We start from the raw sequence: 72,089 nt of genomic DNA on the forward strand, positions 1-72,089 counted from the left end.
GATATAGATAATCTTCTACCGGGGGTGTTGTTTATCCATAGCGGAGTACCGAAAGGATAAGCTTTTTCAGGAGGCTTATTTCCAATAGAGTACTAAATAGATAAACATATTTACGGCGGAGTCTCATATAGATAAGCTTTTTCAGGAAGCTTATTTACAACGGAGTACTAAATGAACATCTATAATATAATATATTTATAACATCTTCTCCTTTTTTATTTTTTATTTTTGTATTATTATCCTCCCCTTTGCACGCCTTAAGTGTCATTTTTACTATTTTAGGCACTTTTGCAACTAATGTTTGAAGGGTGACATTGGAATTTTAATTTGGGGGTGCTAAAATCCCCTTTAAGGCGGTCGAATTGGTTGAACAGGGGACTTCCCAAATGGGAGATTTAGGATTCGAAACCCACTTGCATACCTCCTCAATCGAGCCAATTGCACGAGACTTGCCTAGTGCGATTTACCCTCTTATGTGGTTTGCGAACTATTACACAGGAACGGGGTTTACTCTATGCGTAGGATTCACTTGCTAATTAAAAAAAAGTTGGATTAGTAACACTATTAATATCATGAAGGGTCATCAAACCTATTGGAACAAAATCATTCTATTTTGTAACCCAAAAAAAAAAAAATATTAACCATCCCTATATGATGTATATTGAAAATAACAAAGATGGCTTGAAATTGAATAACTTGATGTTGAAATAAACAACTAAATTGTTACATAAGATAAAATTGTAAATAGGCATTGTCACGTTATCGATACATCAAATTCATACTCCTGTCGGTACAATACATGTCATCAATTTTTTATTTCTCCCATTTTTCACTCCCATTTAACCCATAATTTTCCCTATTTCTTACCCCTATTTAGACTGAAAGTTGAAAGTTGTGAGCCCATGTATGAGATATAGAAATTGGATTGGAGCATTGTAACTTTTGAGGCCGATATGCTAAAATTATGGTGATTTTTGTTTTATGCCAAATATAAAGATTAGTCAAAGTAATTTGTTTTTTGGTTATAAAATTTAGTGATATAACTTTTTTGCATTAGACTTTTAGTTTGATGACCATCCATAAAATTACTTTCTATTTTTGCCTTTAGCAGTAATATTATACATAACTAACGTCATTTTTATATAAGTTTTTCAAAAAACAATTGACCAAACTTGAATAAAGAAGAAAGGTAACTAGATTGCCGGTTATCATAGATATAATTTAATTATGATTAATATTTTGAATATCAAAGAACCTGAATGTTATGAATGAATACAGAGAATTTATACAGTCAACTTTAATTAATTCGAAATTGAGTCGCATTTTGCTTAGATTAAATTATAAATATTAAAAGTGAACCGAATAACACATTACACTTTTTTTTTAAAATGAGACACATTTGATACTTTCTAGTAATATAATAGCCCATAAATATAAACAAGAAGTAGTCAAGAACACCTCACTATATCTTATTTTCTACCTGTTTTCATTATGAAAATGAAATGCAATGAATCAGTACATAACTTTTCCAATCATCAACAACATATTCAGCCTTTTTCTTTTTTTTGGTAAAATTCACTTAATATTTCTGACTATCTTAAGAAAATACAGAAATTAATTATCCCGTTGTTTATTAGATCTTCTATTGTGTGCGAAGAAGCCAATTCAACGAATCTTATCAAAATGGAATATTTTGTCATGAAGGAATAATCCATCTTCTTTTTTGAACGAAAATTCTCGACTCTTGTATCCTTGCTACTTAGAGCTCTAGAAAAAAAAATAGAAAAAGAAAGCCAAATGAATTATAAGAAGAATAAATTACAAAAACAATAAGAAATCATAAGAAAAAATTATAAACAAAACAAATTTAAAAAATTAAAGAGGGTGAAAAATCGTTAGAAATTTCTTATAATTAATTCGCTATGTCGTTGGAGGTGTACCTCTACCTTATATGTTAATCAACCAAAAAAAACGAATATAAACTAGGGAACATAATACCTTATCCCCTCAAATCCTGCACCACTGATGATGTGCGGGATTTGAACCTTTTTTAAGCTTTTTTTTCATGGACAGATTCAGAATTTAAATGTTATAGGTTGAATTGAAAATAACATCGCACCTTATATTACTAGTTCCCAAATCTATCATTTATACTGATAATAAATTTTTGTTATATATACATGACATAAGCCAAAAAAAAAAAAGTTAAAGAGGATTATTTTTGAAAAGTAATATATGCGTAGCGCTATTTGGTTTGCTTTTCCTTTGCAAAAATAGTCCCTACTTGTCTTTGAAAAGAGTCACAACTTCCCTTTCTTGCTTCTTTTTCCCCCTTTTGCAATACCAAACAAAGTAAGAAAATGCAACTAGTACCCATTACTTTCTCGTTCAGTTTCGTTACTATTTTTTCTTTCCCTTCTCTCCTTTCCAAATAGATTCTTCCCTAAAAGGAGAAATCTGATTCTCGTGAATAAAATTGGAAATCACCAAAAGTTCATAAAAAAAAGAGAGTGTATAACTGAGGAGTTTATATATATATATATATATATATATATATATATATTAAGGAGCAAATCTTGGTCAAGTGGATGGAATACACAATTGCATAAGAAAAAAATAATGATAAAATTAAAAAGAACAGGAGGTGAATTTGCTGCGGGAATAATGCCATGTGACTATCATGTTTTGCCTTGCACCCCTTTTTCACTTGCTAATTATGCTTTTATTTTACAACATAATATTTTATGTGACTTTTCTTTAGTCGAGAGTCTATCGGAAACATCATCTCTGTCCTTCTAGGACAAGAAAGGACAGGAGTAAGGCTCCCCAAACTTCACTTGTGAGAATACACTGGACTGTTGTATAACGTCTTCTGTGAATTTACGTGCACTAATTTTGCCAACAAAATTTAGGCAGATAGAAGAAAATTATTTCATATTTTTATGTTTCTGTTGAGATCATAAGAGAAAATGATCACTTATGATTTTTCATCCACCTCATCGTTATATCACATCATTAATGCTCCTTTTTTTTTTTTTTAATACTTACTATTCTTAATTCAATTGCATCTAATCTAATGATACCAAAAGTCAGTCAAGAGTCGTTTTTAAGGATCTGCTTGATCTTCTATACTATTATTCTAAATTTATTAAATGTATTATTTTGTTATTACTCTACTAAATAACGTGACAACGCAAATGCTGCAAGAGTATTTTAAAAACTTTTATCGCTTTAGACAGATAATAATAGTAATAATTATTATTATTGAAATTTTCTAATGGATGCATGAATGATTTGAGATAGAGATGGAGTTGCAGTGCGCTTTCTTTTCTATTTTTATTTTTTTTTAAGAAAACTTTTTGGTTCGATCTGTGATGTGATGGGAATCTCATTCTGCTCCACCAACATTTGTAATGATATCTGGTTAGTGCATAAATCATGTTAAAATGTGATATAGATGGATATGAGAAACAAAAAATGGAACAAATTGTTATAAGAAAAATTAAATTATGGTGGATGTCTACTCTTCCTCCATGATCTTCTTCTATGTAATTAAATTATGGTGGATGTCTACTCTTCCTCCATGATCTTCTTCTATGCTTAATGACATATTCAATGACATTTATATGCTTAATGACATATTCAATGACATATTTTTCTTCACTTTTCATGCCTATATAAAGGCCTTGTAATAGATAGGAAAATACACACAATTGAAGAAGAAAATCTCTTCCTTCTCTCTATCTCCATTTCAGTTTTACTAAATTGCTTTTATTTCATAACAACATGTCTTGTTCATATTTTACTAAGTTGCTTTTATTTTATAACACGTTATCAGCACGAATTGCTCATTTCATAATCTTCTATGTCAAGACTATATAAGTTATAAGCAGGCAATGAGATCAAGTACAATGAAAAAATATCTTGGATGATAATACAAAGATAAGTTTTACATCTATTTAAATCCATTTATATTTTCATATCTTTGCATTAACTTTATGTGCAGTGTTTAGTAAAAATATTTTTTTCAATTATATCCAGTGAAATAAAAAACTGGAAAGGTATGTCTTTATTTACTACATCTCTTATAGGACAAAGATAATATTCTAACGTATATATATATTCTGACCTTTTACATACTATGATAGATAATTATTAAGGTAATTTAGTAATAATATTTTTACCATCACATGATGTATTTCATTGAAAGCAAAATTATCAAATATGTAGGCGATTTTACAGTACCTTGCAAATTTGGCATTCGAATATACAATCAATATAAACTCAATATAGTTATAATTTATAATAGTCACAATTATGCATTAAGCCTTAAATATTTTTGCTGGAAACATAAGGCTCATTCCTCCGTATTGGATTTTTTTGGTGAAGTTCTTATAGTCTTTGAAATATAAGTGGTTATAGGTTATCTGCACCTTTCTCCTAATTAATTTATTAAAATGTAAAAGTGATTGTATCATTTGGAAACAAAATGGCATATATCCTAACTAGCATTTTTGTTGCAGAGGAATTGTTTCAAGATTGAAATAGTTATATATGTCTTCTTGAAAGTTAATTTACTTATACCTATAATTATGAAGTAATAATATTTTAAAGGCTCGAGTGCGAGTCCTAGTGAATTTTGGCCCATTATGCCAAAGTTTGAGGGTAAGACAATGGGTTCATGTCCCAACACACTATGTTGATGAAACGATGTTGGATTCAAGTTCCAACGCACTATGGCCTAGCATGCCTTTATATGGGTAAGGCATTGGGTTTGAGTCCTAATGCACCATATTGATAATAATAATAACTAAAGAAAAAATAATGTAATTTTCATGAAAAAGCATGAAGCTTGTCCCACTTGATTTGCTCCATTCTTGAAGTGAATATGATAACAGTGCATGATAAGTCTAAATAAAGACAAGTGGTTGACCAATAAATGTGGGCGTGCGAAAGGCCAAAATAATAATAGTTATCACTATGGTAATTATAAAAAGGGAGAAATTCTTTGAAGAGAATGTGACTTGTGATAAATATTGAGATTGCATACTCATTCCTGAAAGTGAATGTGAAAATATATATATGATAAAGAATTATGCATAATAATGTACTTGTGCATAGTTGGATAAATACTGCAACTCACCTCTAAGGGAGGTTTGAGACAAAGAAAGATAATGAATATTATTGTGTAGTTACATAAATATATCATTGGTCGCATGCATATGATACGCCAAAATATATTTTGTCATGCCTTATGAAAGTTATTAAAAGCAAAATTAATGCAAAAAAAAATTATTTTGCTTGTGATGATTTTGAACATTACAATTATTATGATATGATTCTCTTTGTGAAGGAGACATTCATTATATGGATGGTGTGACAAAAGATCTTGTAGTACAAAAACAGTTAAGAGTTCTAAAAGAACTAATTTGTTACTACCCGGATGAATGAAATTGTTCATAACATTAATATTGTATTAAGTCTCAAAAGAAATATTTTGATTTACAAATATATTAGCCAAAGTGGTTGGCATATTGAGACTATAAATGAAAAGAAGATTGAATATCTTTATATTACTATAATCATACCGGGTAAATATGAAAGGTTACCTGACTTTTCTTTTATTTGTACTACACAAGTATAAGCATGATGATGCAATCACAAGCCACAAGTAAACTAGAGGTTTACTGTAATAAATATTAGTTGGCATGACCGGTTGACCATCTTGGTTCAATTATGATGCGAAAAAATTAATTGAGAATTACATTGGCATATATTGAAGAAATATAAGATTCTTCAAGAATTCTCTTGTGTTTCTTATTCTCATGATATACCAGTTAAGGTTAGGGATTGAATCTCTTGATTTCTGAAACGAATAAAAGGTGATAAATATATGGGCCCAGTCACCTTCCATGTGGACCGTTTACTATTATATGATTTTTATAGATGCAACTATTTTATGGTCACATGTGCATTTGTTATCAACTTATAGTTTAGCTTTTGCAATATTGATTGCTCAAATTATTAGAGCACAGTTCCAGAATATAAATTATGATGATTTATCTTGATAATACTGGTTTAAATCCAAGTTGGTTTAGTAGAAATTGTATGCCTCCAATTATATCTAAACCATTGGTTATGAGAACAAAATTGCCAAAATAAAATTTGGTAGTTGATGTATTATTTAATATACAACAGCACTTGTAAGCATCTAGCCAAGTTATGATAAGTTCTCCCTATCACAATCGGTTCAGGGTCAGGAACCAAATAATTTCCATATAGAAATATGAATGTGCTATATGATTTAATTGTTCCACTACGGTGCACAAAGATAGATCCTCAAATAAGGCTAGGGATATGTGTTGGTGATCCCAACAATAGGGGGAGAAAATGGGCAGCTGAAAAAGTAATGCATGTAATGAATTATTATGAGTACATCGAGATCCTCGTACGAGAAAATGTGAACTTGAAATTCAAGTGATAATTCATTTGCAAAATATTGCCGGGCGTATTTGCTGACCCAAAGCTAAATGTTATATTCAGCTGCTAATGCTCCAAATAAAATAAAGTCCATAATGAATAGAGTCCATGGCATGCATAAAGCATAATAAACTAATCGGTTCCAAAGATAAAACTCCTTGAAGAAGGAGAGGAGCAAATGTTCAAGATGGTCATAATAAGGAGGCAAGTGCTCTAGAAGAGCACCACGACATAACACTTCATAAGACCTCATGGGAGAGGCTCAGGTACCTGAAAATAATAAGATAAAGAGATCTCAATAAGTTATGTCTTTATTGAATAATAGTAGAACCGATATAAAATGATCATCGACGATATTGTTAATATAATGTAGCGCTCAATATTATTAATATTGACGAGGATCTTGAACTCAAATCTGTCATGAAATTTGGACAGATAAATAATTGGCCAAATGAAAAATACGCAATGAAAATTGATTTCACATGAAAAATATGAAGTTGGACGGATAGTCCCAACACCTGAAAGTATAAAGCCAGTTGAGGTATAAATGTGTTCTTGTGCGGAAAAAAGAAGAAGGTCAAGTCGATAGACATAAAGACGACTTGTGTCACAAGAAGATTTGCAAATATTCTGGCATTGATTATATAGAGACATGTTCTCCTGTGGTAGATATCGCCATTTCAGGTTTTAATCTGGCAATACAAGAAAAACGTGATATGCGTATAATGAAAATCATTGAAGGATTTAAATTGTTCTGAAGCATATTAAGGTTTTCAAGTAATTTATTAAATAAAGCTTCAAAAAAAAAAATCCTTTTACGGATTGAAACAATTAGGGCACATGTGGTATAATCGCTTGAGTGAGTACCTGTTGAAAGAAGGGTACAAGAATGATTCAATTTGTCCTTGTGTCTTTATAAAAAGATCTGGATCTAAATTTGTTATAATCACCGTATATGTTGACGATTTAAATATCATTGGAACTCCTAGGGAGCTTCCTAAAGCAGTAGAGTTTCCTAAAGTAGTAGACTATCTAAAGAAAGAATTTGTAATGAAATCTTGGAAAGATAAAATTTTGTCTTGGTCTACAAATTGAGTATATGAAAGATGGAATTTTTGTCCATCAATCAACATATACTAAAATGATTTTAAAGCGATTTTATATGGATAAAGCACATCCATTCCGACCTCATGAAAATAATGAAGAGCTTCTTGGTCCCGACGTACCATATCTTAGTGCAATTGGTACACTAATGTATCTTTCTAACATTACAAGGTCTGACATAACTTTTTCAGTTAATGTCTTAACAAGATATTGCTCTGCTCCTACAAGGAGACATTGGAATAGAAACAAACACATATTGCGGTATCTAAAAGGGACTACCGGTATGGGATTATTTTATGGCAATGATTGCAGTCCTGATCTTGTTGGTTATGCCGATGCTGGGTATTTATATGACCCACAAAAGGTTCGATCTCAAACAAGCTATGTGTTTACATATGGAGGCACTGTCATATCTTGGCGATCGACTAAGCAATCAATCGTGGCTACTTCATCTAATCATGCTGAGATAATTGCTATTTATGAAGCAAGTCGAGAATGTGTATGGTTGATGTCTATAATATACTTTATTCGAGACAAATGTGGTTTGAAATGTAACAAACTACCCACAATTTTGTATGAAGACAATGCAGCATGCATAGCCTAGTTGAAGGGAGGATTCATAAAAAGGGATAGGATAAAGCACATTTCACCAAGGTTATTTTTCACACATGATCTTCAAAAGAATGGTGATATCAATGTGCAACAGATCCGTTCAAGTGATAATATGGCTGATTTGTTCACCAAATTTCTACCGACGTCAACCTTCAAGAAACTAGTGTACAAGATTGGGATGCGAAGGCTCAAGGATGTGAATTGATGGTCTCATCAGGGGGAGTTAATATGCGTTGTACTCTTTTTTCCTTACAAGGCTTTGTCCCACTGGGTTTTCCTTGCAAGGTTTTTAACGAGGCAACCAAAAGGCGTATTTCTAAACATGTGTACTCTTTTTCCTTCACTAGAATTTTTTTCCCATAGGATTTTTTTCTAATAAGGTTTTAACGAGGCACATTATCTATGGACATCCAAGGGGGAGTGTTATAAGAAAAATCAAATTATGGTGGATGTCTACTCTTCCTCCATGATCTTCTTCTATGCTTAATGACATATTCAATGACATTTCTATGCTTAATGACATATTCAATGACATATTTTTCTTCACTTTTCATGCCTATATAAAGGCCTTGTAATAGATAGGAAAATACACACAATTGAAGAAGAAAATCTCTTCATTCTCTCTATCTCCATTTCTTGTTCATGTTTTACTAAATTGCTTTTATTTTATAACACAAATTTAATACTTGATGCATACGTTTGCTCATTATCTGAGGGTGTCACCATCCAAGGTTACGTGCAAGAGCTAAGTATTATTTATTCACTATGTAAAAATATTTACGCAATCAAATTACTCAATTCTAGAATAAAATGTTCAACCAAGTATGAGATTGTACATGAAAAAGATGGAGAAAATGACCCTCTGTAGCCCCTCAAAATTTTAATAGCTCATCTTTTTTCCCATTAACACGAAATGCCCCTCCGGCCCAAACATATTATATCTAATAGACCGAAATGTCTATTTTATATATTTTTTTTTATAGTGACAGTCTATTTTGTATAGTAACAGTCTATTTTGTATATATTTTATACAATGACAATCTATTGTATATAAATTATATAGTAACAATCTATTTTGTATATATTTCAACGTTATGCATAGTTATCTGAGAAAGAACAATCATAAAATTTTTACATTTCAAAAAGTGTATCATGTAAAATTATTGTATAAAAAGTGTATCATTTATGTATACTTAATACTTATTATACAGTATACACTGACAAAGTATTTTCTAATACTTAGCAATTTGCAATAATCTATTTTGTCGACTTGTTATAATTATTTTCTAATAACACATATTCATATCTTTCCATGAAATTAAATAATTTAATTTTTGCTGCAGTTATTTCTTATCAACAAATAGACGGTGCTTTAATTTGGTAGTTCCCAAATACAATTTCACCAATTCTTCTTCGAGTTTTTTTTGTATCGACTTATTAGGAAAAAAAACTAACACATGGCGAACCAGAAATGCTTGTGAGACCGTATACGACCCCGAACTTGTGGGGAATACCAATACTTGGGATGTAGTCAAAGCTATCTTGAGCTTTTGAAAGCTCTCCTCACACTCCTATGTCCACCTGAACGGAGCACCCTTCTGGATCAGCCGGGTCATAGTTTCTGCACTAGATGAAAAACCCTATACAAATCGACGAGAATACCCCGCCAAACCAAGAAAATTTCGGATCTCCGTAGCTGAGGACGGTCTGGGCCTACTCTATGTTGCTTCAACCTTTTTCGGATCCACCTTGATCTCCTCACTCGATACTACGTGACCCAAAAATGCAACTGAATCTAGCCAGAACTCACACTTTGAAAATTTTGCATATAACTTTTTTTCTCTCAAGGTCTGAAACACAGTCCTCAGGTGCTGCTCACGATCCTCCCAACTACGGGAGTACACCAGAATGTCGTTAATAAACACAATGATGAATGAGTCCAGATAGGGCCAGAATACACTATGCATCAAGTGCATAAATGCTGCTGGGCGTTGGTTAGCCCAAATGACATCACTAGGAACTCGTAGTGACCATACTGAGTATTGAAAGCAGTCTTCGGGATATTTGGCTCCCGAATCTGCAACTGATGATAGCATGAATACAAGTCAATCTTAGAAAACACCCTGACACCCTGTAACTGATCAAATAGGTCATCAATACGAGGTAATGGATACATGTTCTTCATTGTAACTTTGTTCAACTAGCGATAATCAATGCACATATGCATAGAATCATCCTCCTTCTTCACAAACAAGACTGGAGCACCCCAAGGTGACACACTGGGCCGAATGAAGACCTTATCAAGCAACTCCTATAACTTCTCCTTCAACTCATATAACTTAGGCGGAGCCATACAATATGGAGGAATAGAGATGGGTTGAGTGCCCGGTAACAAGTCAATACCAAAGTCAATACCCCTGTCGCGTGGCATGCCCGGAAGATATGCTGGAAATACATCTGGATAATCCCTCACTATCGGAACCAACTCAACGATAGGAGTATTAATACTGACACCACTCACATAAGCTAGATATGCGTCACACCTCTTTTAACCATTCATTGAGCTTTAAGAAATGAAATAACTCTGTTAGGAGTATAATCTAAGGTACATCTCCACTCTAACTGTGGTAACCCTGGCATAGCCAGGGTCATGGTTTTGGCATGACAATCAAGAATAGCATAATGGGGCGACAACCAGTCCATGCCCAAAATAATATCAAAGTCAACCATACTGAGCAAAAATAAATCGGCTATGGTCTCAAAATCACTAAGAACAACCAAACACGACCGATACACACGGTCAACAACAATAGAATCTCCCACAGGTGTAGTCACATAGATAGTAGAACTCAAAGAATCACGGGATACACCCAAATACGGAGAAAAATAAGATGACACATAGGAATAAGTGGAGCCTGGATCAAATAAGACTGATGTATCTCTATGACAGACCGGAACAATACATGTAAAGACAGAGTCGGATGCAACAACCTCTATACCAGTAGGAAGAGCATAATATCTAGCCTGGCATCCCCCTCTAGGGCAACCTCTACCTACCCGACCTCCACCTCGAGCTGGATGAGCAGGTGGAGTGGTAGGTGGTGCTGTAACCATAGCCTGAGGACCCGGTGGAGCACGCGGTACCTGAGTAGTCTGTGGAGGTGCACCCCTCTCGAGTCTAGGGCAATCCCTCACCACATGACAAGTGTCACCACACTCAAAACAAGCTCTCATAGGACGCAACTATTGTGGTTGGCTTGGACATGATCGGCTGGACTGACCGCTGAAAGCACCCCGTGTAAGAGGTGCACTAGACAATGGCAGTGCATAATAGGGAGCCTGGGGCCTAGGATTGGCCGGAATACCGCTGGCGGCTGGAAGTGTTGAATAAACAGGGTGACTCATACAGTACCTACCATGACGAGCTGCAGCTGGGGATTGAGTACTACTATAAGTACCAGACTCTCGAGACCTCTTGGCCTCCCTCTTCTCTCTCTCCCGAATCAGCATACCCTCTAATCTCCTAACAATCCCCACTACCTGCTGGTATGCGATGTCCATCTCCAACTCTCGTACCATGCTAAATCTGATACTGGGGTTTAGCCCCTCGATAAATCGACGGACCTGCTCTCGAACTGTAGCAACCAAGACCGGTGCATGCCTAGCCAAATCACTTAAGTGAATCGCATACTCTGACACAGTCATAGAACCCTGGCGTAACTGCTCAAACTGTGCGCGCCGTGAATCTCTAAGACTCTAGGGAACATACTCCCACAAGAACATATCCGAGAACTAAGTCCATGTGAGTGAAGCTGCCTCGACCAGACTACCTAACTCATATGCGCGCCACCACTGATAGGCCTCTCCTCTAAGCTGGAAACGTAGTGAAAGAAACCCCACTCGACTCTGCTACACCCATAGTACATAGGATATGGTGGCACTCCTCAAGAACCCTGGGCATCCTCTGATGCCAAGCCACTGAAAGTAGGAGGAAGGTACTTCTTGTATCTCTCAAGCCTGTGTTGTTCCTTCTCAGAAACTGCTACCCTACCCTCGGGCTGAACTGGGGCTACCGGTTGTACTGGTATGACCTATGGAACCTGGTCGACCTAAACCCCCTGCTATGGGGTACGGGCGGCAGGAGTCTATGCTCCTTCCCCGGCCTGAAATGTGGCAGGAGCAAGTGGGATCAACCTTGCCTGAGCTAAAATGCCAAACATGATTAGAAACTATGCAAGCATCTCCTGAAGAGTTGGTGCAGTAATAGGCATCTCAGGTGCCTGCGCTCCAACTGGAGCTACTGGTGGCTCCTCTGTAGCAGCTCGTGTGGGTGCCCTAGCTGCACCACATGGACGTTCTCAGCCTCTACCTCGGTCCCGGCCTCTCGCGACTCTAGCAGGGGGCGCTGGTGTCTGGTCATCTGATCCGGCTGTACGTGTCCTTATCATCTGTGAGGGAATAGAAAGACATAAATTTAGATACCTGAAGTCAACAATTTCGCACGATAAGGAATCAAATTGGTGAAACTTTTTCCTAACAGTTCCATAGCCTCCTGAAGATAAGTACAGACATTTCCGTACCGATCCGCGAGACTCTACTAAACATGTTTGTGATTCATAACACCTATGAACCTAGGGCTCTGATACCAACTTGTCACAACCCCAATTTTCCTCCGTAGGGTATCGTGATGGCGCCTAGTCTCTAAGACTAGGTAAGCCTAACAATTATGCAGAATGATGGAAAATAATAACAGAAATAACGACTATATTTCACAGATATTTATATAATACTGAAAAATGCCGCTCGGCATATACAAATAAACCTACAACTCGAGTATAAACAACTCCCAAAACCCGGTAGGAATAAGTCACAAGCCTCTAAGAGAAATACTAAGTGTCTCTATTCATCCGAGTCTAAGGAAATACGGAAAACAACATAGAAGGATAGAGGGGGACTTCAAGGTCTACGGACGTTTGTAAATATACCATGAAGTCTCCACGTGCTCAGTGGCTCACTGATATCGGGTTTGGTAGGAGGTACTTGGATTTGCACAAAAAAGATGTGCAAAAGAGTAGCATGAGTACACCAAACTGGTACCTAGTAAGTGTCAAGCCTAACCTCGGTAGAGTAGTGATGAGGCAGGTCAGGGCCCTACCTGGATGTCATGATGACACCTAGTCTCTAAGACTAGGTAGTCCCAAAAGTAAATATGCAACATGGGAGCTCCCGAGGTACCGCCTCGTAGTCCCAAAAGTAAATACACAGCTCTTAACCGATGGAACAACGAATTCACAACAAGAAATACTACAGTTAAAGACTAAATACGAATATCAAGGAAAACATTAATTCAACTAAGCATGTTGTACAGATTTCAAATAAGCATTTAAGACACGTAGACATGCGATATTAGGCTAAACATGATAACTACACATGCTGGGATAACTCATTTAAGATATAACAAGTTACTATTCGGTAAAAAATAGATTTTCAATAATTAGCCCGTGTACGGACTAGTCACCTCGCGTACACGGCACTTACATATCATAAATTATTAAAATAATATCAAATCCTAAAGGGATTTCCCCCACACAAGGTTAGACAAGTCACTTACCTCAAATCAAGCTCAATCAGTTATAAGAACTCCTTTTCCTCGACTTTCCATCTCCGGATGGCCCAAATATAGCCAAAAGAAATTTCATACTATAAATATAACTATAAGAAACTAATCTAACTAATGAAATGAAGACTTTAACAAGAAATTAGAAAATCACCCCAAAAAGTCAACTCGGGCCCACGTCTCGGAATCGGGTAAAAGTCACAAAATACGAACACTCATTTAACCAGGAGTCCACCCATACCAAAATTATACAAATCCGATACAAAAAACTCGATTAAAATCTCAAAATTCAGCCTAAGGATCTTCCAACTCCCCCCCCCCCAATTTCTCAACCCAAATCCTTTATTAATTGATGAAAATAATGATAGATTAGTAGATATTCAGCAAAAATGAGTGTATAATCCTTACCCAAATATTTCCTCTGAAAATCCCTCAAATTTTCACCTCAATCCGAGCTCTCTAAGTCCCAAAATGAAAATGAGATCAAACCCTCTATTTAGCCCTTTTTCTGCCTAGAGATTTCTCTTATGCGAGGGCTTAGCCGTGTTTGCGGCTCCGCACCTGCGGAATTTCCATCGCAAGTGAGGCCATGACTTAGGCCCTTGAACCTCACTTATGCGGCACCCTAAGCACACATACGTTTGAACTCCTGCGGACCATGTTCGTTCTTGCGATCAACATGCCTCCTAGGCCGCGCCCCTTCTTCCGCAGAAGCGACTTCGCATCCACAACCTTCTTGTCGCACCTGCAATCACTGGCCAATCCCCCTCCAGGCCACACCTGCGCTCCATAGCTTGGCGCTGAGGACTCCACATGTGCGATTACACCAGTAGGTGCCCAACTTCAGCAATTCACTCAATTCCAAATTCAATCCGTTAACCAACCAAAATCCACCCGAGGCCCCCGGGACCAAAACCAAACCTACCGACAAGTCCTAAAACATCATACAAATTTAGTCAAGCCTTCAAATCACATCAAACAATGCTAAAAATACGAATCGCATCCAATTACGGACCTACTCCATATTTACAAGCGATGCCAAAACCTATCAAAACACGTCTGATATACCTCATATTTTACACACAAGCCACACTTGCCATTACGGACGTAATCCAATTTTCGAAAATAGAATCCGACCCCGATATCAAAATGTCCACTCCCGATCAAACTTTCCAAAACTCCTCAAATTTCCAACTTTCTCCAAATAACACCGAAATGACCTACGGACATTTAAATCAACATATGGACGCGCTCCTAAGACTAAAATCAACATACAGAGCTATTGGAACCGACGAAATTCCATGTAACGATCCGAATAGTCATTTTGAGCATTTGCACTTCGCTTGATAGTTTAGGGGCACGAGTATCTCCGTAGGATGTATTAGGACTTTTGTGCAAAATTTGAATTCATTCTGAGTTGATTTGATATGTTTCGACGCGGGTTTTTGGAAGTCGAAAGTTCTTTAAGTTTGATTTGAGGTGTGTTTCATCGTTTCGATGTTGTTATGCATGATTTGAGGCCTCGAGTAAGTCTGTGTTATGTTATGGGACTTGTTGGTATATTCGTACGGGGTCCTGAGGGGTTCAGGTGAGTTTTGTATAGAATTGGGTTGTGTTGCATTCGTTTTTCTTATGTTTCGACGTCTTTTTTTCAAGCATAAATGGTACCACATTGAACAAATGAGCTCCTATTTCTGGTTTGGTTGAAGCATTAGATACGTATCATAATTACAGATCCGTAGCAAAAAGAATCTTCGAATTTAGACATCGTATGAGGAGTTTATGATCATTTTACTAAGAATTGGGTTGCAAGATTTTTTTCAGATTAATTACGAAATTGCCACTGACTTCGTATTTAAAAATGTGCACTATTTCCAAATATTGAAACCAACATATCTCCTTCGTTATAAGGTCAGATGGAGTGATTCAAAAGCCTATCTTGACTTAAAGTTCACGAGAAATCTATTGGAGGCATCAAAAGCAAGTTTTGGGATCGTTTGTCATGCAAAACAAGGCAGAACAACTCAGCAAAAGTATTTCATATCGAAAGTTTGTTCATTTGGTCATATTTTGAGTTGGGGAGCTCGGATTTGGACAAATTTTGGAGGCGATTTTCACTATATGGATTGGGTTAAGTGTTCTATACTCGATTTTGGTTATATTTCATGAATCCATCTTCGTTTTTGGCATTTGATTGATGATTTCAAAGTAAATTTTGGGGGTTTTGTCTAAAATTTCATAAAGTGAATATTTGAGTTTTGAACATCGATTCGGAGTTGGATTTGAGTGAAACTAGTATGGTTGGACTCGTAATTGAATGGGTTGTCGGACTTTATGAGTTTTGTCGGGTTCCGAGGTGCGGACCCAACTTGGGCTTTTTTGGCCGATTTCGGGCTTTAATACAAGATATGATCTTTTACGATCGGGATTGTTTGATCCTTCAGAGGTCGGAACGCGGGGATGGAATCTTTGGAGCATCGCTTAGCTTGCTCGGTATTGGCATTGGCTCGTTCGAGGTAAGTAACTCTTCTAAATTTAGTGCTGAGGGTATGAAACCCCGCAATACGTGTTAATAGAAACTAAAGGACGAACAAATTAAAAATACATAGGGTGTCAAATTCTGCCCAGGATATGCATTGGGAATAACATCGCTGGTGGGTTTCTTTTCAGATATTGGGTCAACGATATGGCTCGGTAGAACTGGCGTGGGATAGCCATTTTCTAACATGGTATTTAGTTTTTATCCCGTATGTTTAATGCTAAGCAAAAATATCCATTACTCTATTAAAATAAATAAGAAAAGACATTTTTACCCTTTCTTCATGAGTGATGTATAATTATTAAGGACATGGTGTCCTTAACATTTACACTGCACACATGAAGTTAATGATGCCATGTCCTTTGAATTTGGACTCTGTTGTTCCCATGACACTGCATAGTGGCCCTATTTTATTGATATTTGTGTTTTCTTCATGTGATAAAGTAACTAAGCTGTCAATCATGCTAAATATTAATTTTAGGCTTTATGCTGATATTGTTTGGACCCATAGTGATCGTTTCTTGCTGGCATCTCACTGATTTTATTGATATTTTGTACTCAGTCATATGCATGCATTCATATCATATCTCAGTCTCAGTTGTTGTTTATTGATACATCATATCATTGTTGTCGGGCTAGTTTCATGACATTGTTAACCCGAGAGTGAGACTGGAGAGATTGATGACTGAGTGAGGCTGAGAGCCTGATTATGAGTGATAGTTATGGGATCGGGCTGCACGCCACAACATATTATATTGACTTATGCCTGGATCTGGCTTATTATAGCGCTTGGGCAGTAGGAGCCCCTCCGGAGTCTGTACACCCCCAGTGAGCACGGTTGATTATATTGAGGGATGGATCTTCCCTGTACATGGATCTTGTCCGAAACATTTATATACCTGGAGATGGATCTTCTCCATGGGGCCGGATTGGCTTTTCATCGGTACTGAGTGACTGATGGTCAGTAATGTATATATTTCGAGATGGATTTTTCCTGGGACGTATGGGCCATATACAGTACCGAGTGGTTGAGCGTGATGAGTGGAAAGTATGAGACAATGAGATTGAGTACTCTGAGAGTGTGAGTACATGATTCATCTCTGAGATACATAGCATTTGCATACACACATGACATACATGCACAGATATGCATTTTTCTCATGATATATGGTGTCACGTCATTCATGACTTATTATACATTGATATGTGGGCATAAGAGGGATTTTATACTTGAAGGGGGGAGAGAAAATGAAATATTTTATTTATTGTATAAAGGCTATTTGGAAAAAAAGATTACAATTTTCAAACTTGCTCGTATTTTTGGCATTTTTGGTAAAAGATTTGGATTTTTTCACTGAGATACTTGAAAGCGTGAACATTTTCTGGAACTGTAAACGAGCTAAGCACTCTTACTTCAGAGATACCTTTTATTACTTGTATTATACTGTTATGAACTATTGTAGAATACCGGTATTGGACCCGACCTTGTGATAGCTCGTCACTACTTTTAACCTAAGGTTAGGTTTGTTACTTACTCAGTACATGAGGCCGGTTGTACTGATACTACACTTCTACACATTGCATGCAGATGTTGGCTATTGTTGTTGCTGTGCTCGATGGTTGCCGGATTTGAAGATGTACCTGCGTTCCCGTTGTAGCTGCCTCTTGTTCATGGTAGCCTTAGATTTATAAAAACTCTGTTTATATACTTTTCAAACATAAGATGTTTTTACTTCATATCAACTTTGTAAATTCTATTCTTAGAAGCTCATGATTTGTACTACTAGTCCTTGGAAAAAGTATAAGATTCAGAAAATTTCTTTTGTTAATTGTCTTGTTAATATTATTGAAATTGGATAATTACTAGTTGGCTTACCTAGCGGGTTGGATTAGTGCCATCACGACTAGTGGATTTTGGGTCGTGACATTTCATTCCGGAGTCGTCTTCACACAAGTCAAACTACAGTTAATTCTTACAACTCAAACTTCACATTTAGGGACTATGTGTCCCATTTCACCCCGAAACTCTCTCGAACCCGACACCAAGCACCCCGGTAAGTCGAGTAAGCATAAAATGACACAGAGGGGACAATACATAGGGGATCAGAGCTCATACTCTCAAAACGACCATCTGGGTCGTTATATTCAACTTCAATTAGTTGCTTAAGGATAAACTCGATAATGAAGGTATTTCCATGAAATGTCAAACTTCAGACTCTAGTGTATGAAATAGGCTAACAACGAAAGAGATGGCAAATATTTTCCAAATATCTTTTGGCAAATACATTTTTGTTCATAAATTTTATCCATGTTTTGGTAAATTCCCAAATCTCAAAACTAGCTCAAGAGCTTGTCTTGGCCCAAAATGTTACTATTATATTTTTTGAAAATTTTAAAAATTACCCCAAACTTTTATATTTTATAAAAGAGCCCACCATTTATTATTTTGTAATAATGCTGCTTCGTCTTCTCGGTCATCTAATAGTGTATTATGTAGTTCATTATAAAAATCATAATTTTGTATCAAATTTATTTTATGTTCAGGACTATGATTTGTGATAATGATAATGAATGTTTTGAAAACTTATGTCCAAACACATTTTCATCTTCAGACCAAACTTCATCCAAATCAAATTTTTTAAAACAAATTTGAGAATCTATGGTCAAACGCTAGCTAAGTAACTTAACAAGTTCTTTCCAAATTATATCTGAAAAAATTCGAAAAAAAAAATTCAATATGGTTCATATGTATATGATGACGGTTGAACTAGAACTACAACGAAAGAAAAAATATACTCTATATATTTAGGCTAGTATGCAACAACTCAAGAGTGATCCAAAAATCCTTTTTTTTAAAACTTTTAGTACTACTGCTATTTTGCTTTTTCTATAAATTCATTGGATAAGGATGTTTCCATTTTTTTTAAATGTTGGGTCAACAAAATCTTTTGAAATAGAAGACAAAGCCACAGTCAATTTGCTTATGTAATTTCGCTTTTTCACTGTAAGCATATGTTAAGGATCATTAATTGCTGAACTTTGCTTCGCTCAACGGCTCAAGCTTATGGACAACAGGTAATTCGGGTGTTGATATTAGTGAGTAGCGTTAGTTATACCGATTTTAGCTTAGATTCATTAACGATTGATAACGATATTTCATTTTCTTCGGCACATTCATTATTCTCCGGTGGAAAAAGTGTTGCAGCTCATGCGGACCGTTATACTAACACCTTCCTGAGATACCTTGGAAGGACGACGTAAGGCTAAGCAACCGATACCCGTGCGATTACTATCCGCCAACTGATGTCCCCTCGGTACGCTAGACGAGATTGTCAGTGCCGCACGAAAAAATCAATGTCAATAGCAATTGAGAGAATAGAAAGAAAGCTTGATTGCATTAATGAAAGCTATTACAGAAAAAGTAACACAATGTCGAGGGGGAGTGACACCAGTACAAAGAATAAAAATTGTTTGCTTACTTGAATGTTTGATTGCTTGATCCTCCTAATAATGCTTAAGAAATTAAACCCAAGTTTAGAGGACTTGACCTAACTAAGCTAGAGAGACATAATGTAAATACATGAAATAAAACTACTCTATATTTACAATGAAAATGACTTAGAGCCCGTTTGGCCAATCTGCTAAAGTCTACTTATTTTGAAAAGTATTTTTTTTCAGACGTACTTTTTTTATAAGTACTTTTGAAAAAAATAGTTTGTGTTTGGCCAATTCATTTAAGAAGTACTTTTTGCAACATTTGATAATCAAATTGTGTTTGGCCAATCTTTCTAAAAAGTATTTTTGAGTGTCAAATTACCAAAAAGGATAATACTAAGGTCTTATAATTCTTTTAAAGATAAAAATAAACTTAAATATTTATCGTAAGAGACTTTTATTATTTTTTATTTTATTTATTTAATTAAAATATAAGACATAAAGTAATCAAACATATTAAATATTTAAATCAATTTTACATATATAGTTATACCAAAGCATATAATATTACTTAGTATAATTACTTATTGTTACATGATGATTTGAATAATCAAAATACATCATTCAGTATGAACTAGAAGTTTATTCCACAAATTACTATATATTGCTAATCCACCATGAAATAATAAGTAAAGTTACTCACACGTGATAGTATTTCTCAACAATTTGATATCTACTTATATCACACAACGCCTCCATATTAGTAGAAGACTTGCTTTGCATTTCTAAATAAATATCAGAAGGCCCATCTCCTTCCTTATTCTCTGTAGTAATGTCTTCATTAACATAATAGTTAAATTCCTTATCGGTAGAAGAATGTCGTCGAATGATATTATGTATAGCTATGGTAGTTATAACTAGATGATTCTGAGTATCAAACTTGAAAGATGACATTGAGCGTAAAATAGAAGTAATTTTAAATATATAACTACCTAGTTTCTAAGACTAGGTAGGCCGATAACTTACAACGATTAAGCTAGTTTTGATAATGATAATTTAAAATAGAGTTTAATATGCATACCGAAACAAAAGTGAAATAAGCCTACGCGAAATAATCATAACAACCGCCCAAGACTAGGTAATACAGAGTCACGTACTCTAGCTGAATACATGAAAAGATCTCAAAGATCAAAATACAATACTGTTCAAATGACAAGCTGACAATACAATAAAAGGAAAAGACTCCAAGGGACTGCGACGACCAAGTAGCTCTACCTTGACTCTTCGCGATCAATAAGCTAACTCTGCCCGATTCCAATATCTCCAATACCTGGATCTGCATAAAAATATGTAGAAGTGTAGTATGAGTACACCACGATCGGTACCGAGTAAGTATCAAAACTAACCTCGGTGGAGTAGTGATGAGGTACAAGTCAAGATACTTACTAGTCAAAATAACATATGCAGTATAGAAGTATAAAGCTAATAATAAAAGCAGGAATCAGTAAATGGCAGCAAGAAGCAACATATGATATAATCAGTAAAGTAATACGAACACCTGAAAGTACCATTGAAACCAAATAAGTAAAACAAATAACAACCAATTAAATCAAGCCGTTCTAGCATAAGTTTCATAACGAAATTACTCTGAGATACCTCATCTCATAATCAGAAGTCACGAGTCTCAACCCACAATCATATGCTCACGGCACCTTGTGCCCACATTTCTAGTCACAACAGCACGGAAAAATCACGTGCCAACATGTCTATCTGCCCGACATGATCACAGGCTCACAATCATAATCCGTCCATTGTGGTCACTGTCTCACTAACACAATCCTCCCTACATGGTCACATGCTCCCATAACTCAATTATTTCATAATAAGGTCCTAAGTCTACCCGGACATAAACATATTTTAGCTACGTATGGACTCTCGTCACCTCATGCGTACGTAGCACCAACAACTAGTATCATATAATAATTATATCACCTAGGGGTAGTTTTCCCCTCACAAGGTTAGACATGAGAGTTACCTTGCTCCGAAGTTCCATAACCAGCTCCAACGCCACTCTAACACTCTACTCCAAGCCAAACGTTCTGAAACTAGTCAAACAATATGCAATTCAGTCAAAATATACTCCAATGCTTATAATTAATCAATTTATAACAATTCCCAACTTCACTCAAAAAGTCAATAAATTCAACCCTCAGTGACAGCTGCTACTACACCTACAGTCGGACAGGAGTCGAAGCCCCAAATGACAGCTTCCACTAGGGGCGGAGGCCGAGGCAGAGGAAGAGTCCAGCCTCGAGCTCGAGCAGCAACACCTGTTGTGGAGCCTCAGGTGGATTTCGAAGAGGAGGTTCCAGCTCAGACTGTACCTACTGGACCAGTTTAGGTCCCGGAAGGATTCATAGCTATTCCAATACTTCAGGATGCTCTAGTCTGTTTGGTTAGCCTAATGGAGGGTGTGACCCAGAATGGTACATTTCTAGTAGCACCAACCATCTCATAGGCTGGAGTAGGAGAACAAACTCCCACTACTCTCGCCCGGAGAAGATAGCTCCCAATATCAGGTTCCAGCAGTCCCGCCAGTTGGGGTAGTTCAGCCGGTTGTTGCAGCACAGGTCGGTGATAGGCCCGCCATGTCTTCTAAGGCCTTATTGAGATTGGACAAGTTTACTAAGATCTTTCCAGTTCACTTCAGTGGTACACCTTATGAGGACCCAAAGGATTATCTTGACCGCTTCCATGAAGTGCTATGGAACATGGGAATAGTTGAAAGCAACATGGTCGATTTTGCTTTATTTCAGATGACTGGTTACGCCAAGAGGTGGTGGAGAGATTATGTATTTACTAGACCAGCTGATTCTCCTGCACTTACCTAGGAGCAGTTCTCACAGCTATTTCTGGAGAAGTTTGTTCCAATTACACTGAGAGAGGATAACCGCAGGCAGCTTGAGCGTCTCCAGTGGGGTAGTATGACTGTTATCAAGTATGAGACTCAATTTGTGGACTTAGCATGTCATTCCATTATCTTGCTTCCTAGTGAAAAGGAGAGAGTGAGGAGATTCATTGATGGACTCACTTATACTATCGGGATTCAGATGTCCAAGGAGACAGGGAATGATATTTCCTTCCAGACGACCGTGAATATTGCTAGGCGGATCGAGTTAGTTCGTGCTCAGGAGAGAGGGCCAGTGTCAAATAAGAGGCCCCAATTATTCCGGCAATTTCAGAGGCGCCCCATCTGGAGGCAGGGATACTTATGGTAGGGGTCATCCTCCCAGACTATTTTATTCAACACTTCAGGCATTTCACGGTGATTCGAGGAGTTATGGTCCATATATGTCTTACTCTGCGCAACCAACATTTAGTGCACATTCATCTCCTATCAGTGCACCACCACTCCAAACACTATATCAGTTATCCAGTTCGTTCGGGTCAACTTCAGCTTCAACAGCCACAACAACAGGATGAGTGATGTGAGTGTGGGAACATTGGCCACACCAGGAGGCAGTTCCCTAGGTTGTCGAGCAACAGATTTCCGCAGGATCCTCGTGCCATCATACCGGCATCGGTTGCTCCACCGCCCACCCAGCCAACTAGGGGAAAGGGTCAGATAGCTATATGTGGAGGTCATACTGTTAGAGGTAGGGGTCAGACTGTTAGAGGTGGAAGCCAGCCAGCTAGGGCCTGTCCCAGAGATGTAGCTCAGAGTGGTGGGGCTCAACCCCAATTTTATGCTTTTCCAGCTAGGCCTGTGGCCGAGTCATCTGATGTCGTGATCACAAGTATTGTTCCAGTTTTCCATAGAGATGCTTAAGTTCTACTTGATCCAGGATCTACTTATTCCTATGTTTCCTCCTACTTTGCTTCATATTTAGTTGTACCTCGTGATTCTTTGAGTGCTTCTGTGCACGTGTCCACGCCGGTGGGGGATTTAATCGTTGTAGATCATGTCTATCATTTGTGTGGTTACTGTTTGGAGTCTTGAGACTAGAGTGTATTTTCTACTTATTGATATGGTAGATTTTGATGTCATCTTAGGTATGGATTGGTTGTCACCCTATCATGCTATATTGGACTGTCACGCCAAAATGGTGGCCTTATCCATGTCGGTATTACCTCGAATAGAGTGGAAAAGGACTCCTAGCCATTCCACCAGCAGGGTTATCTCTTATGTGAAAGCTCGGCATATGGTCGAGAATGGGTGTCTATCTTATTTGGCTTATATTCGCGATCCTAGTGCGGATGTTCCTTCTATGGATTCAGTACCAGTTGTCCTAGAGTATTCAGATGTATTTCCTGCATATTTGTCGGGGATTCCACTCGACAGAGACATTGACTTCTGTATTGATTTGGATCCGGGCACCTAGCCCATTTCTATTCCAACATACTGTATGGCCCCGCCGGAGCTAAAGGAATTGAAGGAGCAGTTACAAGACTTGCTTGACCAGGGATTCATTAGATCTAGCGTCTCGTCCTGGGGTGCACCAGTGTTATTTGTAAAGAAGAAAGATGGTTCAATGCGTATGTATATATATTATCAGCAGTTGAACAAGGCTACTATTAAGAACAAGTATACGTTGCCAAGAATTGATGACTTATTCGATCAGCTTCAGGATGCTAATGTGTTTGCAAAGATCGGTTTGAGGTCTGGTCATCATCAGTTGAGGATTAGGGCATCCGATGTCCCTAAGATAGCTTATCGGACTCGGTATGGGCATTATGAATTCCTAGTGATGTCATTTGGGCTGACAAATGCCCCACCAATATTTATGGATTTGATGAACCAGGTGTTCAACCCCTGTTTGGATTCTTTTGTAGTTGTATTCATTATTGATATCTTGATTTAATCCAGCATGAGCAACATCTTTGGATTGTGCTTCAGACTTTGAAGAATAATCAGTTATATACCAAATTTTCAAAATGCGAATTTTGGTTAGACTCAGTTGCCTTTTTGGGGCATGTTGTATCGGCAGGAGGCATAAAAGTTGATCCTCAGAAGATTGAGGCAGTTCAGAATCGAACTAGACCTACTTCAGCTACAGAGATTCGTAGCTTCCTGGGTTTGGCCGGTTATTATCGCCGGTTCATGGAAGGATTTTCATCCATAGTAGCCCCATTTACAAAATTGACCTAGAAGGGTGCCCCATTCAAATTGTCAGATTATTATGAGTTGAGCTTTCAGAAGCTCAAAACTGTTTTGACTATGGTGCCAATGTTGGTATTGCCCACAGGTTCAGGATCTTATATGGTGTATTGTGATGCATCTCACATTGGGCTTGGTGCAGTATTAATGCAAGATGCTAGGGTGATTGCATATGCGTCGCGGCATTTGAAAGTTCATGAGAAGCATTACCTTGTTCATGACTTAGAATTGGCAGCCATTGTCCATGCACTGATGATTTGGAGGCACTACCTTTACAGTGTTTCGTGTGAGGTATTCACTGATCATCGTAGTCTACTGTGTCTGTTCAAACAAAAATATATCAATTTAAGGCAGAGAAGATGGTTGGAGATATTGAAAGACTATGATATCACTATTTTGTATCACCCCGAAAAGGCCAATATGGTGGCCTATGCTTTGAGTAGAAAGGTTGTGAGTATGGGCAGCGTTGCATATATTCCGGTTGGTGAGAGGCTGTTAGCTGCTGATGTTTAGACTTTGGCCAATTATTTAGTGAGGTTAGATGTTTCAGTGTCCGGTCGGGTTCTAGCTTGCACAATCGCTCAGTCTTCCTTGTATGAGTGCATCAGAGAGCAACAATATGTTGATCCTCATTTGCTTGTCCTTAAGGACAGGGTGCGGCACGGTGGTGCCAAGCAGGTTATTGTGGAGGAAGATGGAGTACTGCAGATGCATGGGTTGTATTTGTGTGATGTATTTGTGTGCCTAATGTGGATGGGTTTCGTGAATTAATTCTTGAGGAGGCCCACAGTTCCCGGTATTCTTTTTATCCGGGTGCCACCAAAATATATCAAGATTTGTGGCAACATTATTAGTGGAGGAGAATGAATAATGATATAGTTGCATATGTAGCTCAGTGTCTAAATTGTCAGCAAGTCAAGTACGAGCATTAGAGACCTGGTGGTTTGCTTCAGAAGTCAAAAATTCTTGAGTGGAAGTGGGAGCATATCACTATTGATTTTGTTGTTGGGCTCCCACGGACTCAGAAAAAGTTCAACATAGTATGGTTCATTGTGGATAGGTTGACCAAGCCAGCATATTTCATTCCAGTAGAAGTTACCTATTCTTCAGAGCGGTTAATGGAGATTTACATCCGCGAGATTGTCCGCCTTCACGATGTGCCCATGTCTATCATTTCTGATCGAGGTATGCAGGTCACCTCGCACTTCTGGAGGTCTGTACAGTGTGAGTTAGGCATGCAGGTTGAGTTGAGTACATAATTTCATCCTCAGAAGGACAGACAATCCGAGCACACTATTCAAATGTTGGAGGATATGCTTCGCACTTGTGTTGTGGATTTCGGAGGTTCTTGGGATCGATTCTTGCCACTTGAGGAGTTTGCCGACATGATATCCTTAAGTTTAACAACGGAAGGTGCAAATACAAGACACTTTGTCCTTAATATTTACACAATATTCTTGAAGTTAAGGACATCATGTCCTTAATATTTACACAACACTCATAAAGTTAAGGACACTATGTCCTTATCATTTACACTGCACACATGAAGTTAAGGACACCATGTCCTTAACATTTACACTGCACATATGAAGTTAAGGACATGAGGTCCTAAAGTTTAACAATTGACGGTGCAAATACAAGTTAATGACATTATGTCCTTAACATTTACACTGCACACTTGAAGTTAAGGACGCCATGTCCTTAACATTTACGCTGCACATATGAAGTTAAGGACATGATGTCCTAAAGTTTAACAACGGAAGGTGCAAATACATGACACTTTGTCCTTAATATTTACACATCATTCATGAAGTTAAGGACACCATGTCCTTAATATTTACACAGCACCCATGTCTAGCACAGGGGTATTTTCGCCCGGGAGGGTAAAAATATATTAAGCACTAGCTAAAGAGTAAATACATTTTAAACAGTGGCTAAAGAGTAAAAGACATCTCTAATTAGTAGCTAACTGTACACTTCCCCCTATGGCCCGTTGGTTTCTGTTTGAAGTGATGTGTTTTATGATTTCAATTGCTAGCAGTTATAATTAGTTTTAGGCTATAATATGTATGGTATAATTTTATGGATACCGACTGTTATAAGTTTTCAGCGGGTGGCTATATGTGATTTTCTCTAAAAAAAAATATGTCATATAAATTGTTGGAGTTGGTCAAATACAAAGCATATAAAAAAACATATATACAGCTTGTTTGAATGGTTGTTATGCATAATATTGTATTATACTATATCGTTTTGATGTAATAATATTTAGATAAATTGTATCGTTTGTCATCATTTCATGTCATGTACCAATAATATGAAGAATAAACTTACAATATTACAAAGATAAGTAAGATACGATGTAGAATTATTACATAAGATTGGGTAAATGATAAAATAAGATTACTTAATAATAAAAAAAGACAAGATGAGAGGGGGAAAAAAGGTAGCGACGCAACCACACTAAATCAGTCATTACATAAAATGACACTTTTGTCGTCACATGACGACGAATTTAACGATACGATACAATACAATTTAAGTAATAACAAACAAACATTGTATTTAAAGTAACAATACAATAACTAACCGCCATCCAAATAAGCTGTCAATGAATGAAATTTAAATTCAACTTGCATACCATTGCACAAAGCTAACCAAGGAAGAGAAATTGTCCCTTTTCTTCATCCAAATAAGCTGTCAATGAATGAAATTTAAATTGAACTTGCATACCATTGCACAAAGCTAACCAAGGAAGAGAAATTGTCCCTTTTCTTATTCTCTATTATTATGCTTTGGCAATCAAAAATTTGCTAACATCTTAATCCGAACACATCAGTGTGTCTAGTCCATTTAACTAGTGGATGCACCATAATGACCAATCATTACATATCATTTACTCAATAACCATCATAAAATTAGTGCATAAGCAGACTATCATTTTGTATCAGATAATACATTCTCAGTGACAAGACCAAATTGAAGTTGGTACATACTCGTTAACTAATGTGTACATAAATGCAGTATACATATGTTTGTGTGAGACAGAAAAAACGAACTTCGCTCTATAGAAGAAAAAGGAAATAGGATGTTATTTGCAAAACTGGGTAGATCGCAAGAACAATAAGGAATAAAATGTTACTGTTTCTGAACAGATTTAGAGGAAGAAGTATAATAAGTTAACAAGCTTTGCAGCTCTTCCTACAGCTTCCTGGAAGATCTGAACTTCCAACCATGTATTCTGGATTCTTGGTGCATTCCCCAAGTGTGGCCCATCTCTCGCAATTCTCGTTTTGATCAGCACAACTTTCTTCAGATCCCACGATTTTGTCAAACGAATCCACATGAATCCACTTTGTTGCTGACCACTTCTCACCCTCAATAACAGGGCATCCTCCGTGGAGGCTCATAGGATCAGGAACGGCATTTGGATGGAGACTGAAAAAAAGAAGTGCATCTCCTTTCCGTGGTTTTGCTGAAATATTCCCCGAAAAAGAGAACCAGAAACAAATGCAGATTAGGTTTAGCAACAACTGGAATAAGGCGACAATGTTGAGCAGTTATCTATTGTATAGGCTCACCAGCTATACCCTTCCTTGCACACTCAGACAAACTATCATCAGCTGCCATTGACCTACGTCGAGTTGATTCCTGTAAAGATATCCAGTTTTACAGAGAAACATGTTTATGAAAACAAAGATCTAGGAAACACAATTTGGAAAGGAGCAAATAGCAAAGCTATTTACTGTTGGTAAATCTAAAGGATGTCACCAGGAAAATTCAATCCGTAGACGTATGAATAAAGAACAAAGAGAAAAGAAATCAATAAATGAAAGACAAAAGCCAACATTACCCTATGATTCATAAAGTCCCCTGCTTTTAAAGCACATCTTTTTGCGCGTAACGTCCAATAGAAGCAAAGATGCAGTTTTTTTTTTCTTCTAAAGGCTTCCCCTATTTAAGACAGCTATATGCCGCCACATCAACATTTTCTGGCCTCTTTCCACTCCGGCTAAAACTTCATTGAATGCAAGGTATGTTTTACCCTGATTGTATGTTTAATTTTCTTTATGATAAGTAAAGGATGAATATTATCGTTAATCATACGATTTGTTTAGGTGAAAGGAGGAAGGGCGGAGAAAGCAAAAGAGGGAGTTCAGGGTTATTTTTTTATTGATAAGGAAGTGAAAGAGGACAGGAAGCAAACGTAGAAATGTATTTTAGCTTTTTCAGTCACTCTGGAACTGGTTCAGAAGGAGGAAATACATATCTTTTACTTCCATTCCGACCCTACCAAACAACTAGAAGCAAATGATGAACACATCACCAATGGGAAACAAACCGATGAGCTTCTCATCTTTTGACCTTCCACTCCCCTTGGTGGAACCAGATGTGCTGCAAAATAAACTTGAATTCACCTTTTTTCCCCAAAACATCATCATCATGAATTTCTAAGCTAATCTCTGCTTCAAAAACCTACCTCACAAATGGTGATCCAAATGAAAAGCTAAATTTAGGAAACAATATATTCAGGGGGACAACGTAGCATGGACGACCTCATACGTGGAACCTAACTAGCAAAACGAAAAGTTATGTTGACGGCACGTGGGATAAAAGTCATGCTTGTATCAGTGTAAAGGAATTAAAAAGGGACAAAGTTGAACTAACCTCTGCTTCGGGGAAGACAGTTTCACCTCCTTTCTCGACATCACTGAGATACATGAGTACTGTGGCTAAGCGGTGTCCACCACGAACAATATTAACCTTGTCAGAGAAGTAATCATAGTGTGGCTCATATTTCTGCCCTTCCTCGTATCTTAGAACCTGTATGTCTTCTCCATTCTCTGGCAAAGAGAAAAAAGAAATATCCATCAAATTGGAACCCACAGACATAGCTAGACCTTAAAAAGGGAGCGAAGAAAGCATCTGAAGTCTATGAAAGTGAATTTCGGAATAGATTTGATTTCAAGAAACCACAGCCAAAAAATAACAAGTCCTCCAAACAGTGCTTTCATTCTTTGTCTATCACCCTTCTAACATGTTATTGTTACTTCTTATTTACACCATGAATTGTTCAATCTTCAGTTTCTCCTCTTTCAACCAGAGAATCGCCTTATAACATATTTCTTTGCACTCTCTGATATGGTAAGACAAAAGTTTCAGAAGTTTAAGATGGATAATTTAACAGTATTGCACAAGAATTACACAGTATATATAAGTTAATAAAACTAATGCTCAGTATCTCTGAAAGCAGAAGGCAGATGAGAAGTGAGTCTTCAATTTAAAAAAATAAAAAGATGAGAAGTGCACAAAGTCTTGCAAAGTCAGAATAATGAATATTAATTTTTATTGGACAAAGAAGAATAACCACTTATAACTAAAAGAAAAGAGAAACAAAAGGAATAACTTGGAAAATTATGATCTTTTCCTTTCTTTGTTTCTCCTACCTGGTGGCTCCCTTTTAACATCGTCATATTGTGCAATTGTTTCTTATAAAAGCTTTTCCAAAAGATTAGTGAAGTTTCATAAAATTATAATACTCGATTTGTTGAAGGACTGATGACACGGTATAAGTGAATTGATCAATTAGTGATGTTGAATCAATTACCACCAAATATTTTCTTGAAGTCAGTAAGAATAGCTATCAAGTCAATCTTTTTTTTTGTATCAGACATACTTTAAGTGGGAATTGAGGAGAGCCTTCAAATAGCAACTAATTGTGGATGGTTTGACTATCCTAGATTGTGATATCCTTCATGGGAAGTCAGACCTTTTGGTAGAAAAGTCCAAGTCGCTATCTTCTCCTCTATCCCAGCAACAATAGGATCCTGCAGCCCGAAAAGAAAAGGCAAAATGAAGAGCTGACACAATTAAAATACAGAAATGGAAATATTGTATGATCGGGTATGCAGCAAATGGTTAGTCCTGCTTCATGAAATCCCTAAAGGAAGCAGCAATCAATTAAAAAGGATTTAAAAAATAAACTTGTGAAATACTCTGCAGCATTTCTTTGATATGTCATGCTGAATACTCTGGATTATAGAACTGAATATAGTTCCCAAATAAACGATCATCATATAATCAATGTTACATAAATCATTTTTAAAAGAGTTATATGTGGGCATCACTTAGTTATTCTCATTCACAAAACTAATCAATCAGAAAAAAGTCATTGAATCAGGTAGAAATTCCAAACCAAACAGGCCCTAGCTCTGGTTTCTGAAAGGGTTTCTTTTTTCTTTGTGCATGTTGACTATTGACATCTCAGTAGCTTTCTTTTCCTTCGGGCATGTTAAAATTCTTTAAAGCAGATCAGGTTCCTCTTATGTATTAGTATCAACAATATTCTCCCAGTCAAACCAGCAACAAGTATAGGTAAAAGCACAAAATTTTTCTTTATTATTCTTGACCAGAACCAGCGCGTAATTTGATGCATATCTTATATTTTTCAGGATAAACCACTAGTATATCCCAAATCCCCATTTGATTCTTACAAACAGTTCATAACTTTGACTTAAATTTAGTGCTTTTACTTGAGCAAACATGCTGGCAAGATTATAACCACAATCTGTTTCTGATTGTAGCAGAAAGGTTTGATTTGACATTACTATGCGAAGCTTTCCAACTAGGTTAGCAAAGGACTCTAAACACATTGCAACAGATACATGTAATAAAATAATAGACCTTCCCAACTAAGTGCATTAATTAACCCACCACATATCAGTTGATAGTGGCCTAGCTGTTGACAATTGCAGGTTCATCCAGCTTAGAAACACATCTCATACACCAAAACTAAGGGTAGTGGAAGTAGAAATAATTATTTACTGCCTAACCAGAATTTCAAATTATCCTCATGTTTCAACATATAATTTTTGCTCATTGTGCAAAAAATCACATAAACGACATCTTTCTAAACTCATAACAATGTCATGTCTTAACAAATGAATCAGAATGCATGAAAAGTCAGCGTAGAAAATATGGGAAACATAGAAACGTTCAAAATACAGCAAATGGGGTCTATAGCCTGCTGACATTTAATTTCTTATATTACTATACACATAAAGAGAAGTTCCGATACTGAACAGAACTTTTGGATTCTGATGTTGCAAGAACTTGACAAAAGTGTCAAGCCATTAACTGATCTTTGCCAAAGAGAATGCAGCAGATCCCCCTCCCCCCCCCCCGGGGGGGGGGAGCAGCTTGCTTTTCTTTCTTCCAATGCACCTGGAAGAGCTCATTGCTCTTCACTAAGGCATGCCATTTTTTAGGTATAATTGTATATGAAAAATGCATTTGTGGATTGGGGTTTGAGGGGGGGAGGGGGGTGTTATCGTGCCCTTTTTCAATTTAGCCGTCGACTACAGCAGAATTCAGCCGACTGATATTGAGTTCACCAATCTGCACAGAAATGGTTAATTTTTGGAATTAAGGTGTAAAATGTAATCAAAGATATATTGCAGTGAGGCAAATGAGAGACGAATTTTTTGTACTAGTTTGGAAAGCTTACATCTAGTCCCCTTGACTCCCAAGGATTTTTATTTCTTCACCTTTAGTTTTGTCTCATCACCAGCAAGGAGAGTTTTCGCACGGTCACCCCAACCATGCGGTTTTACCTACGCTCACCACGAACTTTTACAATATGATTTTGATACATTCACTACCAACATATGGTCTTAACTCGTTCACCACCAACGTATGGTTTTTACACGCTCACCACAAACGTCTAGAAGATGGTTTTCACTCGCTTACGAACAACAAAAAAGGCTGCCTAACCTTTCTCTCACTAGAACTCTAGGGCTTTTAGAGAAGTGTAGTAATAAATCATTTTAACCCTTTTATATGTTAGGGTTTCACTCAAGCACAATGAAGAGCACTCCCGGTAGTTAGATAGGCTAATACTAGGCTCAAAGTGTTGCTCTCTTGTTTTTCACAAGTGTAGACCCAAAAATATCTCAAGGATTTAAGAAGATAAAGTGAAAAACATTGTTGGGAGATGTATGTTGAGAAAAACATTGTTGAGGAGAAAAGATTTCACTATTGTTCTCCTATTTATAATACTCGTCAAAACTTTACCGTCACATCCTCTTCTTGAAACTTGCATTGATTCACTTGTAATTCTTCCTTCTTGAGCGTTGGCTTCAGTAGATTTCCTTAGGTTGTAACTTCAGTCAGCAAGCTGCTTTCCTTGTGGAGAATTTTTTGGAATCTACAGGATTTAGCTCCTTCTTTTAGATTAATTTGTTTGTTCTTGCGCCTTCTCCAGGCCTCCATTGTTTCCTAATCATCCTCTTTTTCTAGGTCTATCTCTCGCCATGATGATTCAAACTCTTCTAGCAGATGGAATTTGTTAATTTTGAACTTAGTATCTTTATTACCTTGTTTTGTGCTTTCCAAAATCTTCCATTCTTCAACGGATTTCTTCTTTGTGACATTAGTCAAATCTAATAAATCTTCTTTCCTTGTAGGTTTCAATCTTTCCTTGCTTTAAGGAATTTTCACGTGATAATCTTTTCTACCGAGATTTGACCTGAAATAAAAAAAAATCTTAGTATGATTTGATCTCCCTTGATTTTAGGAAATCTTCCTTCCTTTCAATAACATAAATTGTAGGATAATACTTTTCCATAATTGATATTAGCAATTTTGAACTCCCTTGATTTTAGGATAATTTCCTTCCTTGATCTTGGAAAATAACATCTTTCCATAACAGAGATTGTTGTGGCTTACTCAATATCTTCCTTCCATTTGTTTTTTATCAAGGTATCTTCAATGCTAGAAAATATCCCTAATAAATTTCAAACATATCCTTCATAGGATTTACATCCGTTGTAAACATCTTTTCTTAATTTTGTAGTAATACCAACACCTTTCGTCCAAACTTATAGCAAGTATATTCAAATTTGAGCATCTCTTTCATTCCATAATAACAAGTACTCTTCCTACAATTTTGGCCGAGATACTATTCCTTGATTTGGACAAGACTCTTTCATATCATCCTTGATTTCGCAATTCCTTCAATAATCAAATCTTCATAATTGTACCATATAATATCTTTTTTTCTCATATGTATCTGAATATTCAATCCAATCAAATTCTTCTCAAACCTATCCAATAACTGATTTATACAAGTAAATCCTATTTGATTAAAATCTTATGAAGTTAGAATTGAGCTTTGACTATATTGGCCTGTTATCATCAAAATGAGGTTTCATTTATTGAGATTTAAATAAACCTTAAGACCTTGAGATTTAACTATGAGGTTTCACCTATTGATATCGGTGATAACAAACCAGCATAGTCAAAGATTGATATTGACTTGCGGAGAGAGACCTCATTTGTTTTAATGATGTATGAAAAAATATTCTTACTACAATCTATGTTATAGAAAGAGACTATTTTCCAAGATCAGGGAATATTTGCTTAAATTATGGGTAAATCATACCTAGAAAATATTTGAATTCAAGGGAAGGTCAAATCTCAGTAGAAAAATTATCTTGTGAAGATTCCTTAAAGCAAGGAAAGACGATTGAAACCTAAATTAAGGACAAATTGTTAAATTTGACTGATGTCACAAAGAAGGAAGGCTTTGAAGAATGGAAGATCGGGAAAGCACAAAACAAGAAATTAATTGTTATTGAATTCAAAATTAGAAAATTCCATGATCTGCTACAAGAGTTTGAATCATCATGGAAATGTATCGAGATTCCACAAATTAGCTGAGTCACGAGAAGACAAAATAGCGAGAATCAAGAGACAGACTTAGAAAAAGAGGATAATCAGGAAGCAATCAAGATCAAACAGCTTATTTCAAGAAAAGGAACTAAAATAGTGTAGATTCAAAACCAAATCTCTGCAGAAGGAAAAAAGCTTGTTGATTGAAGATACCGCTTAAGGAAATCTACTGAAGCGACGATCAAGAATTCAAGAAGGGGGAGAAAGCATAAAGCCCTTTTCCTTCCCTCCATTCTTCAAGAACATGGCGCAGGTCAGAGACATGGTCGAACATGATGCTTGTTTGATGGACAAGTTAAGAAATAAAGTTGCGTTTTTGTTATCAACTATAGTTTTTGACATGACGGTAAGCGTTTGATCTAACCTAGGATCAACGTGCATCGTATGGCAGGTGTTCTTTTTTTTTTTTGGGGGGGGGGGATTGTTGGTTAACACCAATATCCTACCTATAGGAAGGCCCAAGTGATGGGCCAGGAATGGCTCAGGACATAGTTATGGTGGAACATAGTGGTTGCTTGATGCAAGGGCAGATGCATGTTTACCCGAGCAGTGTCATCCGACACTACTTGGTCGGAAAATTTTACTATATGTCTATATGCAAAAAAAAACAGAAATGCATTTTATAAAAGAAGAATGACCTTTTTTGGCATATTAGCCCAGTGGTGTAGTGGTCAGGCGCCGCATTTTCTTACTTGATATCGGGGGATCGACCTCAACTGAAGACGTTTTTTGTTTTCAGAATTTTTCGCATGGTCCTTTTGAAAAGCTAAAGTTTATAGAGAGTGGACTCTCAATTTCATCATAAAAAATAATTAATTAAACCTATGGGACATAAAGGCTTCCATATTCTATAAGTGATTAAAACAATATTTGAATGCATAAAGGAAGTTATTTAAGCATATATAACGTAATTTGGAATCATAATTTTAAAAAGATTATTCTATTTTTGCAATTTGCAAATTTAGACATGCCTACTTACTATCGTCATTCTAAACTTCTCATCTCTTTCGCTATTTGTCCCACAATTTATTCATCTGCTTAAATATCGACACCGCTTACTAAAAGTTCTACATATGCCCCTAGCTTGATGGGCTTGGTTAAGAAATAAAGTTGCGCCCTTATTATCATCTGCAGCTTTTAGCGTGATGGCAAGCCTTTGATCTTAGCATATAAACCTCTTAAAGGAACCACTATCCACGAGCACCTGGTAGAGTGACAAATCCATTGACAAACAGATCTTTTGACCCTGGCATGATACTCTACCACACTAAAGTAATAGGAATTCATAAAACTAGAAATACATGTCATATTTATGTCAAATTACCAATGTGCATACCAACTCATCTTTGCAACTTAGATAAACAATTAAACTGTTGTATTATGGAGTAACACGATTTAGCAACACAACAATGAGGAAAGTAAGAAAAACAGACCTTTGCTTTGCTAATGAACATCCCAGAGCTAGTCCTAACCTCACTGAGCTTACTTTCCCCAGACTCATTATCTGCCACAGCCGACCTTTTCAACTCCTTCTTCGCCTACACCACAATTGACAAATCAGCTTCCAAACACAAACAGATCTCAACAAATTGATCTAATCAAACATAAAATACATTCCCCAAAAAGTAAAATCGAAATTAACACTTACAAGAGATACCAAATGATTGCATTCTTCATCCGTCAGGAAGCCTTCATATACAAAAGCTCTGCGAACAGTCACAAATAGCAAACTCCATAAGGCACAACAGCACTACATAAACACCTCAAAAACTTGACTTTTTTCCCAATAACATTGCAACTTTATAAGCTTAGAAACCGTAAAATAGTGAAATACACATAGCTGAATCAGGGAAACATTACACAATTACAGAAACAAAAATTTACAAAATTGACCTTTTTTCAGCAATATTGCATTTTTCTTAGCTAAACGTAAAGCTAAATCGGTGAAACACTTGTACATTCCAGAAAAAGAAAAACTTATAATTTGACTTTTCTTCCTATAATATCAAAGTTTTCTTAGCTCCAAAACCGGAAAACAAACACTATAACATTACAGAATTTTTTATTTTTTTCTCAATAATTGCATTTTTATCAGCTTTTAGCTAGGAAAACAGTGAAATACCTAGGTTTCCATGAAATTTGCTTGACTTTAGAGGGATTGATGATGGCGGAGCATGATGATTTAGTCACGAACGCGGCGGCGATCAAGATGAAGAAGAAGAAACTGGCGATCTGCGAAAAGTTATTCATAGTGTGGATTTTTCTCGGGAAAATGTAAGTATCCAACTTTGAATCCAATTCGCGTGAACTGTTACTTCAACATTCAGCACATGATTTAGTCGGTCTTTATATACGACTTCTTATAGTTGGGAGGACGTGGTAGTTTCCTATTTTTCTTAATGAAAAATACCTGCTACATTTATTTTTTGTCATAGATTTTGGCTTAAAATATTATTTGTTTATGACATATTATCATATTTTTGAAAAACAAAAAATAAAAAAATTCAAGTTCTCAAAAACTGATTTAGTAGATAATTTTTAGGTGAAAATTTTTCTTTCACTCACAAAATTTCAATATTTCTTCAAATAAAATACATGTACAATACGTAACTTCAACTTTTAAAATTACTAGTAGTCGTACCCACGCGATGTGCGGTTAATATTAATTAAATTAAATTATGATCGAACTTGTTTGAACATATTAGATCGTATTGCTTTAATAAATTTCAATTGTCATCTTATTTGTCAATATGACATACTTAATAATAAAATCTCTATTAAATTAAAGGTACTTATATAATCATTGAATAGCTTTTTTGTTCTATATTTTTCTTTATTCTATTATCCAATGTTTAGTATTTTACATTGTTAATAGAAATTTTTATTAGCAAATTACTTTGTTTAATATTTTTGTCTACACGTTTTCTTTTTATAATATAAGAGAAGATATATATTTTATTAATGTTGAAATATTTTTTATTTTAAATTTTATTATGTTGTTGTCAATAATATTATCTGAATTTTAATGAATAAAATCTCTATTAAATTAAAGGGGCTTATATAGTCAATTAGTTATTTTGTTATATATTTTTCTTTATTATATTATCTAATATTTAATATAATTGTATTGTTAATATAAATTTTTATTAGCATATTACTTTGTTTAATATTTTTGTCTACTATTTTTTTTTTGTAATATAATAGAAGATATATATTTTATTACTCTTGAAATACTATTTTTATTTTAAATTTTATTCTAATATTATCAATAATATTGTTTGAATTTTACTGAATAAAATCTCTATTAAATTAAAGAGACTTGTATAGTCATTGAATAACTTTTTTGTTCTACATTTTTCTTTATTATACTTATCCAGTATTTAGTATTTTCACATTAGTAATAGAAATATTTATTAGCATATTACTTTGTTTAATATTTTTGTCTACTATACTTTCTTTTTGTAATATAATAGAAGATATATATTTTATTACTAAATATGTTTTATTTTAAATTTTATCCTAGTGTTCTCAATAATATTATCTGAATTTTAATGAATAAAAGATCTATTATATTAATCGAATAACATTTTTGTTTTGTACTTTTCTTTATTATATTATCCATATTTAGTATTATTGAATTGTTAATAGAAACTTTTATTAGCATATTACTTTATTTAAATTTTTGTATGCTACTTTCTTTTTATAATATAATAGAAGATATATATTTTTATATTTTATATTTTATTCTATTATTCTCAATAATATTTTGAATAAATAAACCTTTTATTTTTAAAAAGAAAAACAAAAATTATTAAGAAAACCAAAGAAATTTTGAATTGGCATTTTTTTATTTTTTGTAATTTTAGCTTTTTATTTTAAAATAATTTAAAAACTCCAACTTGAAACTATCCTCCAATTTGAATGGACAGTTTTTTTAATTTTCGTTTTTTATTATAAAATATTTTATTTTATTATTTTATAAATATTTAAATTCAAAAACAATAACCAATAACTAATTGTTAACTACTTAGGTCATGTGACTTTTTTTTAAGCTGCCACTTGTCTTAAGGAGAGGGCTTTTTCCCCTCCTTTTAATAATATATAGATATATATAGATATAGATTTTTCAACACAACTTCAAAAACTATTTCTTTAAGTTTCAATCAATTCTATGTCCAAACTTTGTCTACAAAAATTTGGATATAAGAACAACAACATACCCGGTATTATCCCAAACTGTGGGACTTTGGATATAAGAAAAAGTCACTTAATATTTTACATTTTTCCTTTTATTATTACTCCTCCTTCAGATTAATTATACGAACCTCCTTTGGAGTTTTGTCCTAATTACAGAATTGGTCTTCGAAAAAGTAGTGAACTGAAGTAAGATTTTATACATGATGATTTTTATTTTTTTTTTGGAAAATATTTTAAGGATCATATTTTGGTGTGGTTGATTATTGAGGTTAATAATTGAGTGGTCTTTTGGTTATGTATCATTTATCAATAATTCATAATGAATAAATTGTTTTACTGATTAATTTGTTATAGGTAGATTACTTACTTTAAAAATTATTTTTTCTTTAAATAATTTAATTCAGTATGTTGATATGTATTGTTATTCCACATTATGTCCCACAATTCTCATAAAATAATACATTCATTTCTGCATAATTTAATGTGGGGTAATATTTGATATTGCCAACCAAATGTTGCGATAGTTACCAATTACTTTTTTTCTCGTGCAACCAGTCAAACACTATTATCTTATACAATTGATTATATGTTGGAGATAATTATTCCATACCATCATCCAAACGACCTCTAACGGTATAAAAAATTTGTTGTGTGCATGCTTAAAATTAGGTAATTACATGTCTATATATATATATATATATATATATATATATATGGCAAATAACTCACTATAGCAAGTTAAATCCTTCCAAATAATAACAAGATGTATCATCCTCATACCTTTATTTCGTTTTTTGCTTTTATTTGGAGACTTCACTCTTATTTCAAGAACCCTCCATTTTAATAGTTTCTTTACTTTTGAATTTGAATAAACCATGGAGTGTGTAATCTTGGGTCATCCATTTCATTTGGAACCAAATTCCTATTGAAAAGATATATAAAAAATAAAGCAAACAAGAAAAAGGAAATAGCAAAATATGTATTTGAAATTCTTCAAAGAGCGTTCAATAACAGCTCATTAGGCAATAATCTGCACTTTGTGACTAAAAGAATGTACTATGCATATTTATTTGCTGACCATATCAAACTCAAGTACATACAATCTAGTATATAACATTTCACCTACATATATCTACAATTTGTAGTTCTAAACATAGTACTTAAACAAAAATGACATCAAATAGAGATGAATACGTTTGCTGGAGAAAGCTACTACGCCTGTCAAATATTGAAACTCTTTGAAGCATTATACTTGTTATTTTGATTTCTTGTCCCAGTTGGATTATTATTCAGTTGCTCAGATTAATTCCGTCTTAACTGGTATAGAACTTTAATCACCTAACAATGCTTGTGTCTATGGTGCAGACATCAACTACAGAGGGCTCAATCGCATCAAAAGATCCTCTCACTGCTAACAAGGTCTAGTTCTAGCTGATTTTACTGGTTTGGATTATCTGTAAACTTATGGTTAGGGAGACTCAAGTAGTGCATCCAGTTCTATGGCACATCTTCGCTTGAGGGGAGGCCATCTTTTAAACTTTTTCTTGCTTTGTAGAATGCCGTCATCACCAATTAACATTTGTTCGACCTGCATGAAAATATCCCATCATGCATTAGCTTAGTTCCTAGAAATATAAGAAGCATGAATATGGAAGATACCCGAAGATGGCAAAATTTGCAGCAAAAAACCCATACTTTCTTTTAAATGGTTATTATCAACATTTCTGTTACTATGATCATATTGGTATTGGCTATTCTCCGACTAAAATTCATGTTACTTGCCTGGCTCATTGAAGGCCGATCTGCTGAATCTTGCTGTATGCACAATGAGGCAACCATAAGAATCTGATTAAGCTGTTCTGAGTCATAGGCATCTCCGAGTGATGGATCGACTATCTCATTATGTTTCTTGCCGAGAAGCAAAGGTTTAGCCTGTAAAGTTATTTGGTTACAGTTTATCCTACCACTCTGATTGATACTTGAAACAATAGGCAATTTGTATTTCTACGTCTACAGTTGATTAAATGAAGGGGAGTTGAGATGATTACATACCCACATCACAACACTATTACGAGATTCATCCAAAGCTGGACGTCCGGAAATGAGCTCCAACAGTAACACACCAAAAGCATAGACATCAGTTTTTTCATCCACAATGCCATGCATAAAGAACTCAGGAGGGAGGTAACTGCGATGAACATGCAAGATGAAAGTTACTACAAGGGATCCTTATCGCATATTTACAATAGGTAAAAAGCTTAGGTTCCCACAAACCCAAAGGTGCCTTCAAACTGCGATACAGTGAGGTGAGTCCACTTATCAGGGAGCCATTTTGCAAGCCCAAAGTCAGATATCTACAGAAAACCAAAAGATGAGCAACAACAAATCCTGCTATTTAATGTGGACAAAATAGAACCCCTACAGTTTCCTTGTAGAACTTGTGACTCCAAATTTCTAGACATAAATCAGTAATTAGTAATTTGTAAATAAGCTGCATTGAGTTTTATCCCTAAAGTAATAAGAGTCATCGAGTTCTGACACTTGAAGAAAACTGTGTTTGTAACAAGTAATAAAACACATAGTTGAGATTATGTATTATATGCAGGTATTATGAAAGATAACATTCCAAAAACATAGAAATGAATTCAATTGCATGTCAATAAAGCCACTGCAAGACACCACATATTTTCATCGCGTGATGACTGGTACAAAGACATACCTGAGCCTCAAAGTCTTCTGTCAACAATACATTAGCAGCCTTTATATCTCTGTGGATAATCCTCCTCTGGCACCCCTCATGAAGATACGCAAGGCCTGCTGCAGCGCCCAGAGCAATATTATACCTTATGTGCCAAGTCAATTTACCCCTCTCACCTGAAAATGTGAAATGCATCATAAAAGAAAGTAAGTTAAAACTCTACATAAGGTGTAGTTTCATGAAAAGAAGATTAGGGAACATACCATTAAGCATATTAGCTAAGCTCCCATGAGGAGACAAAGGAAGAACAAGGTGCATCCCACCTTCAACTCCATAGCCAATTACATTGGCAATGTTTGGATGTTTGACATGTACTAAAATTCCTAGCTCAGATAAGTAGTCAGATGTCATTTCCTCTTGAGATCCCCTAGTCAACCTTTTCACTGCCACAGGTTGGCCATCTTTGAGATGTCCTTTGTATACTTCAGAATAACCTCCCTCACCAATCAAATTCTCTTCAAAAATGGCAACAAAAAGATTAGGCATCACAATGTGGTTCTAGAACAATAGTAGGAGCAATTATAAAGTAAAAAGCCAGGATACATATAGAAAGCGTTACCAGGGCTAAAGTTGTCGGTAGCTTGCTGAAGTTCTGAAAGGGAGAAATTCTTCCAGTTAGCTTCAAAGCAGTATTGCAAATCAACATCTAGATTAGGAGCAGGCAACATTGGCATGCTCCGTCGTGCACTCCTACTTTTTCTTTTGGATAGCATCTTTAAGGAAGGTAGTGAAGGTAGGGAAGGCATGTTAGGATGGAATGTATGCAAATGTATGGATGGCCCTTTCTTTAGTCTTTTAATGAATCCTTGCCAACCATCGGAATCTGAAGTGCTAGGCTTGGAAGTTGTTGATTCAGACTCTGTCTGATTCTCTGAAGCTTCTCTTATCGACTCCTCATACGCTTTATCCTCCTCGATAACTTCTCTAGTAGAATCCTCATCCATATGATCTTCCCCCATGCTTAGACTTCGAAACTCTGGCATCAAACGATAAAAAAAGGTTTATATACGGCAGAGATAAATTGATATAAACACACATGTAATATAACATTATATGATGAAGAAACTAGCATGTCCAATGGATTTTCACCTTCAGCAGAGAGAGAAATGGAGGAAGCACAAAATAGTGGCTTGTGTCCTATCTTGAAAAGCTCCTCGTCTGACTCTTCTTGATCGGCATTGCAGGTATTCTCACTGTTAACAAATTTTTGGGAAGCCAGAGATGTATAAATAATGTCATTTCTTGAAAATCATTGATTTTTTAAGCAAATATTCCACAAAGATTTTACAGGCATATAAACAAGGAAAGGGCTTCTTCTCCCATTTTCATTCAGATCACATGCCCCTAAATCGTTTTAAAACTATGTTATATGTATCTACCTGCAGCCTAATTTAGGAAAATGACGTAAAAATCACAGATTATATTGAAGAGCGAAAGCCATGCCTCGAAATTCAGAAATTACTAAAGCAAACTGGCAACATCGTTTCTGGTTTTACCCCCAACATAACAAATGTTAATATGTTTCTACCTTTGTCATCCGAATTTTGTCATATGACAATTATCCACATAAAGGAGGAGAGTCGCGATAGATTGATGATCAACCTGATAACGGTCTAATATAAGGAATCCTCCGGCCCAATTACTAATTTGGGATTGAGAGGTGGTTGATATGATAGAGATATACAATGATCCATATACAAACACAAAGATTAGCAACTATCTGGTTAACAATACATATTAGCTAAAATTAACGGGGCTGCCTATTTCCTATTTAGCCAAAAGAGGGAACTTTATGAAGTAACAAACCAAACCAAAAATCATCATAATCATACCAAATGAAATTGAGAATATATACCATGGAGAATTAGCTGAATGTTCAAGAATAGTTTCCATGGATCCTCACAGAAAGAACACAAAAATAAACCAAAAAAGGATGAATTAGGCTTCCTCCACAGAATCCAAAAATGGGAGAATAGCAGAATGAATGAGAGAGAAGTATAGGGAGAGGAGGAGGAGATGATGAGAAAAGGAAAAGTTGGAAAATAGCGGTTGTCATGTCGTCAACCTGCATTTGCATGCACCTATATCCCAAAATTGTGGAACGTGCAAAAATAAATATTGTTGGGACCTACAACAAAGATTATATAATTTAAGAACGTTCAAAATATAATTTATGATAGCATATTAGTAGGTATACTCTTAATAGTATAACTTTTTTTTATATTTTATATTCAGCATTAAATTTTGCATGCAGACCAAGATTCTTCAAATAGGGATCACTAATGTCATACTCAAAAAGGTTTTTTTTCTTCGTTCCTCTTTCGAGGTAGATGAAGTCAGGGCGAATCTAGAATATAAATGCTGTGGTCTTCCAAGTTAATCCATATTTAATTCTATCTCTATTTGTTTTTACACACATATATATAGAATTTGATCCGAACATTGAGTTCCGCCGAACCTGCTAACTCATTCTTGGATTTAATACCCATAGGACTTGGTGAGATTTGAAGCCTTACATCACACAAGGTGACATTGAGGTACTACATTATCAAACCTCAAAATATTTGAGTTGAATAAAATGTACATGAAATGCTTTTTGCTGGTGAATCTATAAATTAATTAAGATACAATATATCGGCTACAAAAGAAGGGAGCTCCAACGTAGTGAAGCAATAATTACAAACTTTTGGTACATTTAGTTTATTCATTACTTTACAGTAAAAACACATGCAACAGGCTCCAAACTAGGAAGATTATATTGAAGCTTTGGACATTTTATTGGGCATTACGAGTGATCAACCCTTCAAAGATGGTATATAGGTCCTTGTTTTCATCACCAAAAATTTCAGCTGCTTTCCGCAAAGTATCCTAAAATGTTCAAAATAAGTTGTTATATTTGTAAAAAGTGTGGTAGTTAATGTCATAAGATCAAGTGATATACTTGGGGAAATCATACCTCTTTTGTTTGCTTGTGCGAGTTTAATTCCTTAACATTTGTTAGAAAGGCACCAAACTGCTCGTATGATAGCCGACTCCTGATAATGCATAAACCATCCATGGTAATGAAACAGAAGCTCAAAAGGGAAAATAGGGAACATATAAAGATGAATCACAGATGATAGTGGCAATAGCTTTACCTGACTTGTCGGAAGAACTCCTTCCCATCCACTCGAGCTCGTGCTGGGATAGTACACGAGAAGGTGGTGAGACTCATGTCAGACATCAAAACAACATAAGGCTTTAATTTTGTTAAATTAAGGAGGAGCGGTAATGGGTATGCATTAATGCATTATATATAGGTGTGAAAGAGTAGTGGCGATTAAGCTGCATGCTATCCAGTAGAAGGTGGTGATTGCAGACAACAGAACAATCCCTTCATCCTTGGATTAACTTATTCAACAATAGGCCCTTTATTGGGATGAATGTATTTCATTAACTAAAATTTATTCATCCCAACAATTCCACACAAAAGAAGTTGTCCATTATAGACCAACCTTTGAGCTTAAGACAAAAGTGCTGCACTTTTAGATTAAACAAACATCACAGATATCAATTTATGCATGCCAAACTTGAACATAGACGAACACAATTCAATTTCTTCAAAAGAAGAACAAACCAGTTTGTGATCCTGTTTCAAGGCCTGACATCGAGCCATACTGGCTTGAGGTTGAAGAATATACTGAAGATCTGTCATCAAACATGCCTCTTGTTGTTGAGAATGAAATGGAATGTCTCCTTGGAGATAGTGGTCTTGGTGACCTTGAAGGAGACACAAATGCCGAAAGACTTGGAGGGGAACCAGGAGGAGTAAGACGTGGAGTACTAGTCTGTGATGCTAACAACAAGCCTGGCGATATGCGAGGCCTAGAAGCTGCAACCATTGATTAAAAATATAAGTTTATGTTTAAGTTACAGAATGTAAAGTGTTTCGTAGATCAAAAGTTGCTTAGCTTAGAGGTCATTGACAATGTCACGAGACAGACAATTTTGGGTTTTAGAGCTTACTTTCTGACTCGGCATCCTCTGAATATGATTGTCCACTCTCTGTTGACTGTGTCCGAGGAGGTGGCAGGGAAGCATCTTCATCTGAATAATTTAAAGCGCTCAGAGATGATATACTTTTCAGTTTAAAGAATTGGCAAAGTTAATTGTTTCCTCTAACCTCTATTTACCCCAAATAGAAAAAGAAGTGTCCAGTACATATGCTAAGAGAAAATCAAAAGGGAAGAGGAAATGACTCAAAGTATAGTAGAATTAGACTACATTGACTACGTTTGACAAAAGATGCAGAATAGATTCTCAAATCAATAAAAAACTTTTAATCCTTAGAACCAATAATAGACAACTTCATGCGTCGAAATATCCTCGTGAGAAGACAAAAATTCCTATATCTAAAAGCTGTGGAGAAACTCCACTCTGATAAACGTACTTCACATAGTAAACTCTGGAACATATGTCACATTGTAAACTTCGGAGCATATTTCACATAGTAAACTTCGGAGCAACACAACACATTCCCAAAATAGATATTGAATATGAGCAAATCGCTGAAAAAGAATATAGACATCGAACATGACAAAAAAGACAAACCTGATCGGCTTTGTCCATTTTTGGCAAGATTTGGAGCTCCAGCCTGTCAAACACCAAAAGTGACGGAGTATTAATAAGGATAGCACATCCTCTACATAGCAAGATTAGGAGGTACTAGTGTTGCCAGTTTATCCTGAAAAAGTTTCAGCACCCGGAAATTCAAGTCCATATCCACGTAATAGTTCAGTACCGTCACAAGCATTGTTTTAGTTCCAGGAGTACTATACTTCTGTGTAGTTAATAAACAACAGGAAGATGGAGAAATCCTTCAATTGACTTACCGGGCTGTCTTCTTCCTCATTGAGTGATCTCATAAGTGTCTTTCTGAAGGCTTCCAACTGTAATTTTCAAGACAACAAATCTTTTTCAACAAATAAATTCCAAAATCAATAGTCTAAATACCATAGAAGATACATGACATCAGAAATTTGGGTCAAGAGGAATAGCGCCTTTATGGGGGTAAGCGGATTGTGGGTGCAAGAGGCTGAGTTAAAAGAAGCTAACACATGTTACGTATCAAAAAAGTAATGATCAAAATAAAGTATAATATAAAACAGACACACACACACACACACACACACACACACACACACACACACACGACACAGCTTAATTAGAGAAAAGAGAAGATTATCATTAGCTCCAAGTAGTTATGTAGTCTGTACTACAGCACTAGTCCGATGGCAATGCTATATGAGTAAATGTAAGTGCTAGTTCTGGATTTCATCTACAAATTTTAAGCCATTATACACTCTGGATAGTGGGTTAATGAGGCATGAATAACTACCACTAGTGAATTGGGGTGAGGTGAGGTGAGGTGTACGAATAAAGCTCCATTCATATGTTAAAGTGAATAATGTACTTGAATAGACAGTATCTCATAATACTAAGTCCGTGCAGAAAGGATGACTGATACAATAGCATTATGTAATGTATGTAACTGCTCTAACCAGAGGACATTACTGGAAAGTATAAAAATGCTTGTTTGTATAATTGCTAAACTGACAATTACATGCTCTATAACCGGTAGGAGCTTTCGTCACTCCACAAGGTCTTTAACAAGCTACAAATTCCTCCGAATAAAGTGAAGCTATTGGACAAATACCCCTAATAATCTTGTTTTCCCGCCCTTTTTTCCCCTTCCTCTTTTACATTACTCTCTTAAATCTCTTATCGAGACATAAAAGCATATTGCTATTTCAACTAGCTTCTAGATTAAAGGTCACCGAGTTCAGACCTTGGGAATGGAGTCCTCTTCACTCTTCAGCAAAGAACGCTTTACCCCCTTAGTAGGCTTTCCCCGCAACTAGCCTAAATCCGAATTAGTCGTGTCAGTAACTTTTGAAACTGGATGCTTAAAGGAAAAAAGAAGGGGAAAGAAACCTTCTACATTATGTCCAATTAAAAAGAAACCAAATCCACAGGTTCGCCTATTTAAAGATCCAAACATTACTTATTTCTAGCTATCTATAAAAAGATTTAAAGAAAAAACTTTGAGACTCGAAAGCTATAGTCTTTAGACAAATGCTAGTATGGACCAAGTACACCAGCATCATTCAGTTGACAAATTGCGATAATTTGCCCAACTCTAAAAACCCATAATCCAGCTTTCTCGTTTCGCCCACCCCCAACGCCACCCCCAAATTTTCAAATGAGCACAACAAAAACTATGTATCAATCACAAACTAGCTGGAATTCGCTATTTAAATCCTCTATATCCCTTATGCTTCATCCAGCCCCAAACAAACTAAAAACTACTCCTTTGTCCAAAAAGAATATCACATTTAATATTCAGAAACAATTTAACTTTAATTTTACCCTTAATAACATGAATCATAACTTTTTTAAGACCACATGTATCAAAAGTGTTTCTTTTCATCTTAAATTTTGTGTCAAGCCAACACTGCCACGTTGGGAAGGAGTAAGAGTTAATAATACCTTCGCAACATCACGACTAAGCTTCTTTACAGTATTGGATAGCGCTGCATTCTCTTTCACCAAACTCTCCTGCAAAAATTCAAACACGGTAAAAAAGTCAACCCCTAGTCCAAGAAGAAGAAGATACAACACGAAGCCCAAATTGGTCGGGTCGGACCTTCTCTTGCTCGGCGCGGGAAAGCTTGTCGGATGCATCGGAGAGGGAGGAGTCGAGGGAGTCGAGCTGGGAGTGTAGGTCTGAGATGACGTCATCCCTCTCCGACAGCTGGCGGCGGAGGGCGTCGGCTTCCGATTCCAAGGCGGAGATGCGCGTGGAGAGGGCAATGGAGGTGATCTTACGCGCCACATCTAGCTGTTCAAATGGATCTGACGGCAGTACTTCCAATACTTCCTCGGGAAGATCGAATTCCTTTGACAACATTTTTTAACTTAGTTTACTACTACTATAGTACAAGTACTATATTATTAAAGTTTGTAATTTGTTTTCACAACCCTCCATTGTTTTTTTTTTTTGTGAAGGTGAGGAGGATAAGGTTATTTTTGGACTTATTTGGTCATTTCTATGTGTGGTTGATTTTCTACTTTCTAGGAAGGTTTCTTGTTTTGTCATGTTTGTGTGTGGTTGCTTCTCAGTTCTCGCCTTTGTAGGAAGATTTGGTAGTTTGCTTTATGGCTGTTGATGCCTTGTTTAAAGATAAAAAATCATATACAGGGAAGTTGATTAAAAGTATATTAATATTAATTATATCTAATTGGGAACACATTAGATCATACAAAAATAACATTTAGTTAATGTTGTTGATCTTATGTTAAATTTAATACTTTTATCTAGTTTGAAACTTGTATGACATTCCACCTAATATTTGATTCAAATGGACATGAGCATAAGGGCATTGATAAAGATGATTAGAAAATATCAACAATGATAAATTAATTTGAATTTGCAACATCCACGATTTTTTAAATTATAATGCTTTGACCACCAAACTATTCTTGCAAGGACGTTCTTATTGACTTGTTCATTGAGCAAGGATTACAAACTCACATGTAATAAAAAACTAGCCACTCTTTAATACGGAGATAAGATTTAGACAAAAATACAAGTGGAGTTTGAATATTTGTAAGCTTAAAATCTATTCATTGTTCCCGGAGTATGACAAATACATTTGGAAATAATTGTTGGACTTTGAACATCTATAAGTTCAAACTCCAAAAATTATTTCTGGGTTTTAAATACTTTTGTGTGACAGAATTGATGGTGTTTGCCTCAGCAGCTTAGAGGTCGTTTGGACAAATGGTGATTTGATTTGATGGAGAAGAAAAGTGGTAAAAATTGCATGGGGCGCCCTATTTGGTCGCCCCTTTATGGTCGCTCCTTTTTAACTTATATCCGTTTTGTTTTTCTGCGTGCATCCGTATCCATTTTTTTGTTAAAAGTATTTTAAAAAGACGATTTTGCCCTTATTTAATAAAAAACTATTGACAAAAATATAGACTGCACGGGCAAAATTTCAGCATATTTTGGTATGAAATTTTAGCAAATGAACTAAATAACTTCAGCATGCATTAGAAAAAACTAATTAGAAAATTATATACTGCAAGATAAAAACTTAAGCATGTTTAGTCTGAAATTTTAACAAATGACCTAAAAAAAACTTCAGCTTGTTTAGACTGAAGTTTCAGATAAAACTCATGACAAAACTGTAGACTGCATGTCAAAACTTTAGTATGTTTTGGTATGAAATTTTAGCAAATGAACTAAATAACTTCAGCATGCATTAGCAAAAACTCATTAAAAAATTACATAATACAAGACAAAAACTTAAGCATATTTAGTGTGAAGTTTTAGCAAATGAACTAAATAACTTAAGCATGTTTAGTATGAAATTTTAGCAAATGAACTAAAAAATATCAGCATGTTTAGTCTGAAATTTTAGCAAATGAACTAAATAATTTCAGCATGTATTAGCAAAAACTCATTAGAAAATTACATACTGCAAGATAAAAATTTAAGCATGTTTAGTCTGAAATTTTAGCAAATGAACTAAATAACTTAAGCATGTTTAGTCTGAAATTTTAGCAAATGAACTAAATAACTTAAGCATGTTTAATTTGAAGTTTTAGCAAATGAACTAAAAAATTTAAGCATGTTTAGTCTGAAGTTTTAGCAAATGAACTAAATAACTTAAGCATGTTTAGTGTGAAATTTTAGCAAATGAACTAAAAAACTTAACCATGTTTAGTTTGAAATCTTAGCAAATGAACTAAATAACTACAACATGTTTAGACTGAAGTTTTGGATAAAACTCATGACAAAATTGTAGACTGTAGGATAAATAATTTCAGCATGTATTAGCATGAAGTTTTAGCTTCAATGTGAAACAACTTCATGCTATATTAACATGAAATTTAGCTTCAACATGAAACAATTTCATGCTACATTAGCATGAAGTTTTAGCTTTAAGGTGAGAGGAGAGGAGGAGATCTCACGCAATTAATGCGTGATGCAGTTTTTATATCTTTTGTCAAGGGTGTAATTGTCATATTATTATGGATTTGTCAGCTGACTACCAAATCAATAATTTTTAAAAATAGAGTATAGGTTAAAATGTGGCACAAATATAAGGTACGACTGCAAATGCCCCTCATTATACTCTTTTTTTATTAAAAAAAATAAAGACTAATGTGATATCTATTTATTTCACAATCTACAAAATAACAAACAAAGTCCAACTGCGAGAAACTTGGGACACAATCAATTTACTTGGTCATTGGATGTCCCATCGGAAATAATTCTGACGTTAAATCCAAAATAATTAACTTTATCTCATAAAAGGTAAGGTTGTATACGGTCAAAACCGAGTCTGCCCTTCTTATGACTAATCGAGATTGGAACATGATGGTTCAAGGTTCATCATTGTAATATCGATCCATAATGCGAAGTTAGGTTGTCGAGCTCGAGCCCTAGAGCCCGATCAATATCGAGATCGACCAAGATCGAGCTCGAAACTCAAAGACCGATCAATACTGAGACCGGCCAAGATCGAGACCGATCAATATCGAGATCGTCCAAGATCGAGCTTGAGACCCATAAATCGATAAAGATTGAGATCGGTCAAGATCGAGATCGAGCCAAGAAATAAAAAAGGCGTTATAGTCGCAATTGGGGGGAGAATCTCGGCGAAAATCACAGCTTAAATCAAGAAAAAGCTAATTAATTAATCTATCATGGGATCCCCACTTTGTATTTTTAATTATATCCAAAATTGGATTCCCCACTATATTAAGAGTCGTTATCATTTGTAGAAAAACACATTCATTTTGAGATATATAGAAAAGAGAGCAAATACTATCCTTTTTTGGCTTTTGATATTTAGTGATATTGTTTCTTCTACCAATCGTTCTTCACTCAATTTGGAGGTGATACAATTTGAAAGCTTAGGCTAGCTAGTTCATTCGGTTTGCATTCATTTCTTTTATAACTTATTTCGATATTCATTTACATATCTTTCCCAATTTATATCAATTTATATCACGTATTCTTAGAACTACATATAAATTCAACTCTATCCGTTTTTCGGGTAAACAATTTAGCGCCCACCGTGGGGCTAAGGATAATAGTGGTTATTTGGTATGAATCTATGTAAAACGCACTATTTTACACTTGCTCTTGGAAGTATCTTTGATTTCAGGTTAAAAATGACGAACTCTCAATTAATGGCCCTACCTATCGACAACGAAGCTGGCCATCAAGGTGAGAATAACAACCTGATGTCCGGGTATGAAAGGCCACTCGTTGACCCCATTGGAACTCGGGTCGTAGATACAATTGACATTAATTCGCATGTGGCCATTGAAGCGAACCAACATTCCGACCCCGAAAATAGCATTCATGGTGGAACTCGATCTGCAGTTCGAAATACCCAAAATGCTGGAGAAGACAGGATCAATGTGCGTATGATTTTTGAAATATTGCAAGCTCAATAGGTAGCGATAACTCAGTTGCAGAGCCAAACCCAGGCACCGAGCAAGCCTGAGCTCGGTCCACCCCGAGAAGTCACCCACAAAATAAGGCCAGCTGTAGTAAGGTCAAATAAATAAGAATCGGGGACTAACCCCGAAATTATAAAGATGCTCGAGGAACTGACAAAACAGATAGAGTTAGGATAAAAGAGGATTGAAGAAAACAATAAAAAAGTAGTAACTTATAACTCCAGGGTTGATCAGATCCCGGGGGCACCACCAATATTGAAGGGTTTGGATTCCAAAAAGTTCATACAAAAGCCGTTCCCCCGAGCGCAACTCCCAAACCGATCTCCAAGAACTTCCGCATACTCGAGATTCCTAAATATAATGGAATGACCGACCCCAACGAACATGTCACCTCTTACACATGTGCCATTAAAGGGAATGATCTAGAGGAAGACGAGATCGAATCTGTATTATTAAAGAAATTCGGGGAAATCCTATCAAAGGGAGCAATGATATGGTATCATAATTTACTACCTAATTCTATCGATTCTTTTGCCATGCTTGCAGATTCTTTTGTAAAAGCACATGCCAGAGCCATAAAGGTCAATACCAGGAAGTCAGACCTTTTCAAGGTAAGGCAAAAATATAACGAGATGCTAAGAGAGTTCGTATCTCGTTTCCAAATGGAACAAATGGATCTACCCCCGGTCACAGACGATTGGGCCGTTCAAGATTTCACCCAAAGACTAAACGAACGAAGCTCAATGGCTTCACAACAGTTGAAGCAGAACTTGATTGAGTACCCGGCTGTTACCTGGGCCGATGTACATAATCGATATCAATCAAAGATTAGAGTCGAAGACAGCCAGTTGGGGGCCCCTTATGGGTCCGTTATTAAAAGGTACATCGACCGAGAATTGGGGTTGAACAGTGACTGATACCGAGTGTATAATGGAGATCGTAGGGGCAGCGAATCAGGACGCAACTTCGTACGAGGTGAAAGGAGAAGTGATCGAGGCCAAGGGTCTCTAGGGCTGATGAATAAGAGTGGTTTCGACAGGCATACCGGACCTAAGGAAGCATCGCGGTTATCAGAGTATAACTTCAATATTGATGCATCCGCCATCGTATTAGTTATCGGACGCATCAAAGATACTAAATGGCCTCTACCTCTGCAGACCAATCCAGCCCAAAGAAATCCCAATCAAATGTGCAGGTATCATGGCACCCATGGCCACAGAACAGAAGATTGCAGGCAGTTGAGAGAAGAGGTAGCCCGGTTATTCAATGAAGGGAACCTTCGAGAGTTCTTAGGTGACCAGGCCAAGAATCATTTCAAAAACAGAGAGTTCTTAAACGCACTAAGATGTCGATTGTAAGAGAGAAGCGATCTCGAGCTCAGGATTACATACCTAAAGGAACATTGTCCTTTAATGACAAAGACACAGAAGGAATCATGAAGCCCCATAACGATGTACTGGTAATATCTGTACTTATGAATAAAACTCAAGTTAAGAATATGTTAATTGATCCAGGTAGTTCGGCCTACATCATTCGATTGAGGGTCGTAGAGCAACTCGGTCTACAGGACCAGGTCGTGCCCGTAACCCTGGTACTAAACAGATTCAATATGGCATGTGAAACTACTAAGGGCGAGATAATTCTGCCAGTAAACGTGGCCGGGACCATCCAAGAAACAAAGTTTCACGTGATCGAGGGCGACATAAGGTGTAACACCCTGTTCGGGAGGTCGTGGATCCACAACATGAGAGCAGTACCCTCGACCCTTCACCAGGTTCTAAAATTACCAACACCGGAGGGAATCAAAACAATCTGCAGAGAGCAACCAGCCACAAAGGAAATTTTTGTCGTCGATGAAGTGATTCTGATATCATCACTCTCATTGACAAAGGGATCAAATTCGAAGGAAAAACGGGATACCAAATAACAATCACAAACGTCGGTCTCGACCCAACTAGAGAAGCAGAAGACTGACAAAGATGATGATTATAGGATCCCTTGATCCTTCGTGGTCCCCGATGATTCCGACGCTACCAAATCAACGGTCAAAGAACTGGAGCAAATCACATTAATCGAACATATGCCCGAACGAAAGGTATACCTGGGCACAGAGTTAAGTCCCGGGCTCAGGAAAAAGCTTATTCAATTTCTTATAGCTAACATGGACTATTTTGCTTGGTCCCATCTTGACATGACAGGGATCCCACCTGAAATCACCACTCATATACTAAGCTTGGATCCGAAATTCAATTTGGTAAAGCAAAAAAAAAAAGGCCCCAGTCCGAAGTCAAACATGCCTTCATCAAGGACGAGGTAACCAAACTTCTCAAAATAGGATCCATTCAAGAAGTAAAGTACCCCAAATGGTTAGCAAACGTGGTGGTAGTCCCTAAGAAGGGAAATAAACTTAGAATGTGTATAGATTGTAAAGATCTGAATAACACATGCCCCAATGATTCTTTTCCTTTGCCTAATATCGATCGTATGATCGACGCCATGGCCGGCCACGAGACTCTCAGTTTTCTCGATGCCTACTCCGGGTACAACTAGATACAGATGAGCCCGTAGGATCAAGAAAAGACCTCGTTTATCACTAAGTATGATACCTACTGTTATAACGTAATGCCATTCGGTCTAAAAATTGCCGGTGCAACTTATCAACGCCTAGTAAATCAAATGTTCAAAGAATAAATAGGAAAATCAATGAAAGTTTATATTGATGACATGCTAGTTAAGTCCCTACGAGCAAAGGACCATTTAAAGCATTTGCAGAAAACTTTCGATATACTGAGGGAATACAATATGAAGCTCAACCCCGAAAAGTGTGCATTCGGGGTTGGCTCGGGAAAGTTTCTTGGTTTCATGGTGTCCAATCGGGGAATCGAGATCAACCCCTATAAAATCAAAGTTATCGAGGATATCACGGTAGTGGATAATGTAAAGGCCGTGCAGAGGCTGACGGGGCGGATAACCACCCTAGGACGATTCATTTCGAGATCCTCAGATAGGAGCCATCGGTTTTTCTCACTGCTTAAAAAGAAGAGCAATTTTACATGGACTCCGGAATGCCAGCATGCCTTGGAGGAACTAAAGCGGTATTTATCGAGCCCGCCGCTGCTTCATACCCCGAAAGTGGACAAACAACTTTACCCGTACTTAGCTATCTTAGAGATAGCGGTAAGTGGAGTCCTGATCCGAGAAAAACAAGGTACGCAATTCCCTATTTATTATATAAGTTGGACCTTATGCGAGGCCGAACCTAGATATCCACACTTATAAAAATTAGCGCTTGCTTTAATAAGCAATTCTAGGAAACTAAAACAATATTTCCAATATCATCCGATATGTATTGTGACAACTTATCCTCTTCGAAATATTTTACACAAACCCGAGTTTTGGGTCGATTGACCAAATGGGCCATAGAAATCAGTGGGTACAATATTGAGTATCGACCCCAAATCTCCATCAAATCTCAAATCTTTGTGGACTTCATGGCTGACTTTACGTCGGCCTTCATACCCGAGATTGAAAAAGAACTACTGATAAAATAGGGTACATCTTCGGGAGTCTGGACCCTCTTTACGGATGGTGCTTCGAACGCGAAGGGGTCCGGACTAGGTATCGTACTAAGATCACCCACAGGTAATGTAGTTAGACAGTCTATCAGAACTACAAAATTGACTAACAATGAGGCCTATTATGAGGCCATGATTGCAGGTCTCAAACTAGCTAGAAGCTTGAGAGCGGAGGTCGTAGAGGCTAAGTGTGATTCCTTCCTCGTGGTAAACCAAGTTAATGGGACTTTTGAAGTCTGAGAAGATCGAATGCAGAGGTACTTGGATAAACTACATGTGACTCTACATCAATTTAAGGAATGGACCTTATAACACGTACCTCGAGAACAGAACAGTGAGGTCGACGCTCTTGCAAACTTAGGTTCATCAGTCGAAGATGACGAACTCAACTCGGTGACTATCGTACAACTCATGAGATTGGTAATCGAAGAAGGTCATGCCAAGATAAACTCCACAAATTTAACCTGGGATTGGAGAAACAAATACATAGAGTACTTAAAGTACAGGAAACTTCCATCAGATCCAAAGGAATCGAGAGCTCTGCTCATAAAGGTATCATGGTTCACCTTGTCCGAAGATGGAACGTTGTTTAGAAGGACGTTCGATGGACCATTGGCAATATGTTTGGGACCGGGAGATATCGATTACATCCTATAGGAAATTCACGAGGGCACTTGTGGAAATTATTCCGATGCCGATTCGCTGGTCCACAAAGTAATCAGAGCAGGGTATTATTGGACTGATATGGGCAATGATGCAAGGGAGTTCATTCGAAAATACGACAAATGCCAAAGGCATGCGCCCATGATTCATCAACCCGGGGAACTACTCCACTCGGTCCTATCCCTATGGACTTTCATGAAATGGGGAACGAACATCGTTGGCCCCCTCCCATCGGCCCCATGTAAGGTTCAGTTTATTTTGATTATGACTGATTATTTCTCTAAATGGGTTGAAGCACGGGCTTTCGAGAAAGTCAGAGAAAGGGAAGTCATAGACTTCATTTGGGACCACATCATATGTCGATTCGGGATGCCATCCGAGATTGCATGTGATAATAGAAAACAATTCATCGGCAGCAAAGTAACTAAATTTCTCGAGGATCACAAGATCAAAAGGATCCTATCAACATCTTATCATCCCAGCGGGAACGAACAAGCCGAATCGACCAACAAAACCATCATCCAAAATCTTAAGAAGAGATTGACCGACGCCAAAGGAAAATGGAGAGAAATACTACCCGAGGTCCTATGGGCATACCGCACAACATCGAAATCTAGTACCGGAGTAACACCATTCTCGTTGGTTTATGGCATTGAGGCTCTGATCCCGGTCGAGGTCGAAGAACCTAGCATCAGGTTTTGATATGCAACAGAGGAGTCGAATAACGAGACCATGAATACGAGCCTAGAATTGTTGGACAAAAGGCGAGAAACCGCTCTCGTCCGATTGGCAGCCCAAAAATAGCGGATCGAAAGGTACTACAATCGAAGAACCAATCTTCAACATTTTAACATCGGGGACTTGGTGCTAAGAAAAGTCACCCTCAACACCTGAAATCCGAATGAAGGGAAACTGGGTCCGAACTAGGAAGGACAGTATCAGGTTCTCGAAATCATCGGAAAAGGGTCCTATAAGCTCGGCATGATAAACGACAAACAAGTATCGAGCAATTGGAACGTATCACACCTAAAACGATACTACTGCTAAGGTACGACCCCCCCCTCCCCCCTCTATTTTTTATATTTCAAAACTAAACCTTGTAGGTGTTCCACCAGAAATAACGATGGATTCTTCAACACAAAGCCTTTAGGTCTGAAAGCACATGTTGCACTCTTTTTTCCTTAGACCGGTTTTGTCCTAAATGGGTTTTCCAGCGAGGTTTTTAATGAGGCAACCATTGATCGTGCTAACTTAGAATAATTCAACAGTATCCGAGACCTCTTTACAATCAACCTCGAATACTGGGGGGGGGGGGGTATTGCCCTCGAATATCAAGTTTGATGCAAGGAAGTTACTTCATGGCAGCAGGGTCTCGATAGGAAAAATTTGTAAGGGCCAAACGGTCAAACGAACCATGTCCGTATAGTTTGCTCGAGCCCTGGCACAAAATATGTACGCATGTATAATGATTTATAAAGAGAAGTATTCTTCTTTATCGATATCTTGTACCTTAGAAAAAGTTTTTCTACTTCATATTCTCGATCTATTATGTAAACAGGCTTAAGGGCCGACCATGACCGGAGTTCAGATGATTACCCCTACAATTAGGGATTGCCGTCCGAAAAATAAACGAGATCGAATAATATAAACTCCGAAGATCATAAGACCTTTTAGGCAACCCTAGATTTTATAGGCCACGGCCACCCCACTCGGGGAATGACACTTCGGGCAAGCTCGAAGTAAAACGGGAAAATAAGCCCAAGAGGCAAATCCCTAATTAAAGAGGCTACGTCCGAATTAACACGGATCGGAGACGTCCGAATTTTATAACAAAACAGGCCTTCGAAATCTTTTATAAACCGGTTAAAAAGGCTACCCCCGGCAAAATCATAAAAGGTTTCGATAATATCAAGCTTCAAAAACTCTAATGAGTACAAAATTGTTCGAACTCTCGAACAATTCCTTATTTCATGCCAAGGCATTACAAGTTTCGCAAATACAAATGATAAGAAACTCTTTCAAGCCGAAAAGGGGACAAAGCCATAAACAATCTTTTTACAAAAGCCTAAGGGCTGTTTTTTGCCTTGAGTTCGAGAGACCATCCTCGCTCAAATAAAAAACCTAAGGGTTACCTTACTTCGAGTTCGAGCAAGTACTCTCTCGATCATAAAGTCCAAGGGTATATTAATTCAGTTCCAATCAAATTATCTAAACCTCAGATCTTAGAATATAACTTCATAATTTTATAAGGCGTAAAGGAAGAAAGTTTTTATATATATGTCAGAAATCATTTACAAGGGCAGCATGGCACGATCTAGTTTCTCTTCAAAAGACCGAAACAGCCTTAAAAGAAACACAAAAAAAATACTAATCCTAAAGGACTTAGTCCTCTCCGGGAGCAGTATCTTCACCCTCGAGGCCTCCTTCGCTTTTAGATCCACTCATACTCCCGGTATCATTATCATTAGGAAAGGCCAACACTCTGGTTTCAGCTTCAAGCTCCTTAGCATTTTCGATCTCGGCTGTAAGATTGAAGCCACGAGCATGGATCTCCTCGAGAGTCTCCCTTCGAGACTGGCATTTAGCATGCTCGGCAACCCAGTTTGCTTGAACCCGATCAGCCTCGGCAACCTCCTTTGCTTGAACTTGAGCAGCTTCAGCATCGGACCGGTAGACGGCCACCATTACATCAGCATTAACCGTGATTATTTCGACCGCCGATTTGGTCGCTGCAAGTTCTGTGGCCAGTCTCTCTCGATCAGAAGTTGCCGAGCCCAACTGAGACAACTCCTCGATTTTCTTGGCTTGCACCAAGGCCTTCTCTTTCAAGCTTCGGAGTTGGGTTCAGCCGAGACCAGTTGATCTCGGTCAACCTCCTTTTCTCAGGCAAGGCGGTCTATGTTTTTCTTCCACTCCACGGCTTTCGCTTTCACTACGTCCACTTCAACACGAAGCTGTATGATTACATCAAACTTTTGCAGGACCTGTGGGACTAAACTGTTAGCCATCACGCCCGAGTCAGTGTCATTAACTTCAAAGATTCTTTTTACCTGCTCGTCCAGATCAACTTGTTCTTTCCGAGCTGCTTCTAGCTCAACCCGAAGTCCTTTTGCTTCTCCTTCTTTTTGCTCACTAAGAAGCTTGAAGGCATCTCTCTCCTCAGTAAGTCCTCGAATTTCGTCTTCGTACCGGCTCCGCTTCCCTCGGGATTGGAAAAATACCTCGTGATGAAGCACATAGGCCTACAAAAATAGAAAAAAGGAATTATACAAGGAATGAAAAATACAAGAATAAAAATTGACAAAGAAAATATGAACTTACCTGATTTAGGGCCTATTGAGCTTCGTTGAAAAGACAAGACACTCCCACATCGCCCGAGCTCTTCTTCAGAGCCTCCAAGTAACTCAGACCGGTGACATCTTCTACCATAACAAAATAACTAAGGAAATGATCTTCCTCTCCATGGGATCCCTCCTAGTGACAAGCCTCCACGACTTGAGCGTCACGTATCATCGACTTGGAAAATGAAGGAAACGAGGGGGAATCCCCGATCTCTATTGTCTCAAGTAGGTTTTTTAGGGTGCCGCTTCCGTTTTGATGAGCCTCAAGCCCGGTTTCTGCATCGACATCCACCGCCTCTTCAACGGTCTCTTCGCCCTGAGGTAAAGTATCTTCGATTCCCCTCGGCTCGGTAACTTGGGCCGTAGTCTCCTCCTCGACCTTATCGAGCCTAGACGGAGCAGTATCAACCTGTAAATGCCTAATTTTGGCTATTTTATTTTTCTTTTTCTTTTTATTTTTATGTTTATTATGTGTGTATATGTAGGTTTAAGGTTTGATTATATTTTAATTAAGAAGGGAATAAAAGGTTGGGCTAAATTGCATTTTTAAGTGAAATGGACCAAAAAAGCGGACCAAATCAGTGGCCCAAAGGCACTAACACGGTTCGGATGAGGCCATCTAGGGAGATGAGTTAAACGACGTAGTTTCATGGTGAAACTATGTCGCTTTGCTTAATGAATCAGAGGTCTAATCTCAACCATTGATCACTCTTTGATCCAACGGCCCTTATCTATCCCCCACCCCTAGGTATTTAAAGCCTAAAATCCCAAAACATTGCCCCATTTCCCTTATTAAGCTCCCCCTTTCTTCTTTCCCTCTTTCTCTCTCTCATTCTCTTCACCCCTTTGCCTGCACTACCGCTGCCGCCTGCCAGAATTCACCACGGGCGGCAGAGCACCTCCAAACACCCCCAAATCATCACCTTACTCTCCCCTCAACCTCCTCTCTCCAAATCTCCAACCCAAACCCCTCAAAACCCGCTCAAATTCCACGATTTTTAGATCTAAAAAACCCCACACCCCATTTTCCCCTTAAAATCGTGAAGATTGAACCATATCCTCTACCTAATACCTATATAGATGGATAGAGCTCGGTATGGGCTACCAACTGACATTGGTCTCAACCTAAAATTTCGGCCAGTTACCCCCCCACTGCCCGCCGACCTGCTCACACTACCACTCCACTGCCTCACCACCACGAAATGCCATGAACCTTTGTTTTGGCTATTATAGACTCAAAGACCTTCATTTCTTTTTGGCAAGACGCTGAAACCCTTTTGTTTTAGCGTCTGCCCAAAAGAAACTTGCATTTCGGAGTCGGAAAACCGCCTCTTGGCATCTCTGGAGTCTTCTCGTGGCTCGAACAAATTTAAGCACACTCGTTAGGTATAATTGTTATCTCTTTAATTAATTTTTGATTTTTTTAGTAGGTTAGTTTCTGATTTTTGATTTTTATGTTTTGGTTATTTCTTGTTAATTCAGTTTCAAGTTAGGTTTATTTAATTAGTTATCTCTATTTAGTTTAGTTGTTTGTTAGATTGTTATTGATTACACATGATCTTTAGTGTATTAGTTAAATCGTTCACTTAGTTAGTCGATTATTTAGTTGTTGTTAGTCGTTGTCTGATTGTTAAGGATGCTCGTTCTGTTTTGAGCATTAGTTTGTGAATTTAGTTGTTTATTTAGTAATTAGTTTGCACAAATCGAATTCATTCCAATCAAGTTGGTTTGAATACTTAGTTCGATTACATTTTTAGTCTAGTTTATGCTTTGTCAGTTCATAATTGTTCAAGTTTAATTTATGTTGAGCAAGTAATTTGGTGTTGATGGTTAAAATTTGAATTTTAGGTTATTTTATCATAAAATAGGGTAATAGTAGCCTACTTTTACTACTAGGGTAACTGAAATGATATTTTTTCTCCTTCCTTCTAACATAGCAGATTTTCAGGCTGTCCATTCATCTTTTGGACAGCCTTTGAATAGTGTTTAGTACACAAAGTCAGTCCTTTTGGACAGACTTTTGGTGAACCAAAATCTGTCGACTTTATTTTCCTATTTAAGGGGCTTCTCTTTCCTCACTTCAGACGGACTCGATCACACATCTTTTACACTCATAAAAGGGGGCACATATCTTTAAAACAATCAGCAGTTGTGCACATATGGCGAGCTGAAATTTCAGAGCCTTTGTGAGTATTGCTTGTGTGCAAAATCTTTGGAAAAACAAAAAAGATCCCTTAAGTAATTTCTGGGGTTACTAGTTGCTAGTTCAAGTGCTTTCTTGCTGGAGTTTTCGGGAGTATTCTTGAGTTCTGTTACTGTTGTTTTTTGCTGTTCGTTTGGTACTGCTGTTGTCGGGTTCTAGTGTATGCTCTGTTTGTTAGTTCAACATCTCCGAAGGTCATTTTTGCTGCTAAAATTCTGCAATTAGGTAACTCTTTCAACCTTCAGAGTAATTTTCTTTACAATAAACAATGAAAATATTGTTTTGAAATGTGTTTTGATCCTTACATTATTATAAGAAATGAAAAATGTTCAACTTTTCATTCTCTGATTGGATCTGTTTGTTTTCAGATTTAGTTGTTTTATGTACCTTAGTTGTTAATGTATAGTTAATGTGTTGGTAAACAGGTAAAAAGGAAAATTTAAAAAGAGCTTCAGCTTTCTTGCTCTTTGATATCTATACATTTTAATACATGCTTTTGTTAATATAGGGATTCTATATGAAAAATTAAGGAGCTTCACTTAATTCTGTTTGGACAGTGGTTCATTTTGCTTATCTTTTGAATGTGATTTGCAAGTAAATAAGTGAGCTTTGGATATGAAATTGGAAAAAGATTGTTTGTGTTGAAGTTTATGCAATAGTTTATTCCTCTGTTTGGTTCATTTAATTTTTCAAGTGTTAATATAGTGTGTTTAGTGGTTTAATCTCATTTTTTCAACGAAGTTGCATATCTTGAAGTATGGAATTAAGTTGTTAAACTAGTAGAAGTCTTCTGGAAATATTTGTTGAAGAGTTATGGGTATATTCTTTCTCTTAATGGAAAGAAATAAAATAGTTGGGCTTAATAAATTAAGTCCAGGCCCAAGCATTCATGCTAGTTGGTCTGGCCCTTTTAATAACCATTAGGGCCATGAAATATTGGCCCTTCTTCCATAGAAAATCCTTGCTGGCCCGATGCCAAATAAATAAATGTAGTTGAATAACTAAAATTCATTTTTTTCCTTGTAATTAAAATATTTTGACAACTTAATCACTTTAATAATTAGTTTAAACGGTAAGCAATTAGTAGGCGCGCTATAACTTCACGAAATCACTTACGCAGCATGATGTTTAACATTTAATAAATTAATTCAATAATCTCATACCATTATCTAATTAGTTTTAGTTAATTTTTAATTTAAATAATTATTTGTTAAAATCGCGGATTCGCTTGTGTAGCGCAATAGTTGACTTTTTAATAATTTTTAAGAATTAATTTTCTCAAATGTATTAATATCTCAAAAGTATTACAAATAATTAATTGTCATTATTTTGGATTCGCTTGCGAGGCGTGTTCATGATAAGTTAATTAACTTCGTTTTCGATTACGCATTCGCTTGCGTAGTGTGGTTATGACATCTTTTTATTCAAAAAATATTTCTTAATTTTTCTAATAATCAAGCAATAAAAGGGGACATAGGTAAAACATGAAAATCAATAAAACATAGTTTATCCAAAATAATATAAGCCAAATGTAGTCAATGAAGCGACCGTGCTAGAACCACGTGACTCGGGGAATGCCTTACACCTTCTCTCCGGTCAATAGAATACCTTATACAGACTTTATTTTCGCAGACCAATAATAAAAGAGTTAAACCTTCCTTTGATTAGGGATTCAAATAAAAGGTGACCTGGAACACCAAAAATCAATTACAAGTGGCGACTCTGAATAACAAATTAATCCCTATTTCAAAATTGTCACTTTAATTGGAAAAACTCTTTAACCCACAATCCACACAACATACATATTTTTTTTGGGGAGGGGGAGGGAGGGGGGAGTAAAAAAGGGGTGTGACAGCTCTGGTGACTCTGCTGGGGACACATAATTCGAGCTTGTACATGCTGACTTTTATTTGGCTTTATTACTTTTGTATATATTGTGATTTATTTGTGCCTAATGCGCTATTTGTCCGCTTTGATATCGTTGAACTGTACATATAAATTGTCTTCTCACGCACCCCCCTGAGTTTTCTTGAAATTTAATTTGGGCATTTGTTTGACTTAGCATGCTTTCTTTGAGATAGCGGAGGTGCTTATAGTCCGGTGAAAGATTTTTGTCACACATGTTTTAGACGGGGAGCACCACCAGCTAAGCCGGAAAGCAATGCTACCGGTACGCTGACCCTCCCCGGCTCGAGTTTTCTGTTTGAGTTAAGCCAGTCTAGATACTTTCTCCACCAGGATTTAAACCTAGAAGAACAAAACTCATGCCAGATATCCCTAGTAGCTTCGCTTTATTTGCATCATGTGCATTTGACTTAACATGGCTCGACACAGGGGCCGGGTTCTGTTTTAGGACATGCACCTTGTTGAGACCATTATGTTCATGTTATGTGCTACATGTTACATTATTTGGGCGGCTTGCATGTCGACCGACTTTAGGATAGATCAGTTGAATGATCAGAGAGAAATAAAAATGAATTAAAAAAAATACATTCTCTTGATTTCAGTACAAATATCCGTCATTTTAGAAAAAATAATGTGGTCTAGTGCGTATGTTTTTAAAGATTGATTTTCATAAAATATTAAAAGAGAAAACATAATCGGTTTCACCGAACTACGCAGGTTTGATTCTCAGTGGATGTGAGATACGTAGGCGACCTCCATCAGGTTCGACCCACATTTTTTTTTAAAAAAGCATAAAAATTACACCTGTGCATAAAATTTTCGAATAAATAAAAAATTACTATTTTTGGTCACCTTTTACTGTTTTGCCCTCGTATCCAGCTGTTTTTGCCGAGACCACCTTATAATCTTCCTCGGAAGTGCTAAAGGGCTATTTTTTGTAAAAATAGCTGCTTTGTCCATTCTTTTTCGCTTCTTTACCATTTTGCCCCTATGTTCGGCCATTTTTTCAAGACAGCCTAAAACCTTCCATGAAAGTAATGAAGGGCCGTTTTTGTAAAAATAGCCATTTTATTTTATTTTGTCTATTTGGTATTATTTTGTTCCATTTTTGCCGTTTTGCCGAGACAACTTTTAAACCTTTCATGAAAGTATCAAAGGATTATTTTTGTAATAATAGCCATGTTGTCTATTTTTATCTACTTTTATCATCTTTCCTTTGTGTCCGATCATTTCTGCCGAGGCGGCTTTAAAAGCTTTTCTCGAAAGAATCAAAAAGGATATCTCCATAATAATATTAATTTTTGCCCTTTTACCATTTTGTTCTTGACCCGACCATTTTTATTAAGACCATGTTTAGAAATGTTGGAGGACAATCTTTGTAATAATAGGTATCTTGATTTTCATGAACTACGCGCACTTAATTCTTGACTCTATGCAAGATACCTAGGCAACCCTTCTATGGTCTGGTGTCGCGTCTAAATCAGACAAATTGGTCATGTCTTACCATTTGGGTCACAATGGACTGGTCTTCAAAATTGTATCTTCCTCCAACGAGGGTGTCCGCTCTTCAATAAACCCTTGCTTCAAAACATGGTTAGGGTCGATTACTTGAGTCCCGCATTGCCATTTCTAACTTTCATGAGTCAAACCCCAGGGTATTGAATATTTTTGTATTATCTAAGCTTGCATCGGTCCTAACCTCATGTTCTACCACTTAGGTGCGATATGGACACAATGAAAAGAAGATCTGACGAAAAGACCAAAAGATGACGAGCCCCCACAAATATGGCTTATGCCTAAAATACCCCGGTTGTTGAGATAATGGTGAAAATATATGGGCATTTGTGAGCAGGAAAAGATAAAGGACCATTTGGGTCACTTTGTGAACATTATGGAGGTCAACCCAAGGAGGGACTTAATAGTTTCGAAATGACTCCCACTTTGGAGGAGTTAGCTGGATACACAAGGTTAGACGATGAGCTTCGGAAGAAGAGACCTTTGGCCCCAAGGGACATCACTGACAGTAAGTTCCTTGAGTAGATAACAATCAGCCAAAATAAAATAGCAAGTATGGAATGAGGGCACGTTTAATTGGGTTTCTTATACGACAGGTATGGGTGTCCAGGTGGATTTTCAAAGCACGGGAAAGTGCTTGATAATAAAATTGGATACAAAGCTTGGCAAAGCCATGGCATTTCTAGGGACGATGGTTTTCCCGAGGCATGACTAAGTGGAAAGGACGTCACTATCATTCCTATGGTATTGTCAGATATTTACCGTGCCCTGACTAAGTGTCAGGAAGGAAAAGATTTCTTTGAGGGCTGTAACATCATACTCCAAATATGGTTTTTAGAGCACCTTCTCAGTCATCCCGTCTGGGTAAATTTTAGTGTCCACTGGAGCAACAATGAGCTTGAAGATAGGATTATAGATGTGACCGAAGATAGTAGCTTCCCCAAGGGCGTCGAAGCATGGAGAGGGCATCTTTAAAAGTTGACTGCTACTGAAATCACATGGAACTGCCACTAGTTCTCACCAAAAGAAGTCATATACATGTCTTACCACCATTCGTTTTTGATTTTGATGGGTCTTCGGGGTTTTCAACCGTATGTGGCTATGAGAGCCCTACGCCAGTTAGGTCAAAAATAAGTAGTGCCCATAGTGGAGCACATGCAATGATTCACGTGGGAGGTAACATCGGAGGATTCTATTCGTGAGGCTTATGCTCAGCAGGTTTGGGATAAAATTGAGGTGCTTAGATTTCACACTATGGTGGAAGATCATGATCGAGAAGAGTTAGACCCTGCATATTTTGAGTGGTTCTATGACCAAGATGCTTTTGGATCCAGGCAAGAGACAGTTCTGAAGAGCACGATAGAATGGGAGACTGAAATCAGAACAAGAGTAGGGCAGGTCAAGGAAGAAATAAATAGAGACTATGAATCCATCATCTGGGCTCTGCGTAGGGATATAAGTATCGCCAACGTGAATAGGGATTTGCAGTGCATTGAGTTTAAAGAGGAGAAAATCAGATTGACACATGAGGTTCAAGCGCTTCAAGAACAACTTCGACAAGCGAGAATAAGGGCTGCTACTCACCAACATGCAGCCATTCTATAGCACGAAAAAATGCATTACAGCCTTATCATCCATGATCTAAGGGCTTGGGCCAGGGCTACCGAATCAGGTAAGAACCAGGTAGAGAATGAGCTAGCAAAGGTCCAGAACCAGCTGAATCTAGCGTTACAATGTGAGGCAGATATATCAAACATAGCCTATAACCATGAGCTACAGATCCAATTTTTAAGTCAGAGTCAGGAGCATGTTAGAAGGAGGGTCTATGAAGTGGCTACTTATACCGCTCGAGGGTATGTGACTTGTCAGGGTTTGACCCAAGAGCAATTTGCTACAGTAGCGCCCAATTTCATACGCCATATTGCCACAGACTTGAAGCGTATATACCATGATATAAGAGGTCAGCCGCAGGAATAAACACCTTGACTACAATGATGCTGGTGGATTCTCCTGCAGAGATTAAAGTCTTCTTTTAGTTGGCAGTCCACTTTGATTGTTCATTTGTAGTCATCGAGTCCGTAAGAGTCTTTTGGTGTTTTGAGTCTTGTTGTTTTGCATTTTATTTTTATTTTTATTTTATAAAAAAAAAGGTCTGTTTTAGTCGAGTCCGGTCTTGTTTAAATATTTGTCTTTTAGATTGTATCTTTATGTAATTTTCCTTTGTCTTGTATAAAAAAGAAAAAATCAGAAGAAAAAATCAGAAATCAATGAAAAAGATTTTATTTTAGAAAAATTCGAAAATGAACCAAAAAGATGTTGTTTTTTGTACATTAAAAAAAAAGGAAAATTTTGTTTTGTAAATTAAAACAAAAACACAAAAAACACAACAAAAAAAAGAAAACCAAATGGTCATGTCGTGAACTACGTAATGATAATATTTATGCGGCGACATGATACGTAGGCAACCCCCAAAAGGTTCGATCGAAATATTTCTCAATAATTCCAAAATAAGGGATGAAGATAAAAAGGTGTAAAAAAAAAAAGAAGAAGAAGAAGAAGAAGAAAAGAGAAGAAAGAGAGAAAACAAGAGCGTCAATAAGCAACAGCCTTATAAGTCGGAATGAAACATGAAGCCTTCCAAAAGCATGTTAGAAGTGGTGATATTGTTAGGAGCATGGCATATTACGTATGATTCATATCTCTAAAATGCTTAACCCTAACACGTTTGTTATCTCTTATTTAGTAAGCTTAAGGCGGTTGGTTTGTGGTATAACTGCAACACATCATTACTTTACCTGATATAAGAGGAAGGTAGCAATGGCTAACAATGATGAAATCGAGGTGGTCAATGACGACCCTTAGGGTTAATCAGTTGAGCAAGAGTCGGAGGAAGTAAGAAGATTGAAACAACAATTGTCTGATGTGTATTAAGCTTGGGTCTCCGGTCAGCCTCTGCCTAAGGATCCCTCAGAGGGAACTTCCACCGTATCCCCTGGATACTCAACCACAGCTCCCCACAACGAATGATCATATTCTACCTCCTGGGTATTTGCCAAACTATAGTTTCCATTCCGCCCCTGGTACCTCCAATGTGCGACCTCCTGCTGCACCGGTTAGGAACACCCCTCTCTTTATGTTTGGTGCGCCAGTGTATACAATCCCACCACCAAATCCTGTGACGAGGCCAAACATCAAGCCATTACATCATGCCTATGATGTCCCATACTACTCTTCAGATATGGCTTTTAAGGTTTTGACTCCACACAATCAGACCCCACAGTATGAGTCACCTACAGAAAATGAAAAGGGTGTCAAGACAGAAGAGCCAGATGAAATGGTCAGGAAATGTCTTGAGCAGAATTTGTGCTTATTTCCTCACATCCATTTGCCACCAGGGTTCAAGACCCCAAAATTTGAGAAATATGATGCACACAGTGACCTTATTGCCCACTTGAAAAAGTACTACAACCAGTTGAGGGGCGCGGGAGGAAAAGAAGAGTTGTTGATGGCTTATTTCGGGGAGAGTCTTGTGGGGGTAGCCTCCGAATGGTTCATTGACCAAGATATATCTCACTGACACATTTGGGATGACATGGACCAAGCCTTCTGATCACGCCCAACTATGCCTTGTAAAAAGGACTAAGCGGTCGCTGCAAATATAACCCGGTTCAAGTCCGGGGTCGAATCTCATAAGGAACTAACCTATTTACTACAACTTTAAATAATGCTAATGATAAGCTCAGACAACTTCCAGATGTAAGAGTTTTATGAATAATCAGTGGAATTTATTTAGCTAAGGAAAAATGACAATAAAATTAGCAATAATCAAGACTAAAATTGAATTCAAGGGTAAAAGGATCTAGGGCTATTGATTTCCCCAATTACTGGAATAATTCTTAACTCTTTAGCTATAATATCGCCGTAGTACTCTATGAGGACTATGAGTTCCGGGCTACCGTAATTATCTCTCGATTAATTACGATAATTTACTAGAAGCATTCTCTCGAACTACTCTAGTTAACAATTTATGCAACTCAGAATTATCCCACCAAAGCTTCGTTATTCTTAACCCCACTTTTAAATTCAAGTAATTAATCTCTTAACTTACCCAAAAGTGTTGTTGTTCAACAACAATCTAACCAAGTGTTCTTTCTCAAGCAACACAAGGTAACTAGACACGATTAATCAAGGGCCATTTCAATTAACCACAATACAATACGTAGTTGAACAATCATAGAACAAACACGGCTCAATTATAACAAAATAGAGTCAAGACTTCATCCAACAATTGGTTCCATCAACCCTAGATAATAGATTTAGCTACTCATACTAATGGAAAACAAATTACTAAAATAATTCATAATCAACAAATAGAAGTATGAAGAAGAAGATGAAAACTCTTAGGAAATTATCCGTCTTCTCTCCCTTGTTCTTGCCTCTAAAATCTTCTAAAACTAGCTATCTCTGACTTCTGGGCGAGTTTAGGCTTCATATAGGTTTAGGTTAGTCGCCTAGGAAATTACATAATTAACCCTGCGTGTTTGGCTTTCGTCCGCTCGTCCGCGACCGCGGATTCGACCGCGAATCTGGCCGCAGATTTCCACTACCTCACTGCCTTGAGTTCGCGGGCTAATTCGCGGCCCACTTCACGGCCGTGCACCTGGAGGGGTTGTCTCGTTTGGTTTTCTCGCTCCTTTTCAACCGGGCTAACCTTCAATTGGCCTTTCACACTCCATGTTGACTCCAAAACACTCGTTAGCTCCCTCCTAGCTAGGAATAGCTCCTGCAAAGCATCAAATTCTTAATTAGAGCATTTTGTTATCTTCTAGCATTCAAATATCAATAAAGTGCGGCTAAATTAGAGTGTAAATAGTGTCTAAATTGCATAAATATATCCTACTATCAACACCCCACACTTAAACCATTGCTCGTCCCCGAGCAATCAAACCACACTCTAAGAGGCCTAACTTCACTGAGCGACTTCCCTACTCATCACACCAAGAATATTTCACATAAATTGAGGACATTAGTGCAACATCTACTCCTCAAGAGTTGACTCCCTCTAGCCATGCAATGTTCCTAACCGGCTTACTTACTCTAATTCATAGGTCCAGACTTACCTCTCCTTCATGAATCAAATGCCTTCTTACAACGAAAGAGACTCATTTCACAATCAGTAAAATTCACATACACTAAGGAACTTTAAAAGGAACAGAATTCACTCACCCTGAGATATGACATTCTTGTGCCACAAAAAACGAACCATAGGCTTGCCCATAGTGTACGACTCGACTAATTGAGCTCACTCCGTCTAGGATCAAGTAGGACTTTATTTGGATGTAATGTAGGCTGCAGGTTGGGTAGGATATATTTGGATATAATAGTGACTACACCTCCCTAAGCACTTTAATACATTTATTTTACAATCAAGTCCACACCTAAGTTAAACCAATATTTTCATCTTTAACACCACATATACCACTCCACACTTCTTCTTTGAGCACAATCACCTTAAAAGCCACCAAAGAATTATTACCAATCAACATGATACACTATTAACAATGTTCTTCTCTTTTTTTTGTTTTTCACAAGTGGCTTTTCCAACAAGATATACCTTTCTCCTTATTTCCCTAGTTCCACTCACAAGCTCCACCAACTACCCCACACTTTTTCCTTTGTAAATTCATGGTATTTCAAGTGCTTACGAGAGGTAAAGGGTTCACAAAGATGGTCAATTCAAACAAGGGATAGGGCTTGTAATGTGGTTGCCAAGGAAACATGATTACAGGATCAACGGGGTTAACTATGGTACATAGCAAATAGGTGGGTGGAGTATGTATATATATGGTTCAACAAAGAAATGCTTATATCACTTCCCAGACTAAACAAGACTACCATTTCGCTTTGCAGACACACGGGGCAAGTTCTAGGCGTTAAATATCGTGCACAGAATATAACAAGCCTCACACACACATGGCACATGACTCATTCCAGATTAGATCATCAGATATCAGATCAGGGTACTTAAGCAAAATTAAGAGCATACAATTTAAGGCCTTCTTACAAGAGTCAACAAATGAGCCTAAGCATCACACTAAAGTAACCGCTATATTCAAGGCATTACGAAATTAAGGGATCCTATTTTAATTCTTCCCATAGCCCATAAGTTCCTAACTACAAATAAAAAGCCAAATACACCCGGTTCAAACAAAACCCTTGGAAAAGAATCGTGGTTTAAAGAAAAACCAAGGGGGAATTGATACACTACACAAAAGAAAATCTTTTTGGTTTTTTTTTCTTTCTACTTTAGTCCCTCAAGAAACCCGTCGAATGATATCCATCGTCGGGCCAAGTCGAAATTGATTTATACAAATAAACTATGAACTATCTACATACAATATACAACAAAGTATCCCCCACCCCACACTTAAAAAGATGGCATGTCCCCATGTCATACAAAGTAAAGTAATGTGAGGTAAAGGAACTTCCCTGGTGGATCAGTCTTGATCGGAGACAATGCCAGGGTCGAGATGATATGCTCTCCCTAGCGCATGCAGCCAGCCCATGATTTTCTTTTCTGACTTCGCATTTTGGGTGGCCAAATCATCAACTCTAGTCCCCAATTCCGTGATAGAAGTGCGCAGTCCTGCCATGTCTTGTTCTAAGGCTGTCATCCGTGTACTCCGTCTGACCTGGGATGGTCCTTCAGCCGCTGCAGCTTGTTCTTGTGGGGG

At 36.9% G+C, this 72,089-nt stretch overlaps 3 protein-coding genes across 3 annotated transcripts; all 3 read right to left on the reverse strand.

Moving 5' to 3' along the window:
• Nucleotides 1–27,820: 27,820 nt before the first annotated feature.
• Nucleotides 27,821–37,018, reverse strand: LOC104097786 (probable prolyl 4-hydroxylase 4). Its single transcript, XM_009604401.4, has 7 exons — nucleotides 36,800–37,018; nucleotides 36,326–36,383; nucleotides 36,111–36,215; nucleotides 30,716–30,773; nucleotides 29,614–29,789; nucleotides 28,527–28,596; nucleotides 27,821–28,420 (listed from the first exon to the last, which is right to left on the reverse strand). Exons 1-7 carry the CDS (start codon nucleotides 36,925–36,927, stop codon nucleotides 28,125–28,127), a joined length of 891 nt encoding a protein of 296 aa, XP_009602696.1. The 5' UTR covers nucleotides 36,928–37,018; the 3' UTR covers nucleotides 27,821–28,124.
• A 2,892-nt stretch (nucleotides 37,019–39,910) lies between these two features.
• Nucleotides 39,911–43,664, reverse strand: LOC104097785 (receptor-like cytosolic serine/threonine-protein kinase RBK2). Its single transcript, XM_009604400.4, has 9 exons — nucleotides 43,488–43,664; nucleotides 42,722–42,825; nucleotides 42,192–42,608; nucleotides 41,836–42,087; nucleotides 41,594–41,748; nucleotides 41,149–41,228; nucleotides 40,927–41,062; nucleotides 40,657–40,806; nucleotides 39,911–40,462 (listed from the first exon to the last, which is right to left on the reverse strand). The coding sequence occupies exons 1-9, from the start codon at nucleotides 43,523–43,525 to the stop codon at nucleotides 40,343–40,345; spliced, it is 1,452 nt and encodes a 483-aa protein (XP_009602695.1). The 5' UTR covers nucleotides 43,526–43,664; the 3' UTR covers nucleotides 39,911–40,342.
• A 549-nt stretch (nucleotides 43,665–44,213) lies between these two features.
• On the reverse strand, nucleotides 44,214–48,793 carry LOC104097784 (uncharacterized protein At4g15545). The gene is made up of 9 exons (XM_009604399.4): nucleotides 48,318–48,793; nucleotides 48,161–48,229; nucleotides 46,504–46,560; nucleotides 46,223–46,265; nucleotides 45,638–45,718; nucleotides 45,249–45,503; nucleotides 44,770–44,812; nucleotides 44,589–44,667; nucleotides 44,214–44,500 (listed from the first exon to the last, which is right to left on the reverse strand). The coding sequence occupies exons 1-9, from the start codon at nucleotides 48,579–48,581 to the stop codon at nucleotides 44,408–44,410; spliced, it is 984 nt and encodes a 327-aa protein (XP_009602694.1). The 5' UTR covers nucleotides 48,582–48,793; the 3' UTR covers nucleotides 44,214–44,407.
• Between the last annotated feature and the right edge of the window lie 23,296 nt (nucleotides 48,794–72,089).

This window comes from Nicotiana tomentosiformis, chromosome 9, assembly GCF_000390325.3.
Source record: "Nicotiana tomentosiformis chromosome 9, ASM39032v3, whole genome shotgun sequence".
Taxonomy (NCBI): Eukaryota; Viridiplantae; Streptophyta; class Magnoliopsida; order Solanales; family Solanaceae; genus Nicotiana; species Nicotiana tomentosiformis.

What these genes read in the sequence shown, in the direction of transcription:
- LOC104097786 (XM_009604401.4), bottom strand. Translation starts at nt 36,927, where the DNA reads ATGAATAACTTTTCGCAGATCGCCAGTTTCTTCTTCTTCATCTTGATC. An exon ending in CAAATTTCATGGAAACCTAG is followed by an intron (nt 36,384 to 36,799) that starts GTATTTCACTGT and finishes GACTGTTCGCAG; the next exon opens with AGCTTTTGTATATGAAGGCT. An exon ending in TTGGACTTTTCTACCAAAAG is followed by an intron (nt 29,790 to 30,715) that starts GTCTGACTTCCC and finishes TCTCTTTGCCAG; the next exon opens with AGAATGGAGAAGACATACAG.
- LOC104097785 (XM_009604400.4), bottom strand. Translation starts at nt 43,525, where the DNA reads ATGGAAACTATTCTTGAACATTCAGCTAATTCTCCATG. An exon ending in CATTCAGCTAATTCTCCATG is followed by an intron (nt 42,826 to 43,487) that starts GTATATATTCTC and finishes ATTTGTTAACAG; the next exon opens with TGAGAATACCTGCAATGCCG. An exon ending in CATTTCTCTCTCTGCTGAAG is followed by an intron (nt 42,609 to 42,721) that starts GTGAAAATCCAT and finishes GTTTGATGCCAG; the next exon opens with AGTTTCGAAGTCTAAGCATG.
- LOC104097784 (XM_009604399.4), bottom strand. Translation starts at nt 48,581, where the DNA reads ATGTTGTCAAAGGAATTCGATCTTCCCGAGGAAGTATTGGAAGTACTG. An exon ending in ATGAGGAAGAAGACAGCCCG is followed by an intron (nt 46,266 to 46,503) that starts GTAAGTCAATTG and finishes GGTGTTTGACAG; the next exon opens with GCTGGAGCTCCAAATCTTGC. An exon ending in TGAAACAGGATCACAAACTG is followed by an intron (nt 44,813 to 45,248) that starts GTTTGTTCTTCT and finishes GTACTATCCCAG; the next exon opens with CACGAGCTCGAGTGGATGGG.